The sequence below is a fragment of the Fringilla coelebs genome, assembly GCF_963513975.1.
Source record: "Fringilla coelebs genome assembly, chromosome: Z".
NCBI lineage: Eukaryota > Metazoa > Chordata > Aves > Passeriformes > Fringillidae > Fringilla > Fringilla coelebs.
The window spans coordinates 18,198,755-18,270,843 of record NC_140031.1 but is presented as its reverse complement, the minus strand read 5'-3'; the positions used below and the strand labels follow the sequence as shown (position 1 = coordinate 18,270,843).

Genomic DNA, 72,089 nt, shown 5'->3' with positions numbered 1-72,089 from the left:
TAAGGCTGCTCAAAATACTGCTCAGTTTGGTGTACCTTACATTGTAAATATTTAATCTTGCAACCTAGGTATTTCTTAATATCTCTTTTTTACTTTGTTTTTTTGTCAGTGCACTGTTACATGTAGAAAATACGTGCATGTGCCACTATCTAAGTACTAATAACCGAGGTCAGGGGCATCACCTGGGGAATGGATTACAGATAACAGAGTTGGTGACCCAAGGAGGAGATGGGAATTACTAGCAAAGCATGAATTACCTTAGAAATACTGTGGAATGAGATTACCATTTCTTTAGAGGGGATGGCTGTGAACTCTAATATTGGGGGTCTGGCTGTAATCTGTACAGCATGGACAGAGGAGAATGAGCCCTGCTCATAAGCTTGGTGCTATGTGAGCACAGAGGTCTCTCACTATTAGGCAAAAGCAGCAGAAGGAATTAGACTTTCTTGTTCAAAAATTATTAGCATGTCATTCAGTCAGATCATCCTTGAGCAGAACTGAACATCCCCACTGAAGCAGCAGTTTTTTTCAGGCTGGCTCAATTTTATCCTTTGAATCTATTCAATTTAATCCCCTGAATCTATTCAATTAATACCAGCTGTCAGACATCTTTCAATGCATTCTGCTCTCTACTTTCTCTTTTTATGCTTGAGCCTAAACATTTGTGCCAGCTAGGTTATTGCTTACATCAAATATTTTTGCTTTCTACCTTAAATTAATCTGCTGCAAATTATGTCAAACCAATACATTGTTCCATGTCATGAGTTGTACAATCTGATGGGGAAGCCAACAGTCCTTTTTTTCAAGTTAGCAGTGGAGAGGAATCAACCCAAACTTTTGAACTGTCACAATGACTCACTCTAACAGGAATAAATGCAATACACATCAATGAAGGCTTTTTATCAAGGCACCAAAAATGGAGTGTTGTGCCCAGTTCTGGCCTCCACAGTTCATGAAAAACAAGGAGATATAGGAGAGGGTCCAGAGAAGGGTCACAAAGATGATGAGGCATCTGGAGCATCTCTCTTATGAGAAGACACTGAGGGAGAGGGGTCTGTTTGCTCTCGAGAAGACTGAGAGGGGATCCATCCATGCACATAAATATGTCAAAGGCAGGTGCAAAGGGGATGGTGCCAGATGGTTTTTTTTGGTGGTGTCCAGAAACAGGATAAGAAGCAATGTCCACAAACTAAAACACATGGAAGAGCTTTGCATTGAGGGTGGCACGGGAGCAGGCTGCCCAGGGTGGTTGTGGAGTCTCCCTGTCTCTGGAGACACCCACCTGTGTGTGTTCCTGTGTCACCTGCTCTGGGTAACCCCACCTTGGCACAGGGGTTGCAAGGGATGATCTCCTGATGTCCTTTCCAACTCTAACTGTTCTGCAATTCTGTAATTCTTTAAATCAAGACCACAGAGACTTTATTGCAAGTATGATCATACTCAAATAGAAAAAAAAATAGAATAAATTTTAGTTCATATCGTATATGACTTAGATAAAGCTTAATTTCTTTTAGAGTGAAGTGAAAAACCACGTGCTTTCCATGTAATTTCACCATCCTCCAGAGCAACTCAGAGTTTCAGAGAAGGGAAATATTTACATACTCCAAAGCCTGAGTAAGTGTATTACTCAAGACTGAACTTCTATAAGTTAGCATGGAACATGAACAAATACTGAACTCTGAGAAATTATTACTGGACCAAGCTAATGCATAGTACAGCAGTTTACTGGCAGGATTTAACACACACCCAAACGTGCACTCACATGTACAAAGAAATTAGTTGGGTATCGATAGTTTCATAGTTAGTCAAAGAAGCTGGCAAGAAAGAGAAAGTACTGAAGAGGAAACAATGTTTTAGCAGTAAATATGCATGGTAACAATGTGAGAAGTTTTGAGTTTGTGTGTGACATCTTAACAGCAATTAAACTGGCTAGGTTCAGCTACGTAAGTCAGAAAAGTTCTAATACTACAGGGATGAATAGATAGCACCTAAAACACATTGAAATCAGAAATAAAATATTGATTAAGGAAGATGCTAATATAGGCAGCAAAGAAGATGGTACTAAGGGTATGAACATTCAAATTACCTCAAATAAAGTGGAAGCACAACTAAAAGATTTTGTGCATGCTTGATTGAAGGCAATGATTGACTGAAGCAAACTGGATCTCAAAACTCTTGAAGGCTCTCCTCTATGGAATCTTGGCTTTGATAGCAAATATTTTCTACAAACTTCTTGAGTCAGTGAAAGCACAATATGAGTGGATAATAGGAAAAAAACTGTCCACATTGGAAGAAAAGGGAGGCCTAGTGAACTAGGAAAAACAACCTGTATTAGCCAAACCTCAATGACATTTAAGGTTTTTAGAGGAAATTAAGAAAAGCCATTTAAGGAAGACAGAGAGAAAGAAAAACTGCAAAATACAAATGTATCAAAAGCAAAGCCAGGCTGAAGTTTTCTTTTTCCTTAAAACCTTCTTAAAAAGCAAGCAAGTTTGATAAACAGCTGAAAACATGTGGAAGACTACATGCTCAGTTGGAGGAGGGATTATTGCAAGAACTCTCAAAGTGTGCAGCTGACTGTAAGCTGAGCTGTAAAGAGAACCATCCCTCTGGAGGGAAGGTTCCCTTGCTTGTGTCTTAGTGCATCCATGCTGTTATATCACAGTCTCCTTAATGACCTTGGGGTACCTTATGTAGACAGGACTTCCCTGGTTAAACCAATACAAACCTGAGGAATAGGAGAAAGGCAACAGGATGTACTTCAAGCAGAGGTCTCACAGTTTAAGTAACCAAAACTGGCCCTCCCAGCTCAGCATTTCCTTGACCTCACAGTGTCGAGGATGCCTTCCTGTTTTGTGAAGCATGAAAATATCCGGAATCAAGGAGGATGGGTGTACACTAACCCAACATGGAAAGAGAGGAGATGATTTGGAAAACATCAGCACTGTTTCACAAAGGCACACCCTCCTCTACAAATCTCTCTGAGTTGTCTGGACAGATACACAATTGCGTGAAGATCTATGTATGATTGTCAGATAATCTCTCTGCATTTCTAACACTATCACCAAGGTCATCCACCAAGGATTTCTAGACAGGTGACAGGCAGCATTCTCCAAGGTCCTGCACTGGGATTTGTGGCATACAACAAATTTAGAGTGATGTGGAAACATCAACGTGGTGATATTGCTGATGTTTATTTTTCAGGGTAGTTGAAAAGGGCAATCTTCAGCAATTTCAGGAGAACCTCATGAAACTGAATGACTGTAGATAATAACACAGCAGAAATTCAGGACACATAATAATAAAGTCAGTCTTAAGGGAAGAAAACAATATATCCTAATTTCCAATGTAAGATGATGTTTTCCAAGCTAACCATTACCACTCAAGCAAAATTTTGAGATTATGATAAATATTTACATAAATACAATTCAGTGCTCAGTAGAAGTGAAAAAAGCAAACTGAATAATAAGGATCCTTGGAAAAGGAACAGAGACCAAAAACAAGACCATTACATCCCTGTATAAATCCAGGGTTTACCCATAAATTGAATACCATGTGCAATTCCATTACTCTCATCTTCAGCAGCCCATAATAAAATTGGGAAGGGTTCAGAGAAGGGACAAAAAGATGTTCAAAGATGTGGATTATTTCCAGCTAAGAAGCAAAAGTTTGGGGTTTTATTGTTTCAGAGTCCTGAGTCTGAAAAAGAAGCTGTGGAAGACAATGACAGAGGTCCACACAAAGATGACACCCCACAGGGACAGAGGCACTGCATCTGGCAGGCAACTCAGAGAAGGCAATTGGGGCTGGCTGTCCTGGAAGGGCACTGTAGCATTAATCATAAAAAAAGCAATTTGGCTAACCAAAGTCTGCAGGGAGAGATAATGCCTCATTAAATCAAACACTATACTTGGGGGAAAGAAGACAAATTTCTGGGTATGCCCATCCTTCAGGTTATTTGGCATCTACCACACTATACATCTGGCAAGAAAATGTCTCTTTCAAGGCCAGTACTGAAATCTCTAACACCTTTCCCTTTTTCTAATGGCTTGACTGCTATTTTGTTCACTGAGCACAGCACATATCAGTTTTTACTGTCCTCACAGTGTCCATGTACTGGCTGAAGCCCACATGATTTAGCTGAGGTGGGAACTCACAGAAAGGATCCCCCCCACACCCTTCTCCTGCTCATTGCATGGGGAGCTGTAGCCTGTGGCTCAACATTTTATACTTCTGCAGCCCCTACACTAACATGAACACCAGCCAGTGCAGGAAAACCTTAGTCACTCCTGAGTCTTGGTTCCTCACTTAGAGACTTTTTTTTTAAATGAAAAATAAAACAATCCAAACAGGAAGAGCGCTTCCCACTGTAACAGGAGTGTTTAACAGGGTGAAGATAGCAGGGCAGCTGTACATTCTCTTTTTTTCTTGCTGGCAAGACGAACATGTAAGTGATATTATTCAGGAGTGTCAGTGCATCTGCTCATGCCGCTGTGTTACAGGCTGATAAGGAAGAAATGCAGGAATCTAGGAAACTGCTGTAGCTGAGCTCTCATCTGGGCTGCACGCTATGATGGTATCTTCTCTGATTTACAGTCCGGAGTATTCAATTTTTATTCTACACAGTCAGGAATCAGGCTGCATTTTCTCTCCTCTGCAGTAATCCAGTGGAACAAGAGCTTTTTATCTTACAATGTCTCCTCTGGCACTCAAGGAAGAGAAATCTTTAACATAACAGTGATAGAATATCTGTTAAATGCAAGGCCACTGAGTACAAGTTATTTGTCCTCATGGTTATTATTCCATTATTGGAAGTTAAATACGTTTGCCATGCACTGTTACCTCAGTGACCTAAAGAGCACGTCAGTAGAGCCCTACCCACGCTGCTGTCTCCCGTGATCTCCCTGGAAGTCTCTTTCAGAAGCAGCAGCAGCAAGACAAGGAAACAAGAACAACCCAATAGAATCAGTGGAACTGCCACAATGCACACTGGGGGCAGAGTCATTAGAATTCTGGAGAATTAGTTTCAGTCTGGAAATTATCCGTGACCTAAATGACTTTTATGGATTACCAATCCTAATGACGTTTTGCCTAATGGCACATTAAAAGGAGTTTTCCATCATTTGTAATTAATTGTTGAAAGCAAACAAACACCCATATGTCTGATAGCATAGCCTCAGTTCTGTAAACCAAGGTAAGTGTTTAATTTTATTCACACAAGTAGCTCTTAACTTTGTACATACAAAATTCCAGGAAAACAACTGCATTCATCTGCACTTGCAAAATCAGAGCCAAGGATCATTGCCAACCTTCTCTCCTCAAAAAGCAAAACACGTACTTTCTTTTTGTTCCAGAGCACTTGTGGTAGAGACTGGTTAATCTCTTTGTTGTGAGGTCACAGTGTGGGAGTGGGAGTTGGGAGGGAATGTGTGGAAAGAAGAAGAAAAACAATAAAGTAAACATTTCACAACAATCTCCAATAAAAGCCACCACAAGACATGCCAGCACTGCCAGATGGATTGGGTAAATATGAATTTCAACAGATTTTCCTCAGAGATGCTCTTCTAGCTTGAAAAGCTACACTGTGAGTTGATTGTTTATGGTTTGGATTTATTGCATCTCAGCAGCTTCAGCCTAGATATGTTCCATTTAACAGAAAGAACACAAAGCTAACAAAATCCCTTTCTTAAGAAAAAATTACTTCCCAGAGGAACAGATGGACTGCACTATTTGATACAAATTTGTCATATTCTGCCTTAGAACTATGCCTGAAGTTTTATTACTTTTCTTCCTTTCACATGGTCATTTGAAATTTAGTATTGCTCCACGAGGTTAATCGGCTGCTGTACACAAGGTGAATACCTATCAGCAAGGTGCAGTGGTTTCTGTGCATACTATGTACAAGCAGCTACTCAGCAGTGGCCCAAGAGATGTGAAACTGTAAGCAAGCAAAGAATGCATTGCAGTTAAGCATCACACATACGTCTGGGGATTCAGCAGCTCCATGCCTCGTCAGGCTCTCTGGAACCACAGCCCAGCAGATGAAAGCATACACACACTGAATGAAGTATTACCTGAACCAAAACCAACCACACTAAGTTTCTGAGAGCAGATATTTTGTGCATGCTTGTGAAGAGCTGAAGTATCCTTCAGACCTGCAAGCTTTTATTCTGGGCTCTTACCACTAATTAACTGTGTCAAAACCAGGTCCTTTCAGTAGAACAAATATAAACACAGGCTTATAAAAGAAGCCACAGGCCTATTGCTTTGTATGTTATTAGTGAAGGGGCATAGCTTGGCAGCCTGGGAAAACATTTCATTAAAATACCCAATGCAGGTTGGATGCTGGGCTCAGTCGAAACTGCTTGGCTACCAATTATTATGGCAAAGCAACTTTGGCAACAACACAGTCTTCAGACATCTCTGGAAGTAGTCTCCTGCCTGTTCAGCTCCAGCTGCAAGTGTACCATGGGATTCTCATGGGTCCTTCTGCCCTTTTCAGAAGGAGCTCATTAGCCGAGCACCACGGCCAAGTCTTTATCACCTGCCATCTGCCCTGGACCAGAGGCTCCCACGCAGTGTTTTCCACCTCCACTCTGTATTTCCATTCTGTTCCTGTCTTTCACAGACATAAGAGACAAGGAGAACTTTGCTGCGAAAAGCTGAAGGCAGCCAAGCCTCCCAATTTCAGCATAACCAGACCTCCACCTGCACAGTGTCCTTCCAAATCACACTGAACTGCAGCAGAAGACTATTATTAAGAGTGAAAAGCCATCATGGGAAAGGTAAAGAAGACCAGACTTACAGTTGTATTCAAAATGTTGATGGGACACAAATGTTTTTACCTAGCCAAGTGTGTTGCTTTGGAATTAGTTCCCAGCTTGATTTCAGGGTAAAAGCTGGTGTTCTGTAAATTACTATTGTTTTATAATTTGTTTTAATATTTTCCAAACATATTGTTCTAACTTTTCCCTTTTCATTCATTAATTCTTTCATAAAAATTAAATGTTTAGGATAACATTGATTTGGACTTTAAAAAAGAAAACAAAAAAGTTTTGTCTCTAAATGAAAAGAAAAAAGAAAAGGGAAAATTGTGGGCAACTTTTGAAGTTTTTACCCAGAACTATACGATTGCCTTTTCTCTACAAAGGTTTTTGCTCAATCAGTATTTCTGATTCTCCCTGTGGATGATATTATTTACTGACAACTATTCGAACCATACTCAGACAATAGAATTATGTTGTTACTCTGACACTGAACTTTGCCATGGTGCTTTTCATCCCCACTGCCCCTTCCCAGGTGCCACAGGAGTATCCTGGATGTTTCTGCATGACCTTGTCCAGCTGTGACCTCCCCTTCTCCTAGCACAGACAAAATATTCTTGTCCCAGTTATATATTTTTGCTTAACACCATTTCACAGCCACTGCTTCACTTCTTCCTGCTCATCACAAAGGTATTTTTATTTCCCAAGCCAAGCTAACCATCACTCACTGGAAGTCTGCAGAAACAGAGGCTGGGATGGAAAAACAGAAACCTGGAAAGGTGGAGCTGTCCCCAGCCACTGATACCTCTCCCCATCCAACACTGCCTGTAACATTCAGGCAGCCGTGGGCAAAGCCTTCTACACACTCCATCAACCCCCTTCAAAAACACACACACTAGTCAGCCTGAGACAGACTCACAACACCCATTATTTCAGCCCATGCAAAGACTACTGACATCATAAGAAAAAGAAATAAAAAGTCTTTTAATGGAAACCATTAAACAACCTTAATAAATAAAGTAATTTTTTGCTGCTGAAGAAGGACACAGCCTTTCTACAACATGAGTCTGACTCCCCTTCTTAGAGGGTATTTTCCCATATTTTGCCTCTCTCCCTACCGGTGTTTATTGTGCTTCCTCCCACTTCTTTAATCTCTCAAGTTCCCTCCCATGTTTTCAGCAAAATCTCATCAAAACAGACCAAGGCCCAACTCACTCTCTTCTTCTGTGGATGAGAATTCATTGTGCCATCTCAAGAGTAAGCTTGGGTATCCAGGAAGTCATGGCAACTGATGTCAGCTCTTTTAGTTATATTTAGTTCATGGCTTTAACTTATATTTTATCTGAGCAAGATAAAAATTTCCTTCTCATTTAAAGTGAGGATTAGGAGGAAGCTCTGCCATTTCTGGAACACAGCAGCACACACAGCACAGTAAGACTGGTGACCTGCTGCTAGCTAGGAGACAAGCTGCTCCAGCATCTTCAAATCTTGCTTTTATGTTCATTAAAAACTGTCCTTAGGGGTGATAGATTAGAAAAATACCTACTCTGGGCAATTAGTTGTTATCTGATTTAATTAAAGGGCTGTGTGCTGATAGCTACACAGACAATTGTAAACATCCACAGAAGTTGCTCATTCACCCACCTTTTTTCCCACCTTAGAAAGGTATTAGAAGCACACGTGAACCAAACAGTTCATCATCTCCCAAACAGAAAAGACATACTTTGCTCCATGAACTCAATTAACAATTGCAAAATAAAAGTGGGGAAAGAGAAATTCTGAGACTCTGATGTATCTACCAACTCAGAAATTAGGCTTGAAAATAATTTCCACTGTACAGGTGTGAACTAAACGACATCTAACAGTAAGAGAAGTTATTGTGAATTTAAGGGCTCAGATACGGTACATTAATACGAAAAGGTAAATCAGCATAAATAGTGCATTACAAGAAAAAAACCTTTAAGTGTAGAGACCCAGGGAGTGCAAGCTTTAAAGCAAGATTAACACTCCACCTTGAGCCCAGTATGTATCAGAACGAGCACAAAACAGGAGTGCCAGTAGCATTGGCAAAACAAGGCAACCTTTTTGAAAACAACATTTGCAATACTTTGATTTCACTAAGGGGCCTGAGGGCTGGGGTTCAGTGCTCTGCTCTGCTGAGAGCCAGACTCCAGGAGAGCAGAAAAAAGGATGCCACTAGCACTGACCCCTGCATGTCCTCCACCATCTGCCCCCTGTCCTGCTGAGCTCAGCACAAGGATCAGCCACAGGCACTGAGGGGCTTGAGCAGGTTCATGGCATCACCTGGAACCCCGTAACTACAGACTGCATCGGCAACTGACAGGGAAGTTATGAAAATTATCAAGTAGTCCTGATCCATTCCACTGTCTGAGAGCAGGCTCTCACTGACCTCTTTACAAACAATTATTACATTCAAGAAATTACCATCTGCTGTCCTTTTGTCCTCTGCCTTCCTGCCACACACTTTTCCTAATAACCCCAATTGCACAAATTGCAAAGAGCTTTGGAAAAGTGAAGCATATAAAAAATAGTTGAACTGTCTTTGATTTGTTTGATTTTAACTACTTCATTGCATAATATTAAAAAGCCTGACTTTGAGTCCATTAGCTTAAAACAGCAGAAAACAAACAAGTGATAAGCTTTGTCAGGATAAGATGCACAAGAAAGACCATTTTTTTTCCATCAACCATACAATTTCCAAACAACATGCTATTTGTGTGCACTTAGTATGCTTCCTTCTGGCTCAGTTGGTTTCAGATACACTGGTGATTTATGAGATGCTACACTGACTGTTCATGCTAACGTGAAAGCATTTGGAACAGCTGCAGAGCCGCAGCAACAACCTCTTTCCTGAAGAAAAAAAAAAATTCAGCAGGAACCCCATGCAAACAGATTGTCTGAAAACCAGGGAGACATTTTAAAAGATGGGTGGAGCAAACATCTCACACTCACCAGAAGACAGCGTTTCACTTTTCTCAGAAAGAATCACATAGACTTAGGGGGATTTTTCCCCAATTTAATGTGTTGAATCAGCTTACCAAGGGATCAAGGACACCTGAGCCAATTCATAGGGCACTGGAGCATGGAGGACCATATAGCCAGCAGGCAAATGCTCCAGAACTAAAACCCTTCCCTGGCAGCAGTGATCTGGTAGAAGTGCTCTGCCAGTGCCATGAAATTACACCCCCATTTGTATCATAAACTCTGAGGTAATTTTGGCCAGTGAACGGATGAAAGATAAGGGGCTGTCTTCCAAACAGCAATGTCTGGCTGATCCAGGAGGATGGTTAATCATGCAGCAGCAGGAGCTCCCAGGGAGAAGGATTAGCACAAAGCCAGCATTTTCCTGGGAAGTATTTTATATAGGAAACTTCAAAACCACCACTGCCACAAAGCAGAGGCATACAGCAATAGGTAAAGTATTTGCTGCCTCTCAGCAAAGTGTAATTTTTCTGAAAAAATTATGAAAAGGCAAAACTAATTAGAAAATACATTTTTTAAGGTGTCTGCGATGTGCATGATTAGCAGCACCAGATTGCAAAACTTTATGGTCCTTCGTAACCTACTACTTAAATCAGTGCTATTTTTCCTGTTTTCTGTTATAGAAGACCTGGACCACAGACAACAGGAATCACAGAGCACACATAAGCATTGATATGCACAACAGGACCTATCTGGAAAAAATTAAACTATGAATTCTCAAATTAACATCACAGAAATAAGGTCCTTTCCAAACCCCAGTGGACCTGTCTTTGCAGTTGCATAAGGTGTCATTTCCCTTCCCTAGGTCCACTTTTGCAAAAATTGGGGCTCACTAATCAGTCCTTGAGAAGCATCCCGTAACAAATCATTAAACTTTTCAACTCCAAAATTATTCCTTGATAGGCATATGAGACTGGACCTTAGCTCTCCATAGTCCAAGTCTCATTGAAACTGGACATTTTAAGTCACAAAAAGAGTCTTTCTGGAACATTATTTTCCTTCGCACAAATGGCAAGAGCCTCTTTTTCTAGCTGGAGTCTATGGCATACACCTGTTCCCTTGAACACAAAAACTTTGAAAAAAATGGCAGGAAAAACAGACCTAATTTGAGTGCAAACTCTTCAGATTCATTCCTGTAATCCTGCTGACAATCTTAGCATAGCTCATATTTTACAAAGAATTTAATATGGTTTCTAGAATTCACTTACATAAATAAGAAAACCCAAATATACAGAATTCCCCTACTCCCACCATCCCAGGAAGGATGACAGAGTTATAAAACATAACCTGAAGTTTTCTGTGGAGATTTGATAATTTTTATAAATGCAGTGGAGGAATTTCTGTGTCTCTACTCCCAAGTTTTCCATTGACTGAGCAAGTGACAACTCTACATGCAGGATTTTCAGCTGTTTATATCCACCCTGTGATATCTTTAGAGACCAGAGAGCTCTCAGTGTGCCTGCTGTGACAACCAAACTGAAGCCCATAACTAAACAAACAGACACACAAGCAGGCAGGACTAGGGGAGGACTCATCAGCAAGTGTTCTTATCTCTCATGAGCTGGCCTAATGATGTGCTTCAGACTGACTTACTTACTTCAGACTAATCCTGTGTCAAGCTCCTGCTATCCCTTTCAATTCTGTGCTTAATTTGGAAATCAGAGGAGCTGTCTTTTGTAGCTAAATTTACTTCAAGGAGGAAAGTAGCAGCGCAAGAACCAAACTCAAATGCAAGCATCCTAAAGGCATTATTGCCAGAATTATCTGATTTCAATTTTAAAAAGTCAAACCAAACACAAGCTATTTTGATTCAAGAAGATCATCAATAATCTTTGAACTCTTTGGTTGTCCTGTGGGTTGGCACCCACAACCATATTTCAATCTCCTTTCAATCATCTTGGCTCATGAAAACAGAGGTCACAGAATACAAGGCTGCCCAAAAGGAGTAAGCAGCAGTAAAGTAAAAGGAGGAAAAGGCACAGAGACTGCCTGGAGCTACTACAGCTGAATTTGTGAACTCATCTGTACCGACACTGACGTATACTGACATATCCTTGCACCCTCTTACTCTTTACTCCCTAGAGCATCTCCAAATAATTTTCTTCCATGGACTTCACTGGTCTCTCACCTCTTTGCTTGCTTTCATACTGTGCTACCATTTTCCTATGCATTCATGCTGGCTTTCATACCAAGCAAACTATTTTAAGAACCTCAGACCCTGATATAGTTGCAGGATGCCCAGAACATAAAAATCAGTGCCCCCTTCTAAATCCCAGTAATGCTAGACAAAACATGACAGATTTCAAAAATACCATAAAGTCAACTAAGTACAAAAAACACTAGTCATTTTTATTAGTTTAAAACTCACCAAATCTACCCATATGAAAGATTTAATGTTTGGACTAGGTCCAGCTGGGCACCCTGCCTCCCCAGCAGCCAGGGAACAGAAGCAGGAGTGCAAGAAGAATGGCACCACTGTGATAATTTCTGTGGACATTGTACCTACAGGCTTCCCTGAATCAGAGTTTGTGTATTCAATCTTCTTCCATTAATATTACCAAGGACTTCTTGCCATCTAAGCTCAGCAGTTACTTGTTTTGCTCCAATCTAGCATCAGGTTACTTTCCTACTGCTGTTACAGAAAACAGAAGGCAAATCTAGTTTTCCATGGCTTCACCTATACAAAGCAGAAAAAAAAGCAGCATGGGGAACAAAATAGGAATTCACAGCCAACCTCAACGTGAACCAAACCAGCAGGATTATTTTGGCTACTCTGTTTCATGTTCTGACTTCGGCATCTTGCTGCTTCCCTTTCATGTGGGCAAGAAACCTGGCAGGAGAAAAGAGAGGCAATGACTCTCACTTCACTCTGAGATTTGGTTGAGTTTTGTCGCTCCAGGTGAAACCTGAATGAAAGGAAGGGAGTCCCAAATCAAGCTCTCCATGCACTTCAGACATCACCAGTAACTTTTACCCTAACCAGTCTGAAAACAGGACTGTTCAGACCTGGTAGTAAGGGATGAGATCTCCACTGCTTTGGTCCATGCTTGCAGTTAGGGGGTGGGGAAGGGGGGCTTAATACCCACTCCCACAGCTCTGACCCTTGGTTCTGTGTTGCTACAAACTGCTGTTATCACCTAATTTGATAGCATTGCAGTTTGATGAGCACATGTTGGTAAACAAAGTGGCAATGGAAGGACAGCATCCTGTTTATATTTCGCTGCAGGATGATTCATTTACAGTTCTTCAGCAGGGCAGAGTCTGTAATCATGCAAAAGGTCAGCAGTTTCTGCTAGGGCTTTTGCATTTAGTCAGATACTGTTTAGGTTAAAAAAAAAATCTGGTGTTGATACAATCCTGCTGAACCATCTTCATCTTTCCTGGAAATCAAGAGTTTGACGTAGATGGAGCTTCTTTAATTTAAGGTATGGAAAACTACTCCCAGTGTTTCAAAATGAAGTTGATTGTCTCTGAGTACAACTAATGTAATCTGCCTGCAAACTGTACCTTCTGGCGGGCACTGGCAATGTGCCACCTCCCACAGATCTCCAAATTCAGCACTGCCAGACTTGCAATGTGAAGGAATAAGAAATCACCCTAAGCATTAATGTCCTCTACTAAATGGGGCTGGGGGAAACTCTGCCATTGGCTGGATAAATAATTACAATAGGCAAATAATCTAAAGCACTTACACTTCTATTATAAAGCACATGGCCTTCGGGATCAGCCACTGAATTTCAGCATCAAGATATTGAACACAATCCAGCACAGCAGGAGCTCATCCATTTCTGATGAGCTATGATTTCTTCACACTTAGGGTTTGCCTGAAATCTTATCTTCCACCCCAGTCACTGAGCTGCAGCTTTCACATGCATTATGTAACATCTTTTCATGGTGAGGCCTCACTGTGAGAGCAACATATGTAGGCAGTGCTTGTCCCTTTCTCTGCAGGAGCACACTTCATGAAATCCATGCACGAGCTCCCCGGTAAGTTATTGATTTAGAACTTGACACCAACTCCTAAATATAGCAAACCCTCCAAAGGTGTATCCTCTTCAAACACTAATCTTAGCTCCCTTTTACCAGAATACACACAAGGAACAACCTTCCCCAGAGTCTGACCTTAAAATGCTGCATTATTTATATTACAATCAAATAAACATGGCCTCTGAGAAGGTTAGAGGTACTTACTGCTTTCCAAATACACCCTCACATAAGTACTTTCAAGCCAAAGATGTCCTTAAATCAGTAACTACTTCAACAAGCCCTCGAGGAACTAGGATGTAATTATAACTAGCTCCTGATTAAGGACTTGTTTGAAAAAGAGTTCATTAGCTTTTATGCACATCTGATTGACTGTGATGGAAGGGAGTAGACAGAGAGCAAGGCACTGCTTCCCCTGCACAGTGCTTGGAGCATCAAATACATGTCTATTAGAAGAATTGTCACCTGCTCTTTTTCCACTTCTGCTATACCTTAATCCCTGAAACCCTCAGATCTCTCCTTTTCTCTCTGACCAAATTGCTATTAATAGTCCTGTGCAGGTCTGTCCGGATTGTAAAGAGAGTCACAAAAAGCAGTGTTTCAGGAAAGTCTGACCTGCTTCCAAAGAGTGGATAACAGAAAGGAGGGACACCAGCATGGCTGTGGAAATAACCTGCTGCCTGTTTTCCCCTTCACACCTCTGCTATATGAAATACAGCCATCCTATAGTGACATGAAAAGTAACTCTGCAACTGCTAATACCATATTAAGGATTGCTCAGGAAAAAGTGAATATAGCTCCATTTGATGAGGACATTTTAATAAACAGAAAGATTTAACTACAATTTTTTCTCCGCCGTGAGAAAGGTTTTAACTCTTTAAAAAGAGCTTATGAGCTTTATAAGCCAGGTCTATGCGATTGAATCATTACAGACCAGTTGGCCAGATTTACCCTGGGAACCAGAAGGAAGGCAGGTAAAACTACCTCACTACTTAAGCAGGACAAAGGCCACTGAAACAGTAACTACAGGAACAATAAGTACACGGGAGTACACCGGTCAATTTACCTGGCAATGCTCCCCAGCATCAGCTGACAATAGCACAAACCCAGGGGAAGGAGGGAGCCCCACATGCAGGGAGCCCAGGTGCCAGAAAGAAGTCTCCCTCTCAGGTTCCACCCCTGCACACGTGAGCAGTTACTTTGCCTCCAGTTTCCCAATACCTGCCTACGACCTCACTTGGAATACCCCGGAGCTGGCTCTATTTTGATGGACCATTCTGCGAAAACATGGGAAGAAATGCTGTAGGAGTGTCAGGAAGACTCATTTTCTTCATGCCCTGGAACAGCAGAAATGCAGAGCTGGCATGTTTGTCCTTACAGTTACTTATATACTTCTTCAATTTGTATGGTATTCACTATTTTAGGTCAGACACTAGCGCTGCTTTCAAGCAAATGGCACAACTTACAGACAAAGTTCTTCATGTTTTTAATTCCAGGGAACTATGCCTTGAATGAAAAGTTGCAAGCTGTCTGGGAGCAATACCTCTCTCCTGCCCTTGTTGAACAGTGTTTGACATTATCAGGTATTTAGCTTGTTTTAACACACAAGCTTTTCACCTGCTGCTGATTCCAGCCATTCATAAGTTTTTTTTTTTTCCCAAACTCCAGAATTTGTTTTGTTTTGTTTTCCTAAATATCCATTGGCTTGTTTGTCTTGGCAAAAACATACCTGTGTTCACAGTTAAACTTTCAAGAATCTGGAGGAATCTAAGAGACAACCACCTTTTTCTCCATGCCTTCAAAGTGATCACATGGGCAGCTGTTACCACTCCGCTGGGCGTGTGATACATATTCCCAAGGCCTGCTTCTCCCTAAGGATCAATTCTAACACTCCTGACAACACAGAACTACTGGATACCTTGACTCTGGAGAGCAGCTCCATCTCTAAGAGGAGGTGGTCAAATGCCAGGTATTCAGGCCTGCCAAAACTTTCCCTCCAAGTACTGTACAAGGCAAAGCCTTTTCCTCTGCCTCCCTATCCACTGTGCTTCCAGTCTGCCTCCTCTGCTTTGTTGCCGTTGATAAACACAGAAGATGGACTGACAGCAGTGAACACAGGCAGTCTGCACAGTCAGTAGTTATTTAGCAATCACGAAAGGCTTGGCAAGGTGGCCCAGTCCTGGCCATGAACCCTTCCCAGCACGGCTGGGGCTCCGGCAGGGCAGCAGCCAGAACTGACCCGCCGCAAAGCCCAGGGTGGCTCTGCAGGTTTCTGTGGGCAATCACATTTGAGGAACTCAAAAGCTGTCAGGCTGTCCCTACAGCAGCACTAAGCAGAAAATCTCAGAGCAGCAGGGTGGGCTGGCAGCTCTGGACGTCCCCTGGGCGGCTGCGCAGAGCAGAACTTGGGGCAGGCGGCGTTTTGGCAGAGGGCAGCGGGTTGTGCCCTGGTGCGGCACGGCGCTGCCCTGGGGCCATGCACAGCCCCACTGCTGCCCCTGAGCCACAGGGACACACTGCCCCAGCCGGGGCACCACGGAGCCTGTAGCCCAGGGACACCACCCTGGGGGACCCCAGCAGAAGGGGGGAACCGCAAGGCCAGGGTCACATCACCCCCTGCTCCCAGGGCAAGAGCAATCTTGGTGAATTTTAACCCACTGCCCACCCCTGGGGATAGCCAAAAGCCATGTGGACATGATTCTCCTGAGCAGACCGCTCCAGCGAGCAAAGAGGTTGGGAAAGATGACCGCCAGCAGTCCCTGAAAGCCTCTACCATTCCACAGTTCTGAAATTTGAAGTTCTGTAGGTTCCTACTGAAGAAAGCTGTGTAAATCCTGTTTAGCTATATATAATATTCATAAAAATTATGTGACCAATTCCACCAGTACTTTTGTTGAGCATTGTAGAACCAGAATAAAATAAACTTTAAGACTCAAAAAACACAAATCAGCATACTCACATCAACATTGCCAGCTGGCCTTAGATACAGTAAAATCTTGATTTTCAGTAGAAAAGAAATATGGCTTAATCAAGCTATCCCTGCATGGTTGCAAATTAAATATTATTCTGATGCATGGGAACTTTGCAATTTATAAAACCTGTGTATAGAAATACTACAGAGGTCCAGAAAGAAAAGTGAAATTTGTTTAAATCATTGTAATTATTTAAATGAAAATGTTCAAAATCAATAAGACATGAAGTCAATTACTTGCATTTCTCAGTAAACAGAAGAAAATGAAGATTTAAGACCTGCAGGTAACAAGTTATAGAAGTATTGGTTTTAAAAAAATTGTTTTGCCCCTACCGTTTTATTTTATTCATGTGATGGTTTAGAAAGAATATAATAAATAATTTCAACACAAAGCTAATTACTACTGAAGCGTACTTGCATTCCATTTAGGAAAATCTGATACACGAAAGCCAAGAGCTGCTGATTGATGCTTTTGTTTCCCAAATGTAAACCCAAGCCCGCTGTAAGCTCTATAAAACCAACAAACAAACATGATGAGTTCATTGGACTAAGTGTTCACTTTAACCCCAGAAGATATTAGTCTGGGTGTACAAACACTGTGTGAGAAGAGTTCTCTGCTTCACAATTACACACCATGTTTTTTAGACAGATGGTAAATAACCTTTGGAAAGGTTGCCTCTGATTCCCCTGCATAGAAAGTCAATTCACTGCTCAAACATAAATATTAATCACATACTCAAGCAAAAAGAAAACTGGTCCTGTTGAAAAGTCCTGAAGAAGGAAACCATTTCTCCTGTGTTTGGTGGGTGCATCGGCATCAGGGGGTCCCAGAACTGACCGAGAGCAGCCTCGTGCCCTGCAGTGCTCCTCACTCTTGGGAAAGGCAGGGCAGAGGGACAGACCAGCCTCCCTGCTCTGAGGAGAACAGCCTGCCGCATTTAAAAGCCAAAATGTGGTTAAGAACTGAAAAAGGAGTGGCCAACACAAGACCAGCCACTGAATAGGTGCTTTCAGAGAGACCTGCAGGCGTTATGCCTGCACAGCTGCCATCTGCAAGTGATGGAATAGCTAGGTCAGGAAGGAGACAGCATAGTAATACCCAGGCTTCTCTGCCAGATCCTCATTTAGATCTGTTCGCTCCATACCAACCACACTAGAAAATAACCTGTGAGTGCTCAGGCCTCAGAAGAGAGTTTATAGTTTGGTTCATCGAGGCAGAATTTTAATCAGTAACACAGACAGTAACTTGTTATTACTCTCAAGAGGTAGTCCCAGCCAGGAGGGAGGATAAGGACATATTCTGCTTACACAAAGCAGCACAAGCTGCAGTCAGGCACTCCTCTGAACTTTCTCAGGTTGTGGAACCAGGCACTTTCAGGAAAAGCTGCAGGTCTTCCCACTACAACCATCTATGCACCTTTGGGTACCTGGAGCTTAGAGCCTACAGCAACAGCATTAAACTTCTTAACAGCATGTCCTGTAGCAGAGAAGGCAGAAAAAAATAAACATTCCACAAAAAATGAGATGGTTCAAAAAGGAACGAAGGACTGAAATACGATCTGTTCACAGAGTCATTATACAACTAAAGAATTCAACATGTGTGCATATACACACACACTCAGATGCATTGGTTTCAAGAGTTTACTATGGAGTAAGAAAAAAAATTAGAAAACTCACAATGTATTTTTTAATAGATTTCATATTTTTGCTACAGCATCTCCAACAGAAGGTCATGAAAATCTAAGAAGAAAACTTCAATACTTCAGCTGAAGAAAATTCTATTTCCTACTTAAAACTCTCACCTCCAGAGCCAGCTGCACACTTACATCATATCACACAGTGACATTTGTGAGATGGTTAGTTACCTCTCCCATATTTCACCTTGCTCTACTGTCCATCCACCGTAAACCCAAGCGTCTTCCTTCAAGCACCTGCTGTCTCAGCAGCCTGATCCCTCATATTTTTAGCATGCTTCATGTATTCTGCTTTTACCAGTAGAGCGAGATAGACTACAAAATGTTCTTTCCTATAAAAAAGAATTATTTGGGCCTGTCTTAGAGGCGATGAAAATGATTTTACGGGTCTGGAGCTGCTAGAATTCCCTCTGCCGTACAGCTCTGCCTCAGGCACTGCGGCACAGCCATGCCATCTGCTTACAGCAGCAAGATGCACCCACCGCGCACACCCCAGCCCCTGCACCACTGCTGCCACCACCAACCTGTGAAAGATGTAATCTGCTCTGCCTCTGGCATGACGGAGAGGAATCCTCAGACTTGAAACACTTGGGGTATTGCTGCATAGTGAAGGGAGAACTGAAACGCCCAAGCTCTTCTTAGAGGGCAAAAAAAGAAACTGAAGAATTGGAAGAAGATGAGGCAGAGGATTTCTTTCAAAATACCCTTTGAAAGTGTAGTTTGGGTTGGTCTTTTTTCAAAGATGTGAAAATCTGGGCCCTGATTTGAATGTTGAACAAAGTAGAGGTTTGCATGAGAGAGAGAGAGCAAAAACTCCTGTGTGGGCAGATGGGGGATTAATTCGTCCAGTACAGAAATAACATGAAAAAGGTCTATGGATTTACTTTCCCATTCTTGGATGGACAACTGCTGTTTTCCAAGGAGACAGAGACAAGAGTGGGCACCTTTATTTCACTTGGGCCTATATGAATTCCCAAAGCCCTATCATAAAAGAGATTTGTGCTGTGTAAATGCTTGACCTCCATTACACATATAGCCTGTGGTTTTTATTTATAAAAACGCTTAAGCAGCTCTCTAGCCCCACGGAGCAGGACAACATGCCCACAGCTACAGACAGATGTGATTGAGGGACTGAAGGTCATTTAACGGAGGACACAAACATCTGCAGCATCTCCCTCTCCAATAGTAAATTAGGGAGGAGTGTTGCCTGTCTCCCTGAGGAAGAGAGGCAGTATCACCTTATATCTGTAAGGACCAGCTGGCACATTAACACATCTTATTGCTTAACTCCCTTAGGTATGGATAGCTAAAGGAAATTTTCTTCTAATTAAGAGCCAAAAAGCAAGTAATGAAGTCTTGTTTTCAGTCATTGTATCTGTTATTCCTACTCTGAACAGCAAGGGATTTGCTCTCCATCTCTGAATGAGGCAATTACACCTCCAATTAAAGGTGCCTCAAAACTGCTAACCCCTCAAAATTGAAGATTTTTGTCCAAAAGCTACAAAAACACCTTAAAAGTGCTCATGGCTCATTTCCAACAAGCATCTGCAGGGCAAGACAGAGACTAAAATTTCATATAAAATTCCACTGGATTTCTTATAAAAGAAAAATTTTATAGGAAATCCAGTGGATTTCTTATAAAAATCCACTCACCTACAAGTGAGCTGCATGTTGCAGGCTATAGAAAGCTACATCATCTCCCAGCTCTGAAAAGAAGCCATTTAGCTGCAAATACAAAAATGAGAGCACCTTTTCCATCCTCTAGTGTCAGCTTTTAGTGATCAACAGAATCAGAATACGCCATTTTCTGTGGTCCATTTTAACTGTTTTTTTTAAAGCAAAATAATACCTGTCCTCTTGCGAATTGGCAAGGACACGTCTCAAAAGAGGCCAAGTTTTAACTGAAAAACATCAGCTTTACCCAAACCTAATTGCAAAACTTTTAAACAGCATCATTGCAGTACATAAGACAGCCTGCAAACCTCAAACAGGGGATTTACTTCAGGGGAAAATCACAGCAAAACAGAGAACGCAACTGATTCCATTTCCATAAACTTTTCCTTAAAATAATGTTATTGTATGCAGAGAGCTAAAAAAATACCAGAATGTCTTTCCCGCCTTGATTTACACCAGACCTATCCATGCAGGCTGTTCTGCTTAAGAACATGATTAGCCAAATTCCAGCTTACAACAGACTGCCATTTCATGCATTTTATGAGCATGTATTGTATCAAAGTAGAGTAGTTCCATAAATGGGGTAATTTTCTCTGCATGTAGGTGCTGCCATAGTAAAGTATTTTAAAAAATCCTAGAATACTTAGGTACACTAGTTGAGAAAACAAAACCATATTAATATTTCTAGGAAAGCTGTAAGCAGAGCAGAGCCGAAGCAGCAGCAGATCTCCAGCACCCTCTTCTGGCTTCGAGAGCCTGCAGGCACCACTGCGAAAGCCTCCCTTCTGCTCGAATTACATCGGCAGACGTAGATAATTAACACACAAGTAGAGGGGAGTGACGGGGTGCTAGTGCCCTCTGCAGCACTGACTTATGTACGTTATCCTGTTGCTTTGAAAATATCAGAAGGAAATTTCAACAGTAGCGGGATCCTTCCTCACACCCACCACGCACTGACACATGATGACAACAGCAGCCAGAACATCGCTTCTGCTGGCCCCCCCTAACCTCAGAGCTGCTATGAAATACCTTTCCCGGGTCCACAGTGCTCCCTGCATCAGCCGTGGAGCAGGGGCTCAACCCACTCAGCACCCAGCTCCACCACCACCAGATCCATCAGCTCACCTCCCAGTAAAGCCAACAACACCTGCCGCCTGCCCCACCACAGCTCTGCCAAGATTGCCACCGTCTCAGAGGTCACCAAAAAGGTTCCAGCTTTGCTGAACCTTGCTACATATTAGTTAATGAAATCTGTCCATCCTGGTTTGGTAAATCCTAATAGCTACCGCATATAGCAGAGGGGTTCTATCATCTTTTTCTTTTTAATTAACAGTGAAATAGTGGTAGTACCAGGCTCCTTTGCTCAGCTTCCTTGACTCCCCCATCCACATACCACTGAGCAAAATTCACTGCTCAGCCAGTGAACTTCACCGACATTTCCTCCACATGCTTCCATGATTACTCCTTGACAGGGCTTAAACACCCTGTAAAGTACTCAGACATCCACTCATCCCCTTTCAGGTATTTGATGCCTGCACCAGATACAGTCTGTCCTATGCAACAGTAAGCACTCACCTTCTATCAGTCACAGAACCACAGAAAAAAAACGAGTTTAGAAGGACCCACATGGACAATTGAGTCCAACTGCTGGCCCTGCACCAGCACCATCCTCAAGAGTCACACCATGTGCCTGACAGAATTGTCCAAATACCTCCTGAAATCTGTCAGGTTTGCTGCTGTGACCACTTTCCTAAGGAGCTGTTTCAGTGCCCAACCAGCCTCTGGGTGAAGAACCTTTTCCTAATATCTAACCTAAGCCTCCCCTGACACAGCTTCAGGCCATTGCCTCGGGTCCTGTCACTGATCATTCAGAGAAGAGATCAGTATCTGTCTCTCCTCTCCCCCTCACAAGGAGGTTGTAACTACAGCGAGGTCTCCCCTCAGTCTTCTCCCGGCTGAACAGACCAAGTGACCTCAGCTGCTCCTCACATGGCTTCTCCTCAAAGCCCTTCTCCATCTTTCTTGTTCTCCTTTAGACTCTAATATTTTCGTAGATTTCTTATACTCTGGCCCCCAAAAGTGCCCCCAGCACTCAAGGTGAGGCTGCCCCAGTGCACAGCAGAGCAGGACAATCCCCTCCCTTGCCTGGCTGCTGATGCTGTCCCTGATGCCCCCAGGACACACTTGGCCCTCCTGGCTGCCAGGGCACTGCTGGCTCATGTTCAGCTTGCCATGACCAGAGCCCAGGGCCCTTTCCATGGCACTGCTGTCCAGCCTCTCGTTCCCCACTCTGTCTGTACATGAAGGGCTGCCCTATCCCAGGTGCAGAATCTGGCACCAGCCCCTGTGGAATTTCATATGGTTGGTCCTTCTCCTTGCAGCTTCTCCTCCCCCAAGCATGTTTCTGAGCTGGAGTGTCACTGTCTGTCTTTACAGCTCTACCCCTGCGTACCCCCACAGCCCCACCAGGCAGACCAGACCCAGCTCCTGACCCACAGCTGCAGCCACTGCTGAACCCACTGCTGAAGCTCCTCTACTCAGCACAGCCAAGCCTGTTGTGTTGTGTTGGTTTGTTCAATTCCCCCTTGTGTTTATAATAGTTCGGCCTGGTTTCACTCTGCCCTCCTCCAGCTGTTTGTCACCCTCACTCCTCCTATATCCCTATGGCAACCTTTTGTATCTTGTTCATAGTCCCTCCCTGGTACCCTGTCCATCACTCAGCACTCCCTCCCTTCCCTCCAGAAACTTCTATCTGGAACATCAAATGATGGGTTCAGGGGCCAGGGCCCCTCCTTTGATGTATCCCTATTGGTTTGCTCCTAGCGTCATTCCTATGTTTACCACTCCCCTCTGGACTCCTGTTCGCCCAGAGGTTGACTCCTCCCTGATTTCCTGGTCCCTTAAAAGCCAATGTATTATCTCTGTAAGTCCTTATCTTCAGCTCTGGGTTCCCTTGGGACCACAATAAACCTGACTGTACCCTCAGCTGGAGTCCACTCTCTTGTTCCTGCTGATTGTTGCCTCGTCCGTCGCGAGGAGCTGTCCCTGTCATAGCACAGGGCAATCTCCTTAGGCGCGTCCAGGGCCGCGCAGCCCCAGATGGTGCCCGACTGCAAGCGGTGCTGGTTGCTTGCCGGGCGACGGGGAAGGACAATCTTTCTGCCAACTTTTTCCACCAGCTTGCCGCTTCAAAGCTGACCATCCTTCATTTGGCCCAGCTGTTTCCACCACCCAGACCTGAGAGCTATGCCTCTGCAGAGTCCTCTTCACCCTCAGCTATCACTGTTTTTGCAGAAACTGTTTTCCACTCCTCATTAGAGCAGATTCTGCTCCAGCCTTATCTTCTACCCTCACTCCGTGAAGCGAGCTCTACCTTGTAGTTGCTACCTACCTTTGGGTATAGGGGAAAGAAGCCAATGAGTCCTAGTGCGTGAAGGTGTCTTGTCTACATCCTGCTCCTCAGTCCAAACAGAGCAGGTTCTTTTGCTACCAGTTGGCTGTCTCTGCATCACAAAATTTACTAAAAATTCAAAGGTGAGGCCATCTGCCTTTCAGAAATTTTAATAGCAGCCAAAAATTCAAATAAAAACCAAAAAAATGACATCCCCGGTAAAAACAAAACAGAAATAACCAAACAAAAAGCAAAAACATAAACAAAAACCCAAACACAAACAAACAAACAAAAAAAATACAACCCAAATGTAAAAGGAGAAGAAAAAAGAAGGTTTAACCTATATTGTGGCTGCCCAGTGTTGACCTAGGCCAAACTGTGCATAATTTTTTTTTTTTTACTCCATTTCAGTCAAGTACCAGCTCTCTCTCCTCAGAGAGCTCTGGCCTCTCTTCCCACTCCTACCCTACTCTTGCAGTGATGCATCTTTTAGATAGGTGCACTCCTACACCCTGGGCTACTTAGAGGATCCTCTGAATCTCAGACCCAACAGAATTGTGTTTGCTCCTAAAAATATCTTAACAATTTTACAGAAGCTCCAGCTTTTTTCTCATCTTTTCTTCAGTCCTAATTTTCCCATTCATACGACAGGAAACTAACATCAGGACCACATTTGAGAGGGCTTTAAACTAGGTTTGAAGGGGAAGAGGTTGCAGCTGGGCTCTCTGGAAGCAGGCCCAAAGGTGGTAAGCCTGAGTTAGGAGGGAAATCGGCAGCCCAGCTGAGGTACATGCGTACCAGTGTGCACAGCATGGGCAACAAACAAGAACTGGAGGCCATGGTGTAACAGCAAAGCTATGATGAAATTGCCATCACAGAAACGTGGGATGACTCACACAGCTCTGCACTGGATGGCTACAAGCTCTTCAGAAGAGACAGGAAAGGGAGAAGAGGCGAAGGAGTGGTCCTTTATACTAGGGAAGCTTTTGATGTCATGGGTATTCAAACTAACGACAACGAGGTTGAGTGCCTATGGGTAAGAATTAGCGGGAAGGCTAAGAAGGCTGACATCCTACTGGGAGTCTGTTACTGTCCACCCAACCAGGAAGAAGAGGTGGGTAACTAAGTCTTTAAGCAGCTGGAGAATGTTTCAGGCTACGCACCTGAAACATTCTAACCCTGTGTTAGATTGTTCTGTTTCCCCCTGTGTTAGATTATTCCATTTTCCCCCCGTTAGCAATGGTTCAAACTTGATTCATTCCACACTCCTCCTACTGTTGGTAATTCCAACTCCTCCCATATCCCTATGACAACAAATGTATCCCTTTAATAATCCCTCCCCGATGCCTTGTCCATCACCCGGCGCTCCCTCCCTTCCCTCTAGAAACTTCTAGCTGGAGCATTGGGTGATTGGCCCAGAGGCCGGGGCCCCTCCCTCAGTGTCTTTCCATTGGTCTATCCCAAATGTCCGTCCTTGTCTCCTCCCGTGTTTACCTCACCCTTTAAAAGCTGCTGCACCCTTAGGGTGGTGTCTCCAGTTGTGGGTTTCCGTGGAACCCAATAAATGGACTGCACCCCCAGCTGGAGTCCACTCTCTGCCTCTGCTGATTGTAGCCACAAGCCTCGTCCGCCACAAGGAGCTGTGCCCACCATAGTGTGGGGCAGACTCCTTAGGCGCTATCCAGGGTGACGCGACCCCGGAAAGTGCCCCCTACTGTAAGCGGAGCTGGACACTAACCGTGCGACGAGGAGGGACGAGCCTCCTCTTTAGGCTTTCTCCAGCTTGCTGCTTCAATTAACGGCAAAAGGAAGCACAAGACCAGCCTTTGTTCTCCACAGGATGTGGAAGGGAACTCAGTAACTGCAGGTGAGCAGAAGGTAGAGGTGCTTAACACCATGTTTTCCTCAGTCTTTAGTGGGGAGACAGCTTGTCCTCAGGACAGCTGTCCTTCTGTGTTGGCAGATGGTGTCAGGGAGCAGAATGGTCCCTCTGTTATCCAGGAGGAGGCAGTCAAAGAGCTGCTGAGCCTCTTGGATGTTCATAAATCCACGGGACCAGATGGGATCCATCCCAGGGTCATGAGGGACCTGGCAGATGAGCTTGCGAAGCCACTCTCCATCATTTACCAGCAGTCCTAGCTCACGGGTGAGGTTCCAGAGAACTGGAAGCTGGCCTATGTGACTGCCATTCATAAAAAGGGTGGAAAGAAGGATTCTGGCAATTATAGGCCAGTTGGCCTGACCGCTGTACCAGGTAAGGTTATGGAACAGTTGAGTATCATCACACAGAACTGCCAGGATGGCCAGGGTATCAGACCCAGCCAGCATGGGAGGGGCAGGTTGTGTTTGGCCAACCTGGTCTACTTTTATGACCAGGTGACCTGCCTGGTGGATGCAGGAAAGGCTGTGGGTGTTGTGTACCTGGACTTCAGCAAGGCCTTTGACACTGTCTCCCACAGCACACGCCTGGAAAATCTGGGAGCCCGTGGCTTGGACAGGAGCACTCTTTGCTGGGTTAGGAACCGGCTGGAGGGCCGGGCCCAGAGAGTAATGGTGAATGGTGCTGCATCCAGCTGGGGCCAGGCACCAGTGGTGTCCTCAGGGGTCTGTGCTGGGGCCAGTTCTGTTCAGTATCTTTATTGATGACATGGATGAGGGTATTGAGTATTTCATTAGTAAATTTGCAGACAGCCCTGAGCTGGGATCCTGTGTCGATCTGTTGGAAAATGGGAGGGCGCTGCAGAGGAACCTGGAATGGTTGAATGGATGGGCAGAGTCCAACAGGATGAAGTTTAACAAGTCCTGCATTTTGGCCAATAACCCCCTGTTACATTATAGGCTGGGGATGGTGTGACTGGACAGTGCCCAGGCAGAAAGGGACCCGGGGGTGCTGGTGACAGCCGACTGCACAGGAGCCAGCAGTGTGCCCTGGTGGCCATACAGGCCAGTGACATCCTGGCCTGTGTCAGGAACAGTGTGGCCAGCAGGAGCAGGGAGGTCACCCTTCCGCAGCACTCGGCACTGCTGAGGCAGCACCTCGAGTGCTGTGTCCAGTTCTGGCCCCTCAGTTTGGGAAGGACATTGAGACGCCTGAGCGAGAGCAACGAGGCTGGAGAGGGAACACAAACCCTGTGAGGAATGACTGAGGGAGCTGGGGGCATTCAGCCTGGAGAAAGGAGACTCAGGGGTGACCTTACCGCTCTCTACAAGTTCCTGAAAGGTGGTTGTAGTCAGGTGGGAGTTGGTCTCTTTCTCCAGGCAACAACTGACAGAACCAGAGGACACAGTCTTAAGCTGCACCAAGAGATAGGCTGGATGTTAGAAAAAGTTTTTCACTGAAAGAGTGATAAAGTACTGGAATGGTCTGCTTGGGGAGCTGGTGGAGTCACCATCCCTGGATGTGTTTAAAAAAAGTCTTGATGTGGCACTTGGCGCCGTGGTTTAGTTGAGGGGTTAGGGCATGGGTTCGACTTGACGGTCTTAAAGGTCTTTTTCAATCTAGTGATTCTGTGATTTGTAAAGTGGCACAAGAGAGGTATTCAAAGAAAATTGAAGTCAAGATTATAAACAAAGAACCTTGTTGAAAGCTGGGAAGCACAAGGACATGCCATCTTCAAGTCCTCCCAGGCATGTGTTACTGTTACATTTTTAATTGCACAAGCACATAACCACTCACCTGACAGGACACCAGGACACCTGCCTAACTCAGTATTTGATTTTTACTTACTTAACACATCATCCATGCCATGCACAAAACACAGAACTACTCCCCTCTTCTGGTACTCCCATGCTGAGTCCTTCAACATTAACTTACCTTTGTATCCTTGTGGTCAGCCAGCAGTATGGTCCATTTTCTTCAAGTCAGTAAATTACAAAGGTTAAGGTAAGAATTTGCACTAAAATCAGAATCTTGTTTGCTCATTGCTAAACCTGGCATACTGTGACCAGCTTGTTCTCTCAACACTAATTTAAAAAAAGGAACAAGAAATAAGAGAATCACATCAAACCTCTACACGAACTAGTATACCACAGTGTAGACAGTGAAGACATTAACTTTCTTACAATGAAACAGCAAAATTTGGGATCATCACATGCAACAAATGTTGGGTGTAATCTAACACAAAACCAGCCACTAACAGGCAGGGAGAACCCTTCACTGTCATCAGAAGACTCACTTTCCAACTACATGATCAGGACAAACTTATTGCAGACCTTTATTTTTGAAAATTATGAGACTATTTGCTCCATTTGCTCTTACCACTGAAAATTTTTGCCCCTGAGTTCTCCACAATTGTATCTACCTTCAGCACATCTGCTGGGTTCTGCCAGCCTTCAGCTGCATGCTGAGGGGCTTGGTCAGCCAGGGAAAACTGGTCCCACAGTATATATTCAGCAGTAAAAGACCAGGAACAGATTCTTCCAGTGGAAACATAAGGTAACCATAACAACAGCCAGTACTACCAGTTTAATCTTCAACAATGTGCGTGTCTTTCAGCAGATTATAAAAAGACTAAAAATCAAATAATACTAAGTTATAATTTATCTGGAACATTAAGATACTTAAAAATTGCATTTTAAGAATAATTAATTCATTTATCTCAATTATGAAAACGTATTCATTCTGTACAAAGATTATTTGTGCATGCCCACTTTGAAGGTGGACAATAAAAAAAAAACTGAAGCAAAAATAAATGTTCATAGGAGGATTTAGGAAAATATCTGTGTAGTTTACATTCATACTTGAGCTTCTTTTTGAAACAGCCTTCAAATGCATAAAGTAGTATTTCTCAGCTTCTGGTAATGAAGCTTTCCATAAAACAGTGGCTTGACTCAGCAGGCTGCTTATAGTATATGTCAATTCCTTACAGATCAGCTCATTTCAGACAACTTTAACTTTCATTATCCTTACAAACAGGATGAATTGCTACCTAGAGCAGTGTTGTAGGAAAATAAAAAATTAACCCAGTCATTGAGGAAGAGGCCCTTCAGCCTGGCTCTAATTTAAGTTAGGAGAAAATGTGATGCTCATGACAAGAGCCACCAAGCACAATGTCCCCTTGTATTACATTCAAATTCTAATAGAACACATCTATGCCACACAGTGTGTTCACATGTATGCTAAACAACTCAAAGCTCTCTTTTTTACCTATCCATGGTGCAGTCACTTAAGCCCAGACAGGAGGCTCCTTGACTTGCTAAAGTTGGTTCTGCTTCAGCAGTCTTCAGCAGAAAGCAATGGGAGATGGAATACACAAGAATTACAATAGCACAGAGCCCCCAAACATGAAGCTTATCACACAAAAGGAACAAGGAAGCCACAATACTAAAGCCACCATACTGGAGTAAGCTGGATCAGAGCTGCACACCATCTCCTGTACTGGCTACATCAAGAAGCTGACTGGAGGAAAAGCTGCACCACCTTCCCTGACACAACTCTGGTAACACTAAGGCAACACCGGGTACCCTCTGGGTTCAGAGCCAGCCAGGAGCCCTGTGTTGGTACCTAATGCACAGCTCTGTTTCAGAACCTTTAGGCTTAGAAGATCACAACTCAGGATGGCCCATCACCAGCCTGTTAAACTAGTAAAACAAAATAGGTCAGATTACCAGACTGGTCCAAGTTCTCAAGCATGTGGAATTTCCTTCAACAGTTCTCAGATCTGACATTTCCTGGCAGAATGAAAGGAGTTTGTTTCACTTTGCTTCCCAAGCTTACTAGTGCCTTGCTTAGTACTCACAGAAAAGAGTTATCTCCTAAGGGAAACTCAAGTTCTCCCATATTGACCCAAGCTCCATCAGTCTGTTAAGCAGATGCCTGCCTGGACATCAGCAATCATCACTTACCAAAAATAGTCTTTCACTTCAAAGCTGCATGTTTCATCTGCATAGAAGACAACACTAAATGAGCACTTGTTCTGCAGGTACGGAATGGCATTTCTCTACAAAAATCATGCTAGTGTCAGGGAAATAAACAGCATACTGCATACTAAGAATATCCAAGAATGAAGTCTACATAGCAAGCTTGCTGTCAGGTATCTTTTCAGAAATTTAAGGAATGCATGCTGCTACAGGCCCTGTGAGACCACCCACATCCATCAGATGATCTGATCTGCTCAAGGGACTACAATGGAAGCAGACTGTGGTGGGCACTGAACTCAGCAGTAAACTCTACTGACCCATTGGTTGAAGGAATGAGTTTTTCTTCAGTCTGAAGATCTCTCCCAGATGGCAATCCAGTAGGACTGACCTCAGAATTTGCTTACAAATCTCTCAAAGTGCAAACCTCCTGTGAGAGAAGAGTATTTGACCCTATCCTGTGTCCCATCCTGAGCCAGACTGCTTTGCAGATCACTGCCAGTGCTGGTTCAGCAAATGCATTTCCAGGTACCTCTAAGGAAGGCTGCACAGTGATCCAGGCTACAAAACAAACCTCATTCAGTTTGCAATAAAACTCACTGATGACCAAGAACAGCATAAGGAAAGATGACCAGCTAGTCAATATATTTATTATCCTAATGAGCCAGTAACCCTTGGTGCTCAAGTACAATAATCCTTAATCAGATCAAAAGTTCCCTGCAAATGAGTAAATTACCTCAGCTGCTGCCTAGCAGCAAACTGAAAATGGATAAACAAAGGCATCCTTGACTAAACTCTACTTCCAGTTTCTAGCAGCCAGTAGTTTAAATGCATTTACTGAAAAATAGATATTCTTTTAAAAAGAAACACTAAAGTTCAAGTCCCCATCTCAAATCAAGCAGATTTTTTTCCCTCACAGGCAAATACATAGGATTAAAAATTAACTTCCTTCATGCTTGGTAACATTTCTCAAAGCCTGGGATGACCATTAAAATCTTCAGACTCTTGACAGGGTCCAACATGATTCAGTGGACAACTTTACTGTAGTTTTAACACTCTTTTCCACAAAGACAACTAGCTTCTCTTACACCTTAAGAGAGAGAAAGGCCCTGCACAAGCCAGTGAAGGAGGTCTCTGGTCTTTCTACATGAGGTAAAGGATCCCCAGCCCCCCACCATAAACTCAGGCACCCTCCATGCCAGCAGCTGGCAGAGAGTACGTTCTCCATCAACAGCAGATCAGAAAAACCAGTGAGTGCTGTTTGCTTTTAAAGAGGGTTGGAACAGGGAACCAGGAATACATGGTCCTCCGCCAATAAAGCCAGGAAGATGAAGAGAAATGTGACTTCAAATCATGTCTGCATGCAGTCACCTGTGACTACCACGACTGAAGTCAAGCTCTGTCAACCCAGCACCGACAAAGTATCTCCAAAGCTTACTAGTCCCCACTAAGGAAATGGGCAAGCTTAGTCACCAACTTCTCAATCCTTTAACACAGACACCTGCTCAAGCAGAAAAACAAGAGAGGACTTATTCTGGGAATGGATCATGGTTTATGTATGAGAGAACAAAAAGGCCAATCCACTACTTAAATTGCCCTGGAAAAGGAACAAAGTCAAAGATGGATAAGGTTGCATTGTTAAATACTAGAGAACCCAATTTCATTCTTTTCTACATCACCAAGCACTGAAAAAAAGGAAGAGGAACCGTACAATAAAATGTTTTCATACCTTTTATGGAAGTATACTACAAAAACCAAACATTGTTTTGGGTGACATTTCCCAGGAAAATAAAAAACTAAAAGAGTTCCCACAGTAAGTGACTAAGATTTTCTTAAGGTGACACAGAAGATGACAGATACTCTACTCAGCTTTGTCATAAGCAACTACAACATAAGGGAATCCAGTTCCTTAGTGGAAATATCAAATCTCACCCATTCCCACACTGCAGTCAAGGGCAAACAGAAGTAACAGAGCAGGCAGATAACCACTTAAGTCAGGGGCCACACACACTTCTGAGGTGTCTCTGAACTGAACCTACCAGAAATTAATCCACAAGTATCAGCAGACACAAGAGCAGAAACCAGACAGAAAAGTTATGAAGGCTATGAAAGTGTTTCACTCTACAAAACAAAACCACTGACCAATTCCTGTTACTTTTGCCCACAGCTCATTATTATAATCAGTGCTTCCATTACCAGTCTCAGGATATAAACTAGCAAAGAAGAAGTAACAAGTATGACTAGTACTTCTACTTCCTCTAAAGAGAATTTTCTCAATTCCAACTTGTAAATTTCCAAAGTCTACACAATTTTAACAAGCTTTTCTATAATTACATTTATTTCTCAGAGAGTTAATTACTGAGGTGACTGAAATGAAGTAAAACTGAATAAAGAAGGGGGGAAGCCTACACCCCACTTTGAGAAATGCCAAGGAAAAAACATTTTTACTTACTATTAAAACAGGGCATCCACATATCACTATAAAATTAAGATAGGCAGAAGATCCTGTTTATAGTACGTGAAGACCAAAGAGTGAACAAATTACACCTATGTGTCAACGTCAGTAAAAAAAAAAAATTCAGGAGAGAAAAAAGGTGTATAACGCATGCAGGTAGGAAAAACATCATTACAGATATGGCAGTTTTCTTTTTAAAAAAGAAAAAATTTTATACTCTTAAATTGAGATTAGAAATGGAGTATTTCAATACACCACACCAAAATTAACTACATCAACATTTGCAAGCTTCTTCTAATACAAAAACTGACCTCTTGAAAAGAAATATCTGTTTAAATTAACAATAAATATAAAAGAGAAACATACCAAGTTTGGCCCAAAATTGATGCCACCTTATAAAAAAAGTATTTTCCTAAAGAAATATGGACAATCTCAACTTTATAAATATTTTTGCTTTCAAGTTCTAAACTGCAAATAATTTACTATAAGAAGTAGTAGAATTCAAAAACATCTTGACAGGGAAGTGTCTATATATATATACATATACATATATATATGTGTGCTATATTATAAAGTTGTGTGACATCCCCAAGAGCAGTTGTGCTTATGATTTAATGCTACACAGCTTGTACAACTGTGGACAACATTTAAAGAATTAAAATGAACCAAATAAAACTATAAATAATACAATATTGGTTTTTAAATAAGAGATCATAGTCTTACACTGAGTAAGCAGAAGAGGTGGTTATTGCACACATATACTTCTGCTGCTATAAAAGCAAGATCTGGTGATCAAATTATTTTTACCTTGCACTGAAATGCACAACTGCATTGCTGCCAAAGTTCATGTAATATAAATGCAAACAAACTTAGCTGCTTTAAAAACAATACCCGTGATGCTATGCACTGAGACAATACTCTGTAAATCAGTTTATTTCCCATGTAGTGGACAAATCCAGTCAGTGTAATGATTTTTCCACATGTTGAATAGTAAAATCAAACTGCTTATTCTCCCACAAGTCACTGTGAGAATAAGGGTCTTGCTATACCCCTTAAAGCTTTCAATTTAAAAGTTAATTCTAGAAATTTGGAACTGTAACATCAGGGTCTTTTGCCATTAATAACAACGACAACACAACAAATGGCTAAAGAGCAGTTATTGGTAGAACAGTTCAACAACTCAGTTAAGGAAGAGTTTTAGTGCACTTTGCTCATTTTAGCCAACAGCCACATTACCCTTTTTGTGTACAAAGTGGACTCATTGATTTCCACTGTAAGAAAAAAATGACTTGGCAAGCAAAACACTGTGTGTCAAGCTGCCCTTTTTTTCCTTAGACATTTTAAGACAGAAGCTTTGCAAGACATTACACAATTCTTTGCTTTTATTATTAAGTGAGAAAGTCTGATTTGGAACATTGTCACATTGCTAGTCAGAAATGCTTCAGCGATGGAAGTCAACGCTGGGTCAACACAAGGCCTCATTCTATAACATTCATTTACAGAGAACTTACAATGATTTTCAACACACCCAACAAAACATTCCTTTCTTCCTTCAGAGGAAAGTTCCATTATTCTTCCTGCAGTGGGCATGTTACTACATAAATGACAATTTTTGTTTTTGGACAAAACATCCCCAAATCTTCACGAGAACAAATGGACTTCTACAGGTGTTACAGAAGTCTTCACACATCATCATCATCTGATGTATCACTGCTGCTTGTCTCAGAATCCTCATTCTCCAGAGCAGGTTTGAAAGTGCTGTTTTTCCAGGGGCTAAAATTACAGATGAGGCCATTTTTCAAAACACCGTTTTTCCGAAGGCCATTTTTTTGTAACTGAAATGAGAAAACATGACATATTTAGAGAAATAAAATGCCAAACACAGCAATCTGTTGCAATTCAATACTCTTTGAATCTTCAGCTCTGGACTACGCTGGATCCACAGCTTTTCAAATGTACACAGAAAGGGTAACTGGCCAGCCACCTGTATCCCAGAGTTTCCAGCTGCACTGAACTCCTGCAGTTAATGAGAGTTCACCCTACTCTCACCCATTTCCCCACATATCTTGCCCCAGAGATCCCTTCTCCCAAATGGTCTCTCCTGCAATCCAGTCCCCTTTCCCACAGTGCTGCAAACATCTGTGCTAAGAAGGGCAAGGTGCAATAGGGAAGGGGCCCAGAAGAGATGCTGCAGAGAGGAGAATGGGTATCTCAGCAACTGGAAAGTCAAAGACACTTAAGAAAGGAAACAACTGATTCTGCAAAAAAGAAAGGAATTATTGCTTTTTCAATATCATGCAGAATGAGTGCACTAAGACAAGCATTTGAAAGTTTAATATTCCAATATTAAATTGTTAGTATTTCCAATAGTATTGGAACTACCAAATGTTCAGATTTAGTACCACACGCTATTCTCATTTCTGACTCTTGCTCACTGACCCCACCACGTATACATAACACTCCTAATAAAAAAAAGTCTAGATTACCTTTTCATACTTTGTTACTAGTAAATTAAATGTCTCAATTCCCAAAACAGAAAATGCAGCTCTCAGAGTAGCATCGAAACTGCACAAAAACCTTGAAAGAAGACTCTCTTTCCTTAGGCTAAGCTAAGAAGCTTGAAATCCTGGCACTCCTACCACCAATACTTAAACTACCCAAAAGTATACCCTACCCTTCCCTTGATGCTTTGTGAATAGGCCTGAGCTGTAGTCAGCATTGGTATTTGATTTTTTTGAAGCAACTATACTCCCAAAAGCACAGTACTGAAATGGTACTGCAACAGCAACGCCCCTAATGATCAAAATTACTGCAGATCCTCCTCAAACGAAGGCATCTATGGTAACTAACTACAGGTTTATAACGGAAAATTAACTTAGTCTTACCTGTTCAATAATGACTTTAAACTCCCTCATCTCATCCTCAGTTAGTGGAGCACATGTTTCATCATTTTCACTGTCTTCCTGCCAGCCCATTTCCTTTAACAACCTTTAAATTAAGAAGGACAACATTAGGAATTTGCTACACACACTCAAACATTTCAAGCCCTGCCTACATACATGTCTGAAGACCCGTAACAAATGCATTGATTAATCAGCCAGTATTTTTTTTAAACAAACTCTTATGTAAGTGTCAGTTCAAAGTCTTGTAAAAGGTATGTAAAGCACAGAAGCCGAGTTCTCAGGTCTCTTGAAGGTGATCCTATTCTACCATCATATGTGGTAAAAACTATACCTTCATTCTAAGGCAAGAGTTCTGTGTCAGAACAGTAAGAAGGTGTTTTTTTAACATAACTTAAAACTGACAGTGAAGCAGCAATGTGTTCACTCCCCTGAGAACAATATGAAGAGAGAAAGACACACTGAGGGACTCAGCAGGTTTTTCTGAATAACAAAGCAGAGCAAAGCATAAGGAATACTGGTGGTGTTCCTCGATGGAAACCAGTTGAGGATGCAATGGCCTCATGTGATTTCTTTTTTATACCACATGCTAATGTCAAGAGCTGCGTCAGGCTTCTTTACAATTGAGTCTTGGCCAACAGCACATGCTGGTTTTTCAGCTCAAACAGCTAGGAGTGGATTTTGGGATAAGGGGAAAAAAGGAGGAGAAGAAACACTCCTCTCATAACTAAGCTTGACAGATACAAAGAATGTGATAATCAGCATGTTTTGACTAGTTCCTAAAGAAGGATGGCAGTATCTGAGCAGGAAGAAAGTGGTTTTACATTTGAAGATGGTATGAAAATGGGTTATCTGAGGGTGATGATACCATGACATTTAATAATGAAGTTATTAAGTTTGCTTGCTGCAAAGTTTTTTCCAAAAGGATTAGCATCTTCTTTAGGTATCTTCTGACCCTAAACATTAAAACAGACTAAAGCTATTTTACAAAAACAAAGAGGTTTCTAAAATGTATGCCAGAGCTGACACTTAAGAGCTAAAAAACAGTGAATATATTAAAATAGTAAGACAAACTCACAGCTGACACCATATACCAGGCGCTCATTTAGGCAGATATCAGAAAAAAAAAGTCCATCAACACAATCCTCCCCACAAACAACTCTATATCCCAATAGAGTGGATGTGCTCCGGGCAAATTTGCAGGGAACCAAAGCCACCAATGACCATTTTTAGAGCCGCATCAAAAGCCTGGAAGCACTACTCTGCTTAAAAAAAAGTCAGTAGGACAGTAACAGAAATAGAAATTGTATCCCCTGTAGCATTTGGACCAAATTGGAAAGCATAACAGGCAGAAACAATCAAATCATCAGGATGCAGTAAAAATACACGCCAGTCATCCAAAACTCTAAGAGAATATATTGTACAAAAAAACCACAATGCTAAATGCAGTTTAATGATAGTTAGTCGAGCTTAAGTTTTACTGCAAGCAAGCTCAGACATAAGTATTGCATTCAGTGAAGTAAATAGTTACAGAGCTTCTGTTAATATAAGTAAAACTTAGGGTAGTAGCTAACTAACTAACTTTAAAGCAACATTCCGTAATGTTAGCTGCACCACTGTCCCTTTAAACTGACACCATTCTAGAGTGGTCAGAAGTATGAACGACATTAAAAAATTACTTTGGATTAGCCAACTTGATACCAACAGGATTGCTGCATGTTGGAAACTTCCCAGCAGGAAGGAAGCCCTTTTGTACCAAATGTGCCAGTACTTTTACTAGGTATGCAAAAGTAACCTGGGAGCCAAGGTGGTGACCCATAGTGTAATTTACCACAAAAAGGTTAATCATAACATCTGTTCACATGTGTGCGAAGCTCACAGCCAAAGCGCTGTGGCAGTATGGACACAGAGCCTCTCTGAGATACCACAAGAGAAAGATATTTGCCCAGAAATCCTAACAAGGCTATTTAAAGTAATCTGAATTGAAAAACTAAGAGTTAGATTTGACTCCCATTTGCCAGTCAAAAAATCATGAGCCTCTAGTACCCACAGATTCCACAGACTCCCAGAATATCCTGAGTTGGAAGGGACCCACAAGGAACATGGCACCCAACTTCTGGTCCTGAGCAGAGCAACCCCTAGAATCATACCCTGTGACTGAGAATACTGCCCAAACACTTCTTGAGCTGTCAGGCTTGGTGTTGTGATCACACTCCTGGGAATCCTGTTCCAGTGCTCAACAATCCTCTGGATGAAGAACATTCTGTCTTTCTGAAAGTCACAGACTTTCTCCCTACAATGGCAAGCACCATTTTCCATTTTTGGTATTCCAAATTAATATCTCGCAAGTTGAATTCCCCCATTAGGACAGCAGCAGTTGATTTAGAGGTGTTCCTTAGCTCCTCAAAGGACAGTCAGTGTCATCATCCTGGGTGAGTGGCCTACAGTAGACTCCAACAATGACATCTGCTTTTTTTGTTTGCTCCTTAATCCTTATCCAGAGGCCCTTAACCATGCCATCACCAGCCACAAGCTTCATATATTCCAGCACATCCATTAGATACAACACCACTCCCCCACCTCTCCTGCTGTCTGTGCCTCCTGAGGAGCCTGCCACCATCCACAATGCTCCAGTGACAGAACTCTTCCCACCAGGTGTCACTTATGGCAGAGATGTTGCCAATGGTAGGAAAAAAGGAACAGAGCAGGGTGCTTTGTACTCTTGTTACTTAGGAGGAGGAAGAGTCTACAGGCAGTACAAAATGAGAGTTGTCTAGCCCAATGTATAGACTCTATCACCAAAAAAAAAAAACAAAACTGTCTAAACCATAAGAATATGACAGAAGATTGGGTCATGATTATCCAGCAGCATCATTCTCATATCTACCAAATATTACTGCAGTTGGGATTACTGGGATAATAGAATTGTTTCAATCCTTTTCATGAAATTATTTTCTCACCTTCCAGTGGACTGTCTTGTGATATCACTAATAGTGTCAACAAGTCAGCTACAAAAATAATTAACTACTTTAATAATGATGAAAAGGTCACTAAGTTTTATATAAAATGCAGCATTTAAAATCTTTTTAATACAAACAGCAATTACATGGTAGTGTTCCTCCCAGACACCTAGACCAAAGTCAGAGGGATGAAGTCACTATGTAGTTTGCTATGTTCTTTATTAAGAAATAAATTTTCTTTATTTAAAAATTGGATGCAAATCAGTACACAGGTCTAAGGAACAAAGTATGTCTAATGTTATATTAGTACATGTCTAAAAGATAACTTTTATATTACTCAAAACATTTTATGTTTTCTCAGTTTTCAGATTCTGACTTCTGAACTAGTAAGAATTTATGAACATGCTCAGCTACCATGAAGGAACGCTCTTTATGTTTTATACAGTACATACCTATGCTCTGCCTCAAGTGAGCTTGAAAGAACATTTGCCTGAGGGAAAGCTGAAGACTGAATGATCTGCTGAGGTGTAATCGAAGCATTGCCATTCTCCTGCGGAATCTCATTTTCAAAGTTTCGGTTTATATCTCTCTCACGATGAGGACTGTTGCTGTTATGCAAGCCGAAGGACTCATCATCCTAAATACAAAAATAATTTTACATTGCAAAGTGTAAAAGTGAATTCCATCCACAAGTAAATATCCACAAGTGCTGCAATTCAGCAGTTCTCTTTAGTTTGAATTAAGTTTAAATGGAGAGATTCTGTACTTCACGGGTAATTCTGTTCTGGCATTTGCAATCCCTGCATGCTACAGAATTCCTAAGATATGCTACTGATTAATGCAGAAAGCAACTCACATGCTTTTCCCCAGATTTTTTTCTGCAAAGTTTCACACGTATCTTAAAATTCAAATGTACTTTAGCTGTTCTTCATACTTACAGAAATAACAGTCTGTTGAATTTTTATTGTTCCTAATTAAATATCAGAGCTGTATGTGGCAGAAGAAGTCTGAAAGTATATGAGTTCTCAAGTTTACTTATATCTCAAATAGCAAATTCTCTGCCATGAATTCTGAAAGACTGCATACTGCTCTTTAAATTCAGAAAAGCTCACTTACACACATGCACTCAACCCCAGCTTCTCAGGCTGTTGTGAACAGCAACTGTAAATTACTAGACATTAAATACAAATCAAGAAGAAAATTTATTTAGAAAGCCGACTGTTCGGGTTCACTCAAAGATTAAAAGGTCTTTAGTCTATAAATATGAGGTATTTCTTTCTATTCCGCTCATTCAGCAACCTAAATTCATAAATTCATATTTATGAATGAGCCAAATAGCCTCAGAAGTCTTACCAACTGTAAAAAACAAAGAAGAGTACAATCAGTATCTAGGAAACACCTTCTCAATAACAAAATCCCTGAACTGGGCATATAACAGTGTTACCCATAGCAGGGGAAATAATGCAATCTTCTGCACCTTTAATAAATCATACTTCAGAGCACAGGATCAACACCACCATCATTTCCCTCCCAACTCACATGTTGTCTGCTTTCAGAAATATTAGAACACTCAGCAAGATAGTGTTAAGAACATATATCCCAGTACACAAACATTCCACTGTTACATTATATGCCTGAAGAATAGGTCACATAATACCAAGAAAAATTTACAAATTTACTAAACAGTTCTAATATATAGGGCAAAACAGCTTCTTGCAAGTGTGATTGAGCTGCTGAGTACAATTTGCCTCATTATTTCGTACTTCTGAATCTCTAGATGGTCCCTAAGATCTTTCTAATCTTAAATAAAGGTCTTTGTGTACTTCCTGAACACATGAACAAAACTATCCCCAATATCCATCTCAGAGCACTCAGTCACAGAATACCTAATGAAAAGATGTAGGCTTTTCTTAGCTCACACATACAGCTAAGTTACACAGTCCCATTATAGCAAATTACATTTTGCCTGAAATAGGATCAGGGTCAGTAAAGTCAGCCTCACTTTTATGAGCAATGTACACTGCCACAGTTTCCTTTTTAATATCTCAGAAGCCTAATATCGCTTCCTCAAAATCACGTGTTTATCTGGCTGATTTCTGATTGGCTGATTTCTAATTTATGGGATTTTTTGTTTTAATAAGACATTTTAAACCACTCATTTATAGCAAACAGGCTTGTAATCACCTCATTCTGAATAATAAAATACTTATCTTCACTTGGACTATCATAGTTTCTATGATAACTTGGTGGCTGGTAGCATTTGACACAAATATTCTCTAGTATCAATCGAACACTGCATAAATCAATTCAGACTGAAAGAAACCTGATGCATATTATACACAGCCATTATAGGCCTTCAAGTTCTCAATTAGTTAGAACCAGTGGTTTATGCATATATTGAGCTATTGCTCCTATGATTAGACCAAGAATAGAGAAGTTCTGTCTACCTAAACACTAATTAGAAGGGAAATGATTGGAGAAGCAGAACAAACTTTTTTGTTTTGTAGGGTAACTAGCAGCCAGGGTATGAAACACTGCTCTCCACAAGTCTGCTGGGACTAGGTGGGATTCACAAAATGGTACAGAGGGAGCTGGCAGTTCACTGAGCTACTTTCCATCATTTATCTGCAGCCCTGGATTATCAGAGAGGTCTCAGGCAAGTGGAGGTTGGAAAATATGACGCTCACTTCCAAAAATATGGGAACTACAGGCATGTCAGACTTGCCATGATACCAAGGAAGGCCATGGGGCAGATCACTGTGAGTGCCATCACATGACACATGCAGGACAGCCAGGGGATCAGGCCCACCCAGCAAAGGTTTGGGAAAGACAGTTCCTGCTTGGCCAACCTGATCACCTTTTATGACCAGGCAATGGCTCAGTGGATGAAGAAAAAGTTGTGGATGTTTTCTGCTTGAACATCAATAAAGCCTTTCTTTGACACAGTATCCCAGAGAATTCTATAGAATCTTGCAGCCCATGGCTTGGACCGGGCACTCTTCACTGGGTAAAACCTGTCTAGATGGCTGAGCCCAGAGGGTGGTGGTGAGTGGAGCTATTTTCAGCTGGGGTCCAGTCATGAGTGGGGCTCCCCAGGGCTCAGTACTGACCACTTTAGCAATGATTTGACAAGTGCACCTCAGTCAGTTTACAGGTGACACCAAAGTGGGTGGGAATTCTGATCTGCTGGAGGACAGGAAGGCTATGCAGAGGGGTGTGTACAGGATGGATCAACAGGCCAAGGCCAGTGGTGTGAGGTTCAACAAGGCCAAGTGCCAGCTCCTGCCCTTGGGTCACAACAGCCCCAGGTAGTGCCAGGGCTGGGGCAGAGGGGCTGGAAAGGACCTGGGGGTGCTGGTGACAGCAGCTGAGCACGAGCCAGGCTGTGCCCAGGTGGGCAAGAAGGGCAATGGCATCCTGGCCTGGATCAGCAATGGTGTGGGCAGCAGGGCCAGGGCAGGGATTGTCCCCCTGTGCTGGGCACTGCTGAGGCCACACCTCGAGTGCTGTGTCCAGCTCTGGGCCCTCCCTGCAGGAAAGGCCCTGAGGGGCTGGAGAGAGTCCAGAGAAGGGCAATGGAGCTGGGGCAGGGTCTGGAGCACAAGTCCTGTGAGCAGCAGCTGAGGGAGCTGGGGGTGTTTGTCCTGGAGAAAAGGAGGCTCAGGGAAGACATTATCACTCCCTACACCTCCCTGAAAGGAGGCTGTGGCCAGGTGGAGGTTGGCCAACACCATGACAGGACACAAAAAATGGCCTCAAGTTGTGTCAGGGGAGATTCAGGTTAGATGCCAGGAAGACTTTCTTCACAGGAAGACTTTCTACCACAGGAAGGGTAGTCAAGCACTGGAATGGGCTGTCCAGGGAAGTGGCTAAGTCACCATCTCTGGAGGTATTTAAAAACCATTCAGATATGACACTTGAAGACACAGTTTACTTGCAGTCTTGACAGTACTGTTAATGGTTGGACTCGATATCAAAGGTATTTTCCGACATAAATTCCATGTATGATTAGGTTAGTTTACTAAGCCTAATTTATCCTTTTTCTTGTTGCTAAAAAGACACAAGTATTTAAGTCATGAACATGCAAGTAACAGATACTGCAGAAAGACAAAAAGACACTACAAAGCAACACTATAGGAAGAGTAGTACTAGGAATAATGTTTTTAAATTCATCAAAAGGTAATTCCTTTCCTTCATTTAGGGACCCAAGACCATTACTCAATAGCTATTTACAGCAAAATAAGAAGTAGTTTATAGTTTGTCTGAAACCTACTGGATCTACAGTAAATATGAACAAAATTACCTTCTCTTGCCCATCATGATTCTCATTTTCATGTTCCTCTTTCACTCTATCTCTTTTCAATGCTTTCAAAAATTCACTCTTCTTATCGGTCCGCATTCTTGTCAATTTTGTTAAACGAAGCTGACCAGATTTGTCAACAGGAGATGAAGAATTTGACCGAATACACTAGTGAAGGAAGTCAGAAAAAGAAAGAATGTTAGAAGTATGTTCATTAAGAAAATTTTTAGTTAAAGACACAGGTATCTGTTCTTTCAGGTTTTGCATATATTTACAGTCAATAGTAGAGGGAAGATCCATATTTTGATATAAACAGTTAGTAGATATAAACCCAGAGATGCAGGTTTATGGAGCACCGCTAGTGAAGAGTGGGCCTTCTGAAATAAATAATACCTTTACCAGATTTGAAGTCTAAATTTATCAGATGGTATTTTCTAATGTGAGCTTTTATTCTAATTCAAACCTACAAAGGAAACTGCAGTACTTTGAGGCCAGTGATGTGCATTCCACCTTTCCCAAACATTAAGTTCCAAAAAAACATATTTAATACAATTCTGTATAAAATTTACTGCCCATCCTCACTTAGCAAACTAGATGTTTTAAAAATTTAACTACAGCTACTACTTTACCTCTTTCACTGAATTTTGTGTTACAGTAAATGCCTTGACAGTTGATTTGAAAGGACTGAAACTGCCAACACCATATGCAGATTCATGAGGAAATGTACTCCCAAGTTTATTTTCTTTTGCTTGGCTTTTCCACTGTGTGGGCTAGACATAAAAATAAACAGAGATATAAAAAAAAAAGGATTCTTTTCAAGAATCTTCAGAAAAATGATTAAGCAAAAGGAAATCATAACTGCAACCTTAATGTAGTGCAAACATCTGTTTTCTTGTGGAAAAGAGGCTGTTTATGAGCAATTCATCTGATCATAAATACTGTTCACACTGTTTATATAAAAACTAGAATTTCAAAATAATTAAGATCCTCATATTTGTGGTATCAAAAATGAAATATGGGACTTCAACAGCTGAAAATTATTATTTTAGATTCAAAATGTTACAGAGTTAAGAACTAATCCATTATATGCTCTCAAGACCACAGAAAAATTACTGAAACAAAAAAATAGAGATGAAGCTAGTGATAATAGCTCAATTGGTTAGAGCCTGGTGATAATAATGCCAGGGTCATGGGTTTGAAGTCCATATGGACCATTCACTTAAGAGCTGGGCTTGATGATTTTTGTGGGTTCCTTCCAACTAAGAATATTCTGTGATTATGCATATGGAAAGTTGCATTTGGAAAGAGACCATAATGATACTACTAGGTTATAATGTTATCTCTGTCTATAACTGAGATAAATTCTGAAGGTATTATTATGCTGACTATACCTGTCTACAATGTACCTAATTTTGTTCTGTTGAAATCATATATACAAAATACTTGCTATGCTACAGGTTAAAAACACAATTTTTAATCTCACGTGTACTGCTGCACTTCTCCAAAGTAGTAGATGAGAAGCAAAGAGAAACTAAATTATGATTTAGAAATAAAAATGCAAAAAAGTTGTTTCTATTCATTTTTGGGGTGTGTTGCATTTTGCAAGTATTGAATATATGATAATCTAGGAACAGTATTCTCAGGGATGAAATAAACACATTGAGAATTACAGCATGATTTTTCTAGGCATGTTTTTTTAACACTGGCATCCAATACTTACCTTTGCAGGTGGAGTGACGGGTTTGGGGACTAAGCCTTTATAAACACTTGTGCCAGTTCCATTCCTTACAGGCTGTGAGTGAAGACTTCCCACTACTGGGAATCCAGATATCCGCAGTTCTTTTGTATTGCCTTTTTTAATGACCAGCATTCTCTGAGATCTAGATTTAGGATTTAAAGGGTACTCTGGAAGAAAAAAAGAAGTATGTATCTATATACACATATACACAAAGAAGTGTGTATCTATATATACACATAGGTGCATCTTTATACACATATGTACATAAATATGTGTGTGTCTGTGCCCATGTACACAACCTCACTAGTTTTCAGTTCATAAGGTACTGGAGAGCCACATGATCCAGAGCAAACAAGTATAAATCAGGAACTTAAATTAGTATTAGTTCCACAAATAACATACTGTGCAAACCTGGAAAAACACAGGTTCTGTTCCATTTTCTACAGTCATAATTTTAAAAATATTTCACTTGGCAATGCAGGAACTGCACTTTTTGAAAGAAAATATATTCTTCAAAGAAACCTGCTACACACTTCTAGAGACTGCAGCATAGCAAATCTACAATCCAAATACTGTTAGCTGTTGATAGTTACTTGAACTTCAAAGGAGTTTATGGCTTTCATACTCCCCTTAAGGTTTCCTAAAGATTAATTAGTTATATATTTATTAACAGCTCAGTTTAGAGCTCTGCACTGAGGTTCTATAAAATGCGACAAGATGCGCCCTACACATTAGACCACGGCAATGACCAGTTTCTCCAGCTCCATGCTTCAGATGGACATAACAGGACAAAATGTCCATGTTCACTGGAGAACAAATAAGGAGACATTTAGCAGTATTCTGTAGCCTCTCTCCCGCGGCCGCGTGGATGGACGGGAGCCCGGCTAGTCCTCCGTCTGCGGCGTGGATGGTGCGGGCGGGAGGTTGGCTACGAGGCTCCAAGACGAAGGAAGGACAAGGGAGCGCCCGTGTAGTACGCCGAGGAACTTTATTTCCCGGGCGGCGCTAGGAACGGGTAACGCGAGAGAAAGCACGGGGGAAGGGCACTTATACAGTGAGTGGGCGTGATAGGAGATAAAAAGCCAACCAAGGAGCGGGGACGCAGGGAGGAACGAGAGTTACAGCTAAGGCACTGAGGATCACACAGGGGAGGGGAGAGACCCCGGGAGCCAATCACATATCGAATAAGGGATGGAAGACACAGAGAATTCTCGAGATAAAGGGGGTGATTACCGTGACAGACACGGGGGGTTATGGCAGGCAGCACCAAAAGGGAAGGTAATAGGCTTATAAGAGCATAAAGGGTTTTGAGTGACAAGCCACCGCGGGAAAACCAGGAGTAACAACTTAGGGAGAAACCATTGGGAGGGAAATACATGGCGGGGGGGGGAACCGAGAACCAAACCATTATTAACTTACAAAAGGATAACCAATTAATATTTCTAAAAACACACAATGCCGCATATTCAGGAACATCCATTAAAAACAGTTCTAAAATTTCCAAAAAGTAAAAAAATATATTTTTGTACATGCATTCCAACATTAAGAGCCTTTTCAATTACTATCTCCTCTCCCTACAAGCAATTCTTCTTCACATAGTCTGTTAAAAGATCCTGTTAAAAAAAAAACAAAAAAAACCAACAAACCCTATCTTAAAAAAATACATTACTTTTGCTTTGCTTAGCAGGTAGATGCTACAAAATAGTTATCATAACTGTAAACTTCATTCTCATTAAACCTGACAAGATTTTTCACAATATTTACAGGCTCCCATCACATGTGCACAAAGTAAAATGGAATCTAAGAGAAGCCTACATTTTTAACAGATATTAGAAGGGATTGTAATACTCCTCTATCCTGAATATTTTTTCCTTCTAAAGGGAATAATAACAGCCTTAATTTTAGGTTTTTAATTACAAAACAAGACTTTTTTATTGAAAGATAGATTATCACATGAAAGCTGCTAGCAACACAAAACTAGAAAGCTGTCCAGTCTTTTATGATTCTGCAAAGGTTCACAGCAATTAGATATTTCTATTGAGGGGTTGGCCTATATCTATTATTACTTTAGCACGCAAAAAATACTTGTTAAGTATGAGAAAAAGAACAAGCATATTAAAATACCTTTAAAATATCAGTATTAGCAGTAGTTTAAGTAGACAAGTAAAAGCTTTTATGCTTAATTAATTCTTTTTAAATAAAGAGAAATATTCTTATTTTGAGAACATTTACTTTAAAACCCCTGCCATTTAAAGCAACCACCTTCTTAGGGGTAAACAATTGTTTACATAAAGCCCATTAGAATTGTAAAGTGTTAACCAAACATAATCAGGTGAGGATGAGAAAACAATCTCACCTGCAGGTCTGCTCAATGCTCATGCTCAGGATTGTATTTGTCATACAAATAATACACAAACACAACCAACAGCATAAGACATTTGCTTCCAGAAAGAGAGCTTAAATCTCTGCAAGCTAACCTACTCTTCCAGCTCTCCCAGGTTTCTCTGTAAATTCTTCCAACACATTTTACAAAGTCTTTAGCTAGCAATCAATACCACTAATTTAGGTGACCAACCTTCGTTACACTTCCTCTTGAAAAGAAAGGTGAAGATTTTTTGACATCTTTACCAAAAAGGATGTCAAGATGTCCTACCTGTTCTGAGAAAGAGTATTAGTTGTCACGGCATCTACAGACTAGCTGACTGATACACATATGGAAATCTTATCCTTTAACAAAAAGATACCTACACTGTAATAATACTGAAGTCTTCTTAATCTATACCTTTATAATTCTAAAAAGAGGCTAGTGTTTCAAATAAAACAACTTCAGATCTCTGCTACATTTTTGCATTTAAAAACATCGAAAATACTCACCCCACACACCTGCAGCTAGAGACTTATTCTGGTTTGGTTCCCTCTCATATTCAGGGTTTAAAGATGGCTGAAAGAAAGTTTTGTCATTATTAAAAAAGTAACCGTTGAATTGTGAGATGAATGAACTAAAGAATCATAATAATACCAGCAGCATGACCTCTGCTGACAAACTAAACACCTCCCCACAAACCAAACAGGGCAATGCTCACTTGTTTCTCTTCTCCAACAAAATATCTCAGGCAGCAGCCAATGCCATTACATGACAGCAGCAAAGAAAACAAAAAAACAGCAATGTATGTTTCTTCAAAGAGTAAGATCACCCTTCCCCTTACATCCTAACTGTAGGTTAAAGCATAAGAGCTCAGAAACCCACAGGCATGAAAATTTGTTACCATTTCGGATTCCAATAAGGTAACTGCATAGAATTTAATACATACACATACCACAGCAGATGGGAATCCAACTGTAGTTTCACTTAAATATACAAGTAGCAATAATAAACATATAGTGAAAAATCTGGATATAAAATGAGAAACAAGTTATTGGACAGACTACTAACTACTAACTACTCCCTTACCTACAGAAAATCCCTTACATGATGATCTGAAACTGGTGAAATCTCATGAAGTGACTTGTAATGGACAAAATGGTACTTGCAGACAAAATGAAACCTTTTTAATTGTAATTACAATTTACTTACAAAATCCTCAGCCTCAAACTGGTTGGGTACTTCTTTGTCTTCCTTTTTGCGGGTTTCATTATCAAGTACACTGTTTTCATGCAGCCCCTGGCCTTTTCCACAATGGAAAGTGCTGCTACGAGTACGGGAACCTCCACCATGGTACCCTCCACGTTGGTTTATATTTTCTGGACCGTTTTTGCCTTGAGAACGCCAACCATTCCTCTCTTTTCGCCCATAATGCCCTTGGATTTTTAAATTTTAAAAAAACGTAATTAAAAACCATTTTAAAATAATATTTTACTCTGCAGAATTGTTAAAAAAGTTAAATCACAAGCTCTATACACTGGGATACAGTAGCATTGGAAACAAGTTTTCATTCACATAAGCAGCAGGGAAGGATCTCACAAAACAGTGCCAAAGAGAAAATAGCCAGCCAATGCTACAAGAAGACAACCTCTTTTTCTGGCTGCTCATTCAATGTTGTTGGCTAGAGTATTAACTCAACACCCTTATTCCACTCAAGAGAGAAATATACCTGGAATCACATTAGTTCAACCAACCCTTGGTGCTCACATCCCCTCCCAGATGTGTCTTTCCATTACCACTCTTTCACCACAAAAACAGAACTTAGCACACATGAGCTGTCATCATCAGACTTCCTTTCTAGCTAGTGCTACAAAAGAAATCTCACAAACATATTCACAGTGTTCCATAAATTATACCTCCATCTGGCCTTCCAGTGTTAGGATCAAACCCTTCTGAAGAATTGTGTCTTCTGCGATTTGCTTCATAACGATCCTCTGTCCATGAAAAATTTTCAGAATGTTTCTCAAAATTCAGTGATGACTGCAAAGGAGCATAAGTGGTAGACCTGAGATCTGATTACTAACAATTTAATCATCAGAACTGTAACATGCACATTGTTGATGGTATTCTTACAAGAACTTTTAATGACAGACAATGCAGCAGTCCTCACATGCAGAGCTGTGTCACCATCTCTCAGGCTAACAAAGTGGAAGCTGCATCTTCTGCTCCAGGACACTAAAACAGTCCTTCAGTCACATGCCTGTGACACAAGGAAGGAAGTGTCTACTTTGTTTTGGCAGCAAAACAGAGCACAAAGTGACATGTGTTGCAGCAGAAGAAAAAATTTTTTAAGATAAGAAAGGACAGAATATCACAATTTTGAAGGCCGAGGAGTCTGGGATCTTAATCTGGATTTTCAAAGACTACATACAGGCATTCCTTAGAAAGCAAGGAATTCCTTCCACCCCAGGCAGCTATACCCAAACAAAGTCTAATTCATTAATCCTGTCATTACAACTTAAAAAGGCAAATACAAGTAGTCATGAAATACTAGTAAAATCTAGAATCAGAAGTGTCCAGATTCACAAAGATACTTCAAATTTTCATCTTATAAGCACACATTAGAGAAATTTTAAGGAAATAAATCTTTAATACATCAGTAGGAAGTAGTAAACTAAAATCTTGAAACTAGCACCAAGAAATCAAACCACATCCTGTCTAGAATTCATACCTAAACAGATTAAACCAAAAAACAACTTTCCTTACACAACCCATGTCTTCCTTAAAACTTCTCTCTGGGTGTACCTTTAACATTACTTCCTTCTTCCTACCTAACCACAGAGGAAATCACATGCACAGAAATATAGATACCCAAAGCTCTATGGAAAATGCCCCTGTGGACCTCAAGGTACTGTTCAATATTCACTGCTTAAAATTCAAACTCAAATAAGTATACATTTAAAAATCAAAGCAGGTATTTTTAGATTGTCAATTTTTAGAAGTCAAATGTACAGACACTCTCAATCTGAGACTTGGGAGATGAATTACTTGACAAACTCTCCTTGGAGAGAGCAAAACCAGAAGACTTCAAAAAATTGTTACACTAAAACTACTTCAAAAATTACCGAATTAATCTAAATATTTAAGTGAAAGAAAATCCTTAAACAGGTTTTGACTGAGCTGCCAAAAATTTCAGAAAGCACTACATCTGCCAATCTTAGGTAAAATTTTAGAAGACACTTCATATGTTCATTTATGTACAATAATCTCTTAATACTGCTTTTGGAATTTAACTTTCTTTTTTTGTATTAACTTCAAAACAATCAACATTTTTACAAAGTATAACTGACAGCATTTTATATACTCTGTTTGAGTTGTACTTGCTATAAGGAATCTGATGCTTCTAAACAGTGTGCAAAGATCATGCAGTTTGCATTTTCCCCACATGATGGAGATACCTGCCTATGAAGCCTCTCAAGGCAGAGATGACAGTAAGCTTTGTAATCAAAAGGAAATTTATTGGCAACTTCTGTAAGTTGAGAAATTATATTATGCGGTTCAGCCAATCAAGAAAAAGGGACAGAAATAGCATAGATTTTAATAAATACAGGAAGTCTAACTGCTTAACAAGAAGGAAAAGAGAGCTTGTAAAAATGGCTTTATCCATCTGCAACATTCCCATACCCTTTTCACAGCAATACTTTCTTAAAAGTTCTGTCCATGTCCCAAAATGATTTCACTATTCACAACACCTTCCAATTCCACCTGTCCATCTGTAATACTGCACTGACACAAACACATTAGCTCTAGACCTGAACAAAACCCACTGAGTGACACACCTATTTAGGTGGATTTTGCTGTGTAGTTGATAGAGAGATGAGAACAGCTTGCTGTTAAATGGAAATCTGCAGCAATAGATGAGATGGCTTTCAATCTTGCTACAATCTGTATGTGACATTAAAAAGCTCATTCACAATCACAGTTTCCTGGTAGCATGTTTCTATAATGCCTGCCTTGAGCTATGTAAGGAAAAACATTTCAGCTACCAAGGGCTCAAAGGGAAAACCAGGGTCCTATAGGGGTAATCCCTGAAAGTGATTATACTTCAGGAATATAAAAATTGACCAAGCAGAGCTCAGTTTCTACTTCTCAAATGTTTAAAATGTCTAAATGGTGTTGATACCAGAGCCTCACCCCAGCTCCATTCTGCACGAAACATGAAACACCTTTGCCTTCTTCACCCCTTCCTCTTCATCTCCATCCCTCTCACCTGCTTTTCTCTTCTGCTTTTTTGATATACAGCAGAAAATAAGTCTATTTTAGGAAATAGAGGGGACAGAGAGCCACAACACTTGTGACCTGCCTTGTGGAGGAATCACAAGTCTTACTCTGTAAACCAAGAACTACAAACAGACTTTTCAAGCACTTAAAATCCAAATGGGCTGTGTATCACAGAACGGTCATCATTGAAGGAGCAGGGAATAGAGTGAAATAAGGAGCATTCCGACAATGACAAGCAAATATGTCAAAGTAATACATACAACAGAGTAATACATACAACATGGAGTTTTTGAAAGAGAAGAAAATCTAACTAAACTCCATGAGGCAAATAATCATGGAAGAGAACAGGAAAAATACACTTGTAACAAAATTTCACATAATTCAGACATGAGTAGACAAATACAACCCATAGCTCATATATATTCTAGTGGTGCTAGAGCACTTCTGGAACTTTGTTTTATCCTGCTACATTGGCACATAAAGCATGTAGCGCTAAAGCTCTTGCAGCAGACTCTCTAAATACATAGTGAAGATTATTTTGCAATTGTGACACCATATCAATTAAGCTCCAAATACTCTTCCAATTTAAAACATATTACTTTGAAAAAATCAGATCAAAATAATTGAATGCATCAGAAAATCATAGAGAATGAAAACAAAGACACTGGTTCTTAATTTGGATTTTCAGACACTCTATACCCTGGAACAGATAGGATTTAGGTTCCCAGAAACAGACTATACCAAACAAAGAATCTAGCTAGGTCAGGGTAGAGGAGACATTAACAGAGTGATTTAAATAAGGACATTTAATGACGTGACTAAAAAAAATGTGTTTATGTTTGTGTAGACATACAGAATCAAAGCATTAGGAACACAATGAACACTGCCATCTATCTGTGCATTTAACACTACTACAAGCCTATTGCCCTAAGTTTCTCAAGGCTAAGTATTGTCAATAGAGACGAAAGACTGCACAAAATTTATATATTAAAGAAAAGCAAATAGCAGCAGATATAAATATTGAATTCAAACTATTAAAATGAAGATAGGTCTACAAATAGAGGAGCAGGTAAAAGGAGTTTTAATATACACTGCTGACTCTGCTTCTGCATTTCACAAATTAAGAAAGAGTAGAAAAAACATTTCTGAAATAGACATACTCAAGACTTCCAGGAATATGTACTAATTCTAACAATTAAAAGAGATCACTATTTCCCATTTCCAAGCTGTCCCATTACATAAAGCAACAGTAGTTTAAATGAAACAACCAGTGTGAAGATCCCTAACAGTATGAAAGTACCACACTCCACCAGCAGCAACAAGCATTCCACCATCAATTGCAGAGCCATTTCAGAAAGTCTAAAAAAGGCATAATTTTAATCACTTGGATGACAGAATAATTGTGTCCTTTAAAATTTAGAGGACACAATTAAAAGAAGCAAGAACATGAAGTACATTCTCTGTCTTGGTACTTCTAGCATGGAACACACTAATTCATTTTAAACACCTGAAGAAGGCAATCTTAAACCAACCACAGCCAAGGCTAGATATGTGGTTCTCTCCATGAACTAAGCTGCTCAAAGCAAAAAATTCTACTGGAGTAATCTGTCATCACAGTATTCATGAAGAGATTGGCATTTTTACTGTGATTGAGGTTATGACATTTAGATTTCCCTAATAATAAGAGTGCCTTTTCAAAACAACAATACAAAACATACCTTTGTTGATGATGGTGGAGTAGGAAAATTAAGCCAGGCTGGAGCAAAGTCATGCTGCGCCATTTAGGTCCAGTCTCTCCAAATCAATGAAAAAAGGCTTAGCACCTCATGGTAGGTCCCTGTAATCAGAAGAAATTAGTCCTTTCAGATGCTTATGTTACAAGGCGATTACACATCTAGTCTTTTGTTCAGTATTTCCCTTCTGTTGCAGTGTGTTTTTATTTTGCAGGTTATTGTTTGATTTGTCTTTTGGGGGTTTTTTGCTCCCCTTAATTTTAGAGTGACACAGACCTGCCTTTGTTATTCAATTGAGCCAGGTGTCAGTTTATCTCTTTGCTACTTAGCTACTTTTCTGCCAAGTTTCAAACCCTTTCTCCCCCACATCCAGTTGTTAACCCCTCTTGTCCCAAGCAGTTTTTCTCCCTAGTGTTCCACCCCAGTGCTTTTGATTAGTTGAGCATTGTATCCTCCTTTGTGACCTGCCCCCCTTTATAAGCTGTTGTTTGCCCCCAGCTCATGGCCTGGGACCCCGAGACATGGGGAGTGTAACATCAAATAAAGTAACCCAGTGCCACCCAGGCCCTGCTGTGTCCTTTTTGTTCTGTGCTGTGCCTCCGCTGGTAGCGGGGACTCTGCGGAGCCCCGAAAGAGGGGGACTGTCACTCCCCACTGTCCCCATCCAGCCGGGCCGTGCGACACTTGGTGTCACCGACCTGAGGCACCGCCTGTGACTCCAAGAGGAGCTGAGCGGCAAATTTAAAAGGCTCCTGGACTCTGTCCTGCCCTTCCCGGTGTTCGGACGCTTACCCGGAGGCAGAGAGAGAAAGCTCCCCAGGGGACCCTGAGCAGGGAGCAGCACGGAGCTGTGTGGCCGCTGCAGGCAGGGGAAGGGGGACCCACAGTGGCCGTGCCCAGGGCTTTGGGGACGAGCCCTGAAGCACCGGGAACACCCGAGTCCCTGGCACTGGTGAGCCGAGAAAGAAAAAGTCCCCAGCGTACCAGGAGCCATCAGATCCATTTGGGGAATCCTGGTACAGAGAGGGACAGGCGCAGGCAGATTGCCGGTCAGATGGAAGGCCAGACACCCGAACTCGGAGGGTGAGCGAGTCAGAGCGGGGTTCTCTTTGTTTTCTTTGGGTTTTTTTCCTCTTCCCTGGCGGGTGGGATTTGTCCCTGAGGGCTGTCGGCCGAGCCCGCAGGGACCTCCTCGGGGTCATTCCCGTCCCTCACTTATCAGAGAGGTGTTCCGTCTGCTCTCTGCTTTTTCCTGCCCCAAGCCAGGCCTCTTCCCCAGAGATCTGGGGCACCCCTTGAGGGGGAGAGAGCAGAGAACACCAAAGCGGGGCAAAAAGTTTTTCCATCAAGCAGCAGCACGTTTAAATTCCTGTACCCTCTGTCCCTCAGACTTCCCGAAGCCCTTCCCTGTCCTCCCTTGGAGCCAGTGTTGGCCGCGCTGCTCCGAGCGCCCGGCCCGACACTGTTCAGAGCTCACTGGGAACTGCAGTACCGAGCCCCCTCCCACCCTTTTCTGTCCAAGGCGGCGATGGCCAGGCCGCTTGGACCATGCTTTCCCTCATCCCCCTTCTTTTCTGGTCCCAATCCTGCCCCCAGCCCACCCCTTCTGCAAGGGCCACCCCCACAGTATGGGTGCTGGGCCAGTCCCCCGTGCAGGGGAGCGGTGGGACTGCAGCGATCCTAATCCTTCTTCCAGTCCCTCCTCGGGGAGAGGAGACGCCGCTCGTCCTGGAGGGGCTCTCACTCCTTGGGGGAGGAAACCCAGATCCAGAAACCGCCGCCATCCTCCCCCCGAGACGGCGGTGCCTGGATCCATTCCCATACCTGCTCCCCTTGTCACCTGTAGCAGTCATCAATTTGTTGTAACGTTTCTTGTAAATTAGACCTAATGTAGATTTGATTGACATTTAATTTTTATAAAGATTTTCCTTGAAAAATTAGACTTTTGTAAACCCCTGAAAAAGCCCTTTTAAATTATAGATTTGCAAGCTTTGATTAAAAGAAAAGAGAGACAGTCTAAACAGTGTTTATCATATTTTTGGTTATTTTTTACATGTTTTTAATAATTCTAATTTAATTTTAATAATAAGTTTTAACCTTTTAATTGTAAAAGTGACTGGTCAGGTTCCCTGTCCGCCTCCCTATTCATTCCATACACAGTTTCCCTTTTAATTTTTATATTACTATGAATTGGCAAAGACATTAATATCAATTTTGTTTATACAAGTTTGATGAGTTTAAAAATTAAGTTATAGAATTGTCTTTTATACCCTGAGCATTGCCTTTCTTGCAAAGGGCCCTGCAGAAAGGCCATTCTCACGGTTGTGATCATAAAAGGTGAACTTAAAAATTAAGTGTTACATTTTTAAATTGAACATAAATTCTATAACAGTTAATCCATTCAGTAAAAAGTTGTTAATTTGAAGAGCTGCCAATTTCATTTCAAGTTACAAAATGCTTTTAAGATTTTTGAGCAGCATGTTTTTATAAAAACAAAATTTTTAATTTGATTAAATTTATAAAAAGCTTAATTATTAAACACCTCACTGTTTTAATTTGTATTAAAAAATAATTTGTAATTGTATTAACAAAAAGAAAAGTTAAGTTCTTAAAAGAATAGTAACCAGGAGCCAGTTTATTTTTAGTCAAATTAATACTACATGTTTTGGTTTTAAATCATAAATTCAAGTCAAAATTAAAAGAAAATTAAGAACTGTTTAATATAAAATGAATTTATTTGTTTTATACATTTAATTCCTGGATACTATGAAAGATTAAGTATTTTAAGTTTATTGCTTTTAGATTTTTCAGAGCCAATTCTTTTAAGTTAGCTGTAAGAATAATTGACTCCCCCAAAAGCAGCTTCAAGTTACAGAAAAATTTCAATTAATTTTCTTTTGTAATCAGTTACCTAGAAATTCTACTTTGTTTTGTAAAAGGTTCATTCAATGATTTACGTAGCAGTTATCAAAATTGGACACATTTAAATCATTTGTTCCTTTCTCAGTAGTTTTAAAATTTTTACTTGTTTGTATCTTATGTTGTGAAGTATTTACTTTTTGCAAGTCCATTTAAACTTTGACACTTTTTCCCTTGCTTTTGTTAATAAAAAAAACCAGCAGACGTTGTCTTTTTGAGGTTTTTTGCTCCCCTTGATTTTAGAGTGACACAAACATGCCTTTGTTATTCAATTGAGCCAGGTGTCTTATCTTTTTGCTACTTAGCTACTTTTCGCCAAGTTTCAAACCCTTTCTCCCCCACATCCCGTTGTTAACCCCTCCAGTCCCAAGCAGTTTTCCTCCCCTGTATTCCCTGCCTTGTGTTCCACCCACAGTTCTTGCATTGTATCCTCCCTTGAGACCTGCCCCCCTTTATAAGCTGTTGTTTGTCCCCAGCTCATGGCCTGGGACCCCAAGACTCGGGGAGTGTAAGATCAAATAAAGTAACCCAGTGCCACCCAGGCCCTGCTGTGTCCTTTTTGTTCTGTGCTGTGCCTCCACGGGTAGCTGGGACTCTGTGGAGCCCCGAAAGAGGGGGACTGTCACTCCCCACTGTCCCCATCCAGCCGGGCCGTGCGACACCCTTCTGTTTTCCCGTATTATTTTCCTCACAGATCTGATTTAAAATCTAACTATCATAATATCATTTTTTCAGCACCAAATCTGTATTTTTATTACTAAAGTGTCACATAAATCAAACATATCACAGGAATTACGAAAATGTAATTGTAGCATCTCTTTCTTTATTTCCTCCTATAAATGGGATGAAGCATCTTGTATAAGGTCTGATCAAGAACACTATGGCAAAACCAGCTTGCTGAAATACATTCTGGTACTATCTACTATTTTATTAGCTTCTTAGAAGCTGATTTTTTTAAAATTAATCCCTAACAGTTAGTCTCAGCAGCCATATGAAAGTTCCTTATGAAAAACCTACATACTTCGGCTCATCACAAACCTCACAATGTCTCTAGCATCAATGGAAACAGAGTCTCCATGTCCAGAGTGTCAAAATCCAGTAAAATTCTCTAGTTTGAAGACAGGCCAAAGAATGTAATCGTTTACAATTAAAACTCACAAATACTTTTTCTACCGTATACTCTTCCCACAGGTAAGAAATTATTTCTCAATAAGCAAGAGAACACAAGGTAATGTGAACTATATTACCTGAAGCTGAACTGTAGCAGAGACAGGAAAGAAATTAATTAAACACTTCCTGAATTATACTAGGACAACCAAATCATGCTCTCTAGCTAGTCACGGCAAAATGGTCAATGTCTCGTAAAATTTTAAGTATGATATGCAAGCTATTATAAATCCAGCTAGTAAAAACATAAAAAACACCCACATACTACAGGGAGACCCAAATAAACGTGAATTCCACATCTCTGCACAGCAGAGTGCAAATCTGCCATTGAGCACAGATATAATTCACTTTAATCTATGGCTGCTGTAATGTATTAGTAAGAGATGTGGAATCTGTGAAACTCATAATTATGGTTGTTCTCTGGCCCGAACCAGAATATTGCAGGCTACTGCGATTGCCATTGACAGACAAGACTGCTCCTCCAGCTTCTAAAGGAAGTCTAATAGATCTGTTAGATTTAACTTAGTGTAAAACTGTACTTAGTTGGGCTGCTGTTTGTTTTTAACGATGTGAGCTCATATCTAAGTTTTTGTGTACATCCAATACCATAGTTAAACTGTAAGGTAGGACATGCAATTACTACAGTTAAATAGGGACAAGGTTAAAGGTATGTCTCACCCAAATAACTAACTTTAAATTACTCTGCTGAAGTCATTCAACTCACTCCTACAGCAACTTCAACAAAAAATCCAGAGAAATTTTCTAAGTATTTCCAGTTATATCAAACTAGTAAAATATAAATGAACAAAATTCTGGAGTCAATGAACCATCACAGAAATGGCTTCTCTTTCTAAAAGGAACCATGTTCATTTTTACTGATATATCCCATTCAGCAGTAGTATACAAAAGGGCATATGACTACAAATGAACCAAGAGATGTTAAATTAAGAAACAACAAATCTGAGCAGATTCCAGCAAGAAAAAAGTTTATTGCCCTTCACTTGGACACAGTTCTCATCTTCAAGCAAAATAATCATGATATCTTCAGAAATTGTCAAGACAGATTTTCAGTACTGAAAGACTGACACAACAACAACAAAGTCTTCAGACTGAGGCACTTACAGTCTGAAAAAACAGTAAGTAAGATTAGGTTTATACTAAGTAAGAACATAAAGATTCCACAAAGTATCACCAAGTCATTGGTGCATCAGCTATTAATTACAAGACAGAAAATCCACTAACAATGTAACTTAATAGATTTATATTACTGTTTTTAGAAAACTAGTCAACCTTCCTAACATTATTTATGCAACTGCCACGAGAAGAGCTCATTATTAACTCACTAACATACTTCCCTTATATCCTTTGCACAAAAGACTGGGCGATCACCTAGTATCCAAGGACTGGAAAAGGTATTTTGCAAAAAGACTTTTCACACAGCTCACTGACACTGGCTGCCTATTTTTTGATGCAAAAATTTTTCTAGAAGCAGATTCAAGTCTTCCTCATGTTCTCAGCTAAAAAACCTCTGAAAAATTTTTGATACTGCTGCTCTGTCAGATGAGTCAGTCCTTTTTGTAGAAAGAAATAAACTTAAATAGTGAAGACAGAGACCTGGGCCAAAACTAGACAATACTCAGAGCCAAGTCAGCAACAGAATATATATGTCATATATGTCAGTTTCAATAAATGCATAAAAGATAAACTTTTAGGGCTAACAAAAAAACAGCAAGAAAAAAAGCACAGACATATTTCTAGAATACTACCTGACCAAACTCAGAGGTTTGCAGTTAAGCATTAACTCCAGTGGATACTCACATCAAAATCAAGAAAACATTTTCTTTCACCTAATTATACGTATGCCTGGTCTAACAATTAGACATGGGAACAGAGAGTTTTTCATTATTAAACCTTTCTAACTTTGAATAGGCACAAACATCCCAGCCATAATTAAACTGAGAAACAAAGGGCAGGTCAGGAAAAGACATTTTAAAACTGTATTAGAGGACATAGAGGACAGCTTAAAGTTACTGGTTCCATATTTTACCAGGTAACATAACATTCTTAAACATTCTTACAGCTGCTATCTTTCTGATTTTGCCAACAAGTTTGCCCTATATATAAAAAAAATTATTATATGCATGATCTCTGTTCAAATGATCTGACACATTATTTGATAGCTCTAGGACACTCTTCATTCTCAGAAAGGTATTTTTGATTAACTGAAAACGGATCACAAAATGTAAGAATGGGATGTCAGCAAGACACCTCTACTGCCACAGGCAGGATTTACTAAACTTAAACCTTTTGTGATCAGCTTGGCTGCCAACACTAGTGTGTTTCTTGCTTGTTTTCCACCTTAAGCTGGACCAACAACTAGCAAATTATACTGCAACACATTATAACACTAAAAAGGTTCTTTCCACCTTCTTTCCCTGCTATTCAGATCCCATACCTAAGCTATCCCTAAGAGTCACAGATGCATCTGCATTCTGTGTCCACTAAAGCATTTGCAATCTTTATTCAGGTTGCATACATACTATCTACTACTTTTAAATTAAACAAAAACAACATTTAAAGTATTTGAACAGAATGCACGTCAGTAGCATAAAATTGCTTTTAATACACTGACATGAAACTATACATCTACTAGCAAGTTTTCTCTTGCGTACACACCACACAAATGCTGTTCAGTAACACTAGTAAAACAGCTGATGCACTCCCACCATTAACACAGCTATCAGAAGTAAACTTAGTGAGGTAAACACCACAGAGTCAAACACAATCACAGGGCTTTCACAAACTCTCCTGGTAACAAAAGAGCAGGCCCAAAATTCATCATGAATGTTTAAGCCACCCTTCCCTATTAGCACAGATCTGCCATTCTTCAACCAAACCGTGGCAAAAGCTAACTTGGCTCAGACTCTCAGCTACTGAAGCAGAGCTGCACAATTCTAGAAAGGTAAGAAAAAAAAGATACTGAAATACTGCTACCCTCATACCATTAACACTCAAATATATTTAAAAGTCCTTAGTCAGACTGGTCAAACTGTAGTCTCATCTCAGCAATAGCCTCTTGTGACCAATTCAAGTAAAGTGTAGTGACCTTAGTGACCTCAACAACAGAAGTCTTCCATAGCTCATAAATTTAGATAAAAGTAATGTGTTGCTGTGTTGTGGATAATAGAATCGTTTAGTGCAAAGTTCTTAAGCTTTTTTTCTTAAGTTTTACATTTTGAGGAAGGGATCTGAAAGAAGTCTGTAAAGAATTTTGCTCTAAGTAACATGTGGTAATTAATCCAATACTCAAATAAAATTTAATTCTGAAGTTTCGTGAAGTATGATCTTCAATAATAAGGTAATGACTGCCAAGGAATAATGAACAGCTGGTTCCAGATGATGTACAGTGAAGAGATTTGTCATAAATTTTACTCAGTCATCTACTTTGAGCCACAGTTGCAGCTAAAAAAAGAGCACTGCACCAAATACACTAAACCAACACACAGAAAAGGTTGGGCTGGGCTTTTTTTATGATTGAGTCAACTGTCTTCTGATACAGAAACTACTTCTCACCAGTTGCAAACCAGTAATAAACCCTATATTCTAAACGAATTTGTGTTATCTGCAGAGCATCTGGGAAAAATTGATGTATAGTCTCAGTCTTACAAAAATAAGTAACGTGCTATGAAAAGGGAATCAGAAAGCTACTGCATGAATCAGAATCAAGACTTCTGGGAAAAGGCTAAGAGACAACACCTAGGGTCAACACCCAAACCTGCAAAAACAACAAAAATTAGGATAAAACAAGTACCACTGGTTTATCTTGTGCTTACCAAATTAAATTAAGAAATCAAACATTAAAGACTATAGTCAATTTTCCTCACACTACTATATTTTTCTTTTAAAATTCACACAGAACAAGTGAAATCACACTTAAGAACAATAACACAGGGATTCAAGATTTTACTGATGCAATAACAAACTATTTCATTGATCAGGGACATGAAAAGTCTAAGGAAACTATCTGGCATACTTTGCCTCACAAAATGAAGACATAAGACATATTTAAAAAGTGGTTATGAACATCTAAAGGAGAAAATTTCAGCAAGAAAGGAGATATGTTAATCCAAAACACTACCAGAATCACAGGGTATCAATCACAGTAGATTGAAGGTGAACAGACACATGGTCCTGAAAATCAAAAGAACAATATTCTGAAATATCTTTAAGACTTAGACAAATATTTGAATCTGTTGATTTCTATTACACTTCTAAATCAGACCCCAATAATTGTAACTTAAGAGTTTAACATTCTGGATGACACATTACACAAAAGTAACAATGTAAGAGCTAATCCACTTTTTCTTTCAGTGCTAACCACGCAAGTGTGACGTCTCTCCAACAAATTTTTTTTCTATCCCCTGCTATTTGAAATAAATATGCAGTTTAAAAAACTTTTTAAGCACAAAGAATACCCATTACAACTAAAATGTAAGTAAAATTCTGTTTTTTTCCTGCAGTAATACAAATAGAATTCAACACAATACAAAAGCAGAGAACACCCTTCTATTAATGAACTTTCATATTAGCCTGCCTTCAGATTGCTTCAACAAAGTGCTTGCTCAAACTTCATCTTAATATTAAAAATTTTCACCTTATCTGCAACCATTCACTATTATTGGGAGAAGCAAACTTACTAACATTTAAGTTTCATTTGCAAAGCTTGTTCATAATACACACATCAAGGAGATCCAGATAAACAAACTGGCTGAAATAGTGTTATGGAGTACATCTTGGCTTTAACAAACACAATTTGTCATTTTAATAAAGTTCTGTAACTTCTTGCAGTAAGAATTAATTTATTTTAACACCTTTTTTTTTTCCTCTATTTATTTACCGGGGGAGGGGGGGTGAAGGACACAGGCAGAAAAAAATGCTTGCTCATTCTCACACTATTTGTGCTAAATTTGGGACAGCTGCCACCACAGCCATGTTAGTCAGAGACTTCACGCCTTTTACTCTGGGGCAATTCCACCAAGCAGGCAGACTGGCAGTACATGGCACTACTTTCCAACCACTAGTGAAGCCCAAGAGCACCAGAGGCTGCACCAGTGCAGAACACCAGCAGGCATCTGTTACCCCAGATTGTATCTCTGCGTAGCACAAAACAATGGGAATACACTGCAGTGACATACCAGACTCACTACAGGGTAACTGGAGAGCCACTACAGACAGAATTGTGTGTAGGTACTACCTCACTTAAATGCAGCACTACGCCAGGAAGCAGTTGTGCTGCCAAATGTTACGAAGAAAAAGGATAAGACATAAAGACAGACCTAGACCATTTTTCCCCCATGCCAGGCATCTGTAAAATACTGAAAACAGTTAGCACAGACAAAGCTTTAAAATAAATAAAATCAAAACTAAAATTAAAAATAAACTAAAAAATAAACTAAACTAAAAATAAATTACAAATAAAGTAAAAATAAAATTAAAAATAAAACCAAAATTTTTTACAATAAAATAAGAACGTCACCAGCTCATACTGTAGAAAATTAAAATTTACTGTATAAGCAGACTACTTTCACACAGTAGAAACTCATATGTCTTCTCCACTGCTTCTGACAATATAGTAGAATAGCAAATTCCTTGACAAAAGTATTTAATCTGGCCTTAAATGTATAATGAAAACAAAGGCTACTTACACAAAAACATAATCCACCTAATCACTTGTGGTCCCTTTTAAAGATAATCATTTACCCAAAATTTCTTCTAGGTTTAACTGTATTCATCAAACCTTTACAGCATTAAAAAACAAATCTCTCTCTAAGACTTACACAACACTAAAAATAGCCACAGAGCATCTCTGGAATACAGGAATCAGAAAAGTGACTGTTGTGAGAATTGAGCTGGAGGTAATTTCTGCACTGTCTGTATAAGTGGACATGAGAGCCTAGAGATGGCAGGGCAAAAGAAATCACCTTCTGAAATACTGCAAGATGGCAGGGCAGAGAAAGCAGATGCAATCAAAGATTTGGGATTTCAGTTCTCTTGTATCTAGAGTCTCTAGTCCCATCAATAGTATTAACAAAACTAAAGTCTCCCTCATCATTTGCATCTTATATCTTACATAGAATCACAGTTCTATATAAGAAGTGAGTTTAATGGCTTACTAATTTTAAATTTGGAAAGGACCTTCTGAAAAATTAAAATATAACATCCAAAGGTAACTCTGAAAGACTAATGGCCAATTTATACCTCCCTAAACTTCAATCCAAGACTAATGACCAACTTTTATGGCCAACTTTTACCTCCCTAGAATGTCAAACCAAGTATCAGCGTCTGCCCATTGGAAAGATACTGTGGTCTCTATAATCTCTGCGGTCCTTTACTGAACTCTCTCCACCAAGCCTCACCTTTTTTCTATCACGGAGCTGTAACAGTGTTACACATCCTGGAAGGGTGACACAGTCCTCCACATGTGACCTTACCAAGGCTGCACACAGGACAAATCTGAACTCCCCTTGACCCGCCTGCCCAGAGATTTTCCCTTTACCCCTTGCAAGGACACACTGCTGGCTCGTGGTTGGCTTGCTGCTCAACAGGACCCCAGGTCCTTCTCTGTAGCTGGCATATGCAGCTGGTTTTCCAGAAAATTCATGCTTTCCCTTTGCTTCATGAGGATACTCTATCCACATTCTTCCACACAGCAGACCCAACATAGTGTTTGTATCAGCCAGTTCTTCCTATCTTATCTGCAAACTTGCTGAGGGTAAACTCTACCCCACTGTCCAGGACTTCAATGAAGATGTTCAATAGCAGGGGCTCCAGCAGTGAACCCTGGGGTACACTGGAACACCTTCCTTGGCCTTTGTGCCACTGATTGCATCCCTAAGGACCTGTGCCTGACCATTCAGATAGTTCTGGACACACGTCACTGCTCACTCCTCCACACATACTTGTCACCTTTTCCATGACAATGTCATAGAAGACAATGTCAAAAGCCTTACTGAGGTCAAGATAAAACCCATCCATTGCTCTCTGTTCATCTACCAAGCTAGTCATTGTAAAGGGTTATTAGCTTGCTGAAGTGTCACATCCCCTTCAAAAGCCATTCTGACTGCTCTCACTCACCCTCCTGTCCATCACATGTCTGGAAACACGTTTCCAGGATCAGCTGGTGTACAACCTTCCCATGGACTGAAGTGAGGCTGACTGGCCTATAGTTCCCTGGATTCTCCTTCTCATCCTTCCTGATGATAAAATTAATATTTGCTCTCTTCTCTTACTCAAGAACCCCTCCCAATGACCATTAGACCTCTCAAAGATGGCTTTGCAATAACATCAGCACACATGGCAGAATGGAACACCCATCATGGAACCATCCTATCCAGCCCCATGGACTTACAATGTTATTTAAATGTTCTCTAACCTGATTCTTTCTTCACTGAGGGTGGAGAAAAAAAGTACAGCAGAATCTGAAGATGACACGAGACCAGAGACAGTCCCCACCCAATTTTAAGGGCGTTGTTTAACTTGTCTAACCAGTATTCAGCTGGAAGAGACAGTCCCACAGATAGTGAACAGATTTCCAACCTCAGGGAAGCCTCTTCTAGCGAACAAAATGAAAGTATTTCTCTAGCTCAGAAACTCATATTCAGTACTTAAAATAGGTTTCATTACTATAGATAAGATACATTTGGTAACACTATCTGTCTGAACTGTGAGAATAAACAAAAACAGCTTTGCTTTTTCAGGAGTGACATTACCATAGCAAGAAAAAAACCCCAGCCAATAATATAGTAAAATAGCCAAAACCTCTACATTTAAAAAATTTAATCTATGAAAAGTTGTGTGCTTTTGGAATGGACCTACCATACTGTAACTACACCCTATTTAAATGGAGCTGACCAGAATTTAGTAGGAAAAAAACCAAATTTTAAAATAAACCCAAAATTGGAAAAAGAAACCCAAAAGAACCCTTTCAGCTGAACACATCACCAGAAGACAAGGAAAAGCACAGGAAAACAGTTCTCCATCTTCAGGTTCTATAAGCTTTCTCTCCATGTAGTCTGTATAATTTCTCAGGAAACAGTTTCTGTGATGCTTGGAAATTTGAGAAACTGTCAGAAAACCATTAAAATAAAAGGCAGTATAAACTCAAACAGCTAGGAATACTTGAGGCTTGTGAATGGAATTTCAAATTTAGCAACAATAGGGGGAGGGGGAGAAAGGTTCAAGCCATGAATTCACAAAAATTAGAAAAGAGATACAAATTTCTTGATGCTCCCTGAAGACCAGTTTAGACGTTCAGTCAATTGATTTGCACAGAGAAAACCTCAAACAGAATAAATGTTAAAAGCACTGACATGATATACACATTTCTGTTTTCCAAGGGAATCTAAAATTAGTATGTATGCATATCTAAGTGGCACATTCCTATGAGCTTTACTCTAATGCCACATAGATTATTATCACAGTAAGTACAGCACACCACAAATTACACAGGGGACCCTTAACCTCACTTCTCAACTACACACAAACCACCCTCATTTTGTCAATGTAATTTTAAGCATAATATTTATAAATGGGATACAAGAAGGTTGTAAGCCATGAGAATTAAAGCACACAATAATGTTGTGTGCATGGAAAGAAAAGGTTACACACAGTGTCTCAATTTGCTGCTGCTGCTTTGTCTCCTTGATAATGAGCTCCAGCATACATCAAATTCTTATTTGATCAGAAGACAAGAGCATATGTATGAACTTCAGAGGGTCCAATAAGGTAGTTAGAATACTGGCCCTTCAGTCCTCCCATCATGGGCTAGCTTCAAATTTTGGCTTCAGCTCTTTATCATTAGCCAAAGGAAAACTACCAATACTGGTCTGAATTAGGCAAAGAAACTATGTGCCCAAGACTCAGCCATCAGCCTGCAGATTCCTTCTTCACATAGAGGATCATTTAGGGCTTTTTCCATACTAAGCAGATCTTCAAAATAACCCATGACACCAAAGGTTTTTCTTCTGTCATAAAACACATCTTCTGTCAAAAGAAAAATTTCCAGTGATAGCAGATTCTTATCTGTTATCCCTCCCTGCCATCTCTAGTTAAGAGTAGCACTAATTTGAAATCAAACTGCTAAATGCAAGGTCTAAACAATACTTTTACTTAAAATCTATAAATCTCAATTTTCATTCCCCTTTTGAAGACACAGTTTATTCAATATCTTCCTTACTATTCTGTGATTCATGTTTCCAATAAATCAAAATAAGCTAATTTCAAGTTATTATGCTATTCAAAATTTGTATATCACTAAACCAGAAAATAATATTCAAACCCTTACACAAGTTTTATGAAACTGGAAGCATTTCTACTGATCACAAATTGCTGCAAAAGCATGACAAACACTTTAACTGAAGATTCTTTCTTTCTTTCTTTCTTTTTCTTTCTTTCCTCTCAGTATAAATGAACGGCCATAACAACAGAATAAGTTTACATCTTTACAGTCAAACTTTTAACACTCTGAAGGGAAAGAGTATCATGTCACCCCTGGTGGCATTTCAATGAAAAACTATTTTTAAAAAAGATTAGGCTTGGGTATGGTAATTCCCTCAAGTTTTTTGGTTCTCTAAAATTCATTGCCTAAGACCCATACCTTCAACAGAAAGGAAAGGGAGCTGAACTTTTGAAGGTCTCTCACACCAATTAAACAAAAAACTCTGAAACAGTTCAACTGTAGCCTCTTATTGCTCAATCATGCTATTGCAGAGCAAGCAAAACCACTAGTTTTAGTTTTGATATCCCCTCCATCCAACACAGAACTGTCCTCATATATATTCTACTACTGGAAAATACTGAAGAACAAAAGAAGATATCCCTATGATTTATAATTTACCTTCTTGCCTCATGTTTTAAAAAGATGTATAAAAACTAAGGTTTCCTGCAGAGCACTAAGGAAGGACCAAGGTCCTCTGCTAGGTCGGAGCACTTATGCTTATGAATGAGGAGCATGCAGAGTCAAAATATAATGTCAGTTTTTTAACCAATTAAAGCAAACACATTCTTTAGTACAGCCACAGACTTAATACTTAGCTTTACAAAAAATTAGCAAAAATACAGAAAACCCAACCAAAAAAAAAAAAAATCCACCTTCATTTCTACTTTGTGCTCAAGTTCCTTATGGGAGAATGAACTAACTAAAGCACACAGTGTTTTGCATTTTATCATATGGTCCCTTTCTCTATGTACAGTTATGGTTCACAAGCGACAAGTTTTAACATTACCTCTGTGAATCAAATATAAATGTCACAACAATCAAAACATCTTTTAAGAAGTGTTTTAGATAAAGATGAAGCTGCTAAGACCTTTGGATAACATAATGACGACTTTTTAGCAAAAAAAAAGTTTCTGTTTTTTGTACCAAAACATAGATTTTTTTAAAAAATGCAAACTATTTCATAACATGATATACATTTACAGCCAGGTTCACTGAGTAACTTCAATTCACTACAGCCAAGTTTCTTCTCCTTGAGAGTCTAAAACACTTTGGTTGCAATGATTCCACTAAATAGTACTGACCATTCAGCAAAAGGCTGAGAGATGCTCATTTCTTGCCCTTTAACAAGGTTCAAATTCAAAAGCTAAAGTGTGAGTTGAATTACATCACTGCCCTAGTCAGCACATGTTATGTAGGAAATCACCAGAAATTCTTTAGCACTTGGGAATTGTCACAAGAAAGAAGTAGCAGTTGATAAAGGTAGAAGTTTTGCCCTACGCTGAGCATATAAAGCAGGTAACTTCTTATTTCAGCTATTTCTCTGACTATGTCTATCCAAGACATGACAGGAGGAGACTGTAGAAGAGTTGATAGCACTACATAGGGCATTATCATCAGGTACCACATTCAGTTACTCAAACACATAGAGTAAGAAAAAACAAAACAAGAAGTGTGACAAGTTTTGTTGACATCTGTTTATAATAAGGTCTGCAAATGGTTGTCTTTGCAGGATAGAATTTATTTCTACTACTAAAAAAAAAAATAAAAGCAACTTCCTCAGACATTATTAATGAACTGTCACTGTAACAGTTCTATCCACACGAGTAAAACAGAATAACCTCATTAGAATAAAAATAAAAGGAGCACAAAGACATTAACTTAAATATCTGCACAATTTGCCTCTATCATTTTACCGATGTAATTCTGTTTCAGCTTTGCTGCAGGATTAATGGGTACTTATTCTCAGAAGTTTTCACCCACAGTTTTTTCACAGAGTAGAGCAACCTGCACCGTTCTGAAGAATGTACCCATTTTATATAACTACTAGAATAAACACATCAGTAAAAGACACAACCCATGTCTTTTACTTAGAGGGACAGTTATCCCTCTACAAAAGGTACGTTTACATCAAGGTTTAAAGTATAAGCTCTTAGGAGCAAGGACATTATCTTCATAGTTGTCTGCAAAGCATTTAACCGACTGTAAGCTCTTGAAAAACAAAAATCTAGGTAAGAAATTAAAAGTGGACCAGCACACTTGGCATTCTCTCCTCAGTAGGTATCAATTATGTTTAGCGTACAAGGGCACAGCCATAAAACATTCCTGAATCCTTGTCAAACACAAATGTTCATGGATAGGAAAAAAATACACTCCTATAGATAAGGGGCTACTCCTGAAGATAAGGGGCTAATGTATATATCTCAAACACAAATAGCTGGGTAACTGCAGAGCCAACCAATGGTTTGTGGTAAATGGGATGCAGCTGGAGAAGGGGCCATGCAGAGGTAGGACAGCACTCTTCTGGGACAAACATCCTCATTCCAGTCCACAGAGACACAAATAAACCAAAAAACAGCACCAGCACAGAAGCGAGCATGAACTGTTCACCAAAGCCCAATGCCACAGGGGGATAATGAGATCAGGATCCCCCAGACCCCCCCCAAGCCATTTCGAGAAAGGCCTCAAAGAATGGACCATGAAAGATAACTGATCTACATAGAAAATGAAAACCTTGGCTTCAGGGCAAGGAAACTGTCTATAAAAAGGTACCTCACCAAGCCCTGCCTGCACATCCCAGGACATCCCACAGCCAGACCAACACTAGGAATCAGGGCTGGTGATCTCTTTTTCTGCCTTTCTTCCTTTTTCTCTCTCTCCCTCTACTTAATTCAACTCTTGCCTTCTCTCTTTCTTTCTACCCCATCTCTACTGCGTAAGCTGTGTGCTTATACAGTACGCCAGGGACTGACATACCTATTTCAATGCCAAGTGTGCAATTTATGTATAAAACCTGGTGATTTTTTGTGGACTCTGACTTTTGCTGTCCCTTTCAACCACAAGCATTTATGAATCTTGGGTGCTCCCTTCCCCATAAGTGTGGAACAGTACAACTTCCCAAGTGTAAGTACTGTTAAAGGATAAAAGGATTATCCTACCAGCAAACAGAGGCATAAAAACAGAATTAATTTAATGAAGCTAAAAAGCAAACTCCTCAAAACTTCCAGAAGAAGAGGAGTCTAGAAAAAGGTGTCACCCAAAATAGTAAGTGGGGGATGTAGCTCCTTGATTTCAGTGAGAGCATCTTGAAAAGAAATAGCAGTGTCTCAGCACTGAAAATTAATAGCTTGAAAAAACAAGCAATACATCACTTTTTCTACGAGTTAAGAAGTGAATATTGCTATTACTCTCATGCGCATACAATAGACAACAATCAAATGAAATGGCCACTCACACCAGAACTCTCCATCTACCAAATACTTTCAAAAAAAGCATAGTCATACAAATAAAGGAATATACAAGATCATTCTTTTCTATTGGTTTGGTTCTTTAACAAGTGGCTCAGCTCACCAGTCAACCCCAGCCACACCTAGACTCAATACAAAGAGCCACAAGCCATAGCCAGAAATCACAGCAACAGACTCCTACTCATGTTCCATAGTTTCCATATTTTCAAAACAGCAAAACTGAAACAGAAGTTAAAATAACAAAGTAGCAAGACCATCCAAAGCAGAAAACTGAAGCTAGTTCAACTTTTAGAAATTGACAACATACAGATAAGAACTTTAGTGAGACTGAGAATTTACAAAATTTACGTAGATGCAAGTCCTTCATTTGTGGTCAAAATAACAAGCTACAAGAGTTAAAATACACTGCAGTAATTTTTTGATATAGTTTCACATGCTGAACTACACTTTTTCTACAAGGCTTTAACACATGCAATCTTTCCAAATATCTTTGCACTGCTGTTAGAGAAAACCTTTTTTTCATTAGTTCACTACTGCTAATACTCCAGTATTGTAGAAGCTCTCAAAACTATTTTAGAATGTGAGGTAAATATGTAACTTCTACCAGACGCTCAGCTTAAAGTTTACCCAATAATGCTCTAATTATTTAAAGCCTTATGAATCATCGGGGTGGGGTAGGGGATAGAGAACTTCAGTAAAATTACCACTGACTTTTGAATTAAGTTGCTCTGTCCATCTTAATTTTCTTTCAGGCAGCAGCAGTTCTGTTGAATGCAAACCTATAAAAAATTATTACAAAATAATTAATGCCACAGTTAAAAAATATTTAATCACTGTGGGATGAAGAAAACTACAATACATCTAAAAATAACAAGGAAGATAACCCAATTCACTACTAGATTTAATTTTTAATCATTCCAAGGAGAAGGAGCTTTTTTTGAAGTGCTACACTTGCAGACCAGCCAGTCTAATCCATTCCCATTACAGAACAGGAAAACACACTGAAGTCAGTCTTATAGTAACAACACAGATAAAAACTAGTCTGCATAGACAGTAAAATAATTTTTGGTAAAAAAACCCTCTGGCTTTCATATGTGACAAATAAGAGTGGAAATAAAGAGTAAAAACCCCTCTATATTATTACTAGCCTGATGCTGCAAACATGTCTAACACAAATGAAAGGAATGACACATGCAAGCTATCCAGAAGACTTGGTCGAAGGGATATAACATTAACTGTTGAGACTACAACATTAACATGAAGGCTAAATTCCTTACACATTAAGTATAGATATAGCTACTTTTTAATCTCACATAAAAATCACACTCTTATCTACACGTTTCTCCTTGTACTGTATTCTTCAAATTCTTAAGGAATTATTCCATTAATTATAAAAGCCAGCAAGTAAAAATTAACAAGCTTCAATATTCAACATTCTCAAAAAACAAAACAAAACAAAACCACATCACACCACATCACCAAAGAATCTCTAACTAGTAAAAATTACAGGTTTAACTTCTCTACTGATAAAATGTTTTTTTCAAGTGAAAATTGATTTATAAACACTACAACGCTTACCTAATCCAAGAGGACCACACAAGGTGCTAGTACTGCGTGATTTATATTTTTCCAGTTTGTTTTCCTTGAGATAATATCCCGAGTTCCTGTGGACACTACATTCGTGGCAGTGTGACATAGATTTAACCTCACAGAAATCAGCTACCCATCCTTCTCGCTTACAGATTCTGCAAGGCTATTTATAAAGTCTGCCAATGTCTGTCTTAAAAACCTTTTCTTTTCTCTGACAGTTTCTTCTCTTGTCTATGGCATGAAGATACCACTATATGTAGCATCAGCTCCAAGTGAAATATATACAGGTTTTACTCTACAAACTGTGATGTGGAAAACCCAAATTTCACATATGAACTGAAGAACACTTCCTACCTTCTGGTAGCAGAGGCATTTGTAAACAGTTATCTGGATACCTCCATACTGCTTATGAGCAGCAACATTTTTCAACAAAAATATTAAATAAAATACAAAAGAAAAAAGTATAAACAAACATCTCTTAAATTCTTCATTTATAAAATCGGTCTCACTGCAAAATGAGAGAAGATTATGTCAGAAAATCTAAAAAATTAAATAATGGGGGGAAAAAATCTGCCATGAAACTTTTCAGCAATGTCCCCACAGTGACTCAGGCCACATTAAACCTGCAGCCAGTTAACAAAACTGGTTAAGCCTCTGACTCAAAAAGAATGTTGCTGAGAAGAGTATGTAAAAAGAAGAAAGCTTTTTATTTTTGCAGCTGAAATATTCAGAACTTCATAAATTTAGCTATGTATCCATGCCATGCGGACAAAAGAATCCAAGGGTGATGTGCTCGACACTGCTAGAAGAAAAAAACCTCACGGTTTCCTCAGTTCTCTTCCCAGAGGTCTTCTGCTTGTTTGAGAGGCCTTTTCTGGACAAATCACGCAAAACTTATCCCAGAACAGTGTCCGGTATTTCTTTCCTTTTACAGGAAGCAACTGCTGCAGGTCAGTGTCCACCTTTTTCTTCTCTGCCAGCTGAAGCAAAAGGCTACAAACATCCAGGACTGACTATCGTTCAAGCAACCTAAGGTAAAAAGAACCAGAAAAATCAGTTTTCCCGTATGAAATCCGGAGTGGCGTTAGACAAACACGAAGCAAACAAAACCCAAACGCCTGAATCGTAAAAGCAGAAACAAACAGAAACCTGGATCCTGAAGAGCAAACACGGATGCAGTCAGGGAGCCGAGAGCGGAAGCCTCGGTTACACCTCCACTCGCAGCGCCGAGAGGGCGGCGGGAGTGTTTGACGGAGGGCGCAGCCTATCAGCGGAAACCTCCTCCTGCCGCTCAGCCCCGGGAGAAAACAGGCTGGGGGGAGCGACGGGGAGCGGGGGCTGGGAGCGAAGAGTGGGGGCAAAAACAGGGAAAGGCTCATGTCTCGTTTTACTGGCGAAGCTGAGCAGATGTACACAAGGCACCCGGGCGGGAAGCGCTGACCTGGGCCAGAAACATTTCCCGGAGGGGCGGGGGGAGCCCCAGCGCGGCCCGGGGCACGCTTCCTTTCCTGGGGTGTGGGGACAGACAGACGCCGCTGCCGGGGTGTGCGGACACAGACGGCCCGCTCCGGGGTGTGCGGACACACAGAACCCCGGTTCTCGGGGT

General features: G+C 40.5%; 1 protein-coding gene across 1 annotated transcript; it reads right to left on the bottom strand.

Annotated features, from left to right (window-relative positions):
• Positions 1-32,598: 32,598 nt before the first annotated feature.
• Positions 32,599-71,668, bottom strand: GPBP1 (GC-rich promoter binding protein 1). The gene is made up of 13 exons (XM_084225598.1): positions 71,633-71,668; positions 70,472-71,512; positions 69,605-69,672; positions 52,052-52,170; positions 47,969-48,092; positions 47,265-47,488; positions 46,565-46,631; positions 43,673-43,857; positions 42,582-42,722; positions 41,956-42,120; positions 38,105-38,289; positions 34,678-34,780; positions 32,599-33,627 (listed from the first exon to the last, which is right to left on the bottom strand). Exons 4-13 carry the CDS (start codon positions 52,112-52,114, stop codon positions 33,475-33,477), a joined length of 1,410 nt encoding a protein of 469 aa, XP_084081724.1. The 5' UTR covers positions 52,115-52,170; positions 69,605-69,672; positions 70,472-71,512; positions 71,633-71,668; the 3' UTR covers positions 32,599-33,474.
• Between the last annotated feature and the right edge of the window lie 421 nt (positions 71,669-72,089).

Excerpts from the sequence above, each read along its gene's own strand:
- GPBP1 (XM_084225598.1), bottom strand. The coding sequence starts at position 52,114 with ATGGCGCAGCATGACTTTGCTCCAGCCTGGCTTAATTTTCCTACTCCA. Across the intron at positions 47,489-47,968 it reads CACTGGAAGGCCAGATGGAG|GGCATTATGGGCGAAAAGAG; the intron begins GTATAATTTATG and ends TAAAAATCCAAG. Across the intron at positions 42,121-42,581 it reads CACAAAATTCAGTGAAAGAG|TGTATTCGGTCAAATTCTTC; the intron begins GTAAAGTAGTAG and ends TTCCTTCACTAG.